Source organism: Solanum dulcamara, chromosome 7 (genome assembly GCF_947179165.1).
Source record: "Solanum dulcamara chromosome 7, daSolDulc1.2, whole genome shotgun sequence".
NCBI classification, from domain to species: domain Eukaryota; kingdom Viridiplantae; phylum Streptophyta; class Magnoliopsida; order Solanales; family Solanaceae; genus Solanum; species Solanum dulcamara.
Genome location: NC_077243.1, coordinates 77,122,348 through 77,194,436, shown reverse-complemented (window position 1 = coordinate 77,194,436; position 72,089 = coordinate 77,122,348). Strand labels below are relative to the sequence as shown.

Here is a 72,089-nt window from a genome sequence, read left to right as displayed (position 1 = left end):
GAGAAATATATCAGACTTTTTCCCCTAATTAATATATTATTCATCTCATTGAATCAATAATAATTGTAATAACCCATTGTAGAATTCAAGCTCCACTAAATCGTTTGATTAGTACGTATGATGGAATAGACAGCATCAATATCCCACGGGTTAAAATATCTCACGAAATTAATTTTCTCATCTTTTATATGGAGATTATCAATTTCATCATTTTAGTATAAAATACTGAATAAAATAACTGCAAGACTAGTTGAGGATGGAATAAACAGGATCAATATCCCATGGGTTAAAATAGCTCACAAGATTAACTATCTCATCTTTTATATCAGATAATTAATTTTACTATTTTAATATAAAATATTAAATAAAATAACCACGAGATTAGTTGATATTCATAACTAAACAAAGAATGAAATAATTTCATATTTTTTCAGGTAATACGGTGTATTAAATTTCTAACATACGCGTAATTCATGAAGATCACAAGAGTCTTATTCTATATTTTTATAAAAAACTTTTTCCACAACGTAAAACTCATGATTTTATGATCACATGATAACAACTTAATCAATTACGTTAAAAAAGATAATGAGAAAGGAAACATACTTGTCCATATCGATTTCCACGAAGAAGATAAAGGACAAAAAAAGAAAACCAAATCATCACTAATACTCCCATTTTCATCCATGGAATATTTTTTATTCCATTTTCTTCTTTTTCCAATAAAGGCCCTTCAATTTCCTCAAAATTCCCTTTTCTCCTCATAACTTCTTCAGATTCAATTTTCCAATAATAAATTCCTGATTTAAATGTCTTGAAAGTGCACCAAGCAAGAAATATTGCAAATAGAATAGTGATGAGCCATTCTGGGAAAACAAGATTGCAAATTACTCCAATACTAACTCCCAATAGAATACATGGTTGTGAGAGCAAAGCTATATCAAAATCAACCAAAATTTTCCCACCATGTTTGGGACTTGGTAAGAATATGCTGCAAACAACATTGGCTATCGAGCCTCCGGTTACCTGTCGAGACATAATATATATGATTAAATAAATTAAAAATATAACATATCTTTAAGACTTTAACAACTTCAAATTTTACTTGAGATAATAATACACTTTAACATGATATTGTAGAACAGGTTATAAATGAGCTAGTTCAAATTTCATTACTACAAATAAGTAGAGAAGAAAGAACATTTTGACGTGTTTGACTTTTGAAAAGGAATCAGGGCCACAAGTGAATGTATTGAGATATAGTATAATTAAGTAAATAAAATTGTGCTCTTTTAAACAAATCAAACTTTTAAATAAGATAATCATACACTTCAAAATATTACCATAAAAGCAGAGAAACTTGAGGCTGGTTTGAGGTCAACACCAGCAACAATGATTAAAATTGGTACATATAATCCACCACCTCCAATTCCACCAGCACTAGAAATGGAAGCTGCAATAAAACAAAAAATTCCAGCCAACACAGTAGGGGCTCCAATTTTCAGATTATTATTATTGGAATCTCCAAATTTTGGTTGTTGTTGTTGTTTAATTCTCCATTCATAGATTGAATTCAAGAATTGACCAAAATTGAGTTTTTTTGAGGTGGGGTTTGTTTGTTTTGCTAAGGAAAATCCACAAGTGGTTAGAATGATAAGGAAGAACAAACATTGTAGGTAGGTTTTGTGAATATTCATTTTCTTGAAACTATAGAATACAATGTGATTTTGGAGAGGACATATATACACTAGATGACATGTGGAGGGAGAGGAAGAGAAAAATATGTTTTAAAATATGGAACTTTTCTTTCAATACTTGATGTTGATATGTTGTATTTGAGTTGAGCATCTATAGAAAACAACCTCTCTACCTTTACAAGATAGAGATAAAATCTATGTATACATCAGTTTTTCTAGATTCATTTATGAGATTAAACTGATGTTGTTGTTATTATTATATTGTTGTAAATATGGGACTTCCTAAGCACTAGTGACAAAAGGGTTTAACAATATTTAAATTTTATAGTTAAACAACAAAATTTCTTTAGTAATTCTATTTATCCATGGATTATCAACAAAAATATTTTTTTAAAATATGGGACTTTTCTTTCTATACTTGATGAGTTGATGTTAATATGTTGTACTTGCGTCGAGAATTTATCAGAAACAATCTCTCTATTTTTTCAAGGTAAAGGTAAACTATGTTGCGTAAACACCATCCTCCATGGACCTTATTTGTGGGATTAGGTATACTGATATGTTGTTTTTGTAAACATGAGACTTGAACTACTTAAAAAAGGGACTAACCACAGATAAATATTATAGTTAAACAACCAAATTTGTTGCTGATTAATTTTATTTAGCGATTGAATATCAAGAATCTATTTTAGCTACTAATAATTTAACGATAGATTAATGACCTATTGTTTAACCTATATATCTTGATCCATCCCATCTAATGACCTGCTCATTTACGGACTTAATTTATTTTAATTAGTTCAAATTCAATTCGACCCGCTCACCCCTGCTTTCAACCAAGGTACATGTCAACATCCAAGCATGTTTGCTTTTTAACAATATTCAGATAGATATATCTTTCAACCATTGTCAGCTTCAATGTAATGCTTCCCTCCGTTTCATATTAGATGGACATTTTATTAAAAATATTTGTCTCATATTACTTGATTACTTTTTAAATTAAAATAGAATTAATTATTTTTTTCCTACTTTACCCCTACAATCAATATGGTCTTTTGAATGTAAACAATGTCCAATACTAGCTATTTCTATACTCTATGCGTATTGCATTAATATAAACAAAGAGCAAAATGGTAAAGTCTATTAATATATTACTGATTTCTTAATCACCATGTAAAATTGGAAGTGTTCATTTAATATGGGACGGGTAATAGTGAAGAAGGTGTCAAATGGGCAAATTAATGCTAATACTTTATGTAACATTATCTTGATGCCGACAGCAAGTCTTTAAAAAATGCAAATATAAAAGCTTAATAATTGAGAAGAACTTGGTAAGACATTGAACCAATCATAAATATTTTCTTGAATTAATTGTTTAGTAAAGTCATGATATATATATATTCGTACAAACCAAGGGACAATTTGGTTTGTGGGGAAAGGGTATAGAAAAATAACATATAGTATAAAATACCTTGTGGCTTTGTTTAAGATATTTAATTGGATAACTATATTTATATAGGGGAATTTTGTTAATTGTTATATAACGAAATAGAATTTTTACTAAAATTACTTGAGTTTTGTCCAAACTCTTAACTAAAATTTTAACTCCGTCTAAGTAAAAACTTGCACTTTTCAAAATTCCTACCTCATCCATAGTGAATCCAATTATTTTTGTTTTCTTCTCTTTGTTATTTTTCGTGAATACTTGTCATGTTATTAATTTACAACAAATATATATAAATTTGGTATAAATATTTGATCTAAAATAAGTTGTTACCTTTGCTCCCCGGCCCAAAAAAATAAAGAGAGGATCATATGTTATACACGTAAATGACATGTTGATCAAATTATATTACTGAGATAAAAATTAAATTTATGAAATAATCAAAAATAAAATAAACAATCCAGTTAGTTAGAGTGTCATTTTCTAACCGCCCCACACGCTCACACAAAAAAACTAATATATAGCTAAAACATAAAACTCGTTAAAAAATAATAATTCTAATATATTTTTACCATTATCTCTTTTTATTATATATGAAGATACTACTAGGTCACATGAGTCCAATAATTGGTATATTTCCAAATCTCCATAGTGGGGAGGATGAAAAGGAAGAAAATGAGATAAAGGCTTTAAAAGGATTGGTCTTTGTCACTTCATTCTTGGTGCGCATTTACCTGCATGATTGAGCACACTTAGTTATACTACATCCCTCGATTTTTATTCAGTCATATTTCATTTTTCGAAAGTCAATCTATATAAATTTTTAATTAATATTTTAAAATAATTTTTTCATCGTATTAATATGAAAAAGATAACAACTTACAGTATTTTTATATAAACATCTAAATTTTAATTTTAAATATTGAGTTATTTTAGTTTAATTTAGCTCCAATAATTAATCAAATTAACTCTTGTGAAGCGAATTATAACAAGTAAAAAGAAACAAAGAGCGTATATAGTATGGGTAAAAATTATTTATTTAAAAGAAATAATTTATAATCACACAAATATTTATGATTGTACAATAACAACATATCCAATGAAATACCACAAAGTAGGATCTACGGAAGATAGAATGTACGTAGACGTTATCACTACCTCATGAAGATAGAGAGGTTGTTTCCAAAAAAAAGTTGGCTCAAATGCATCAATCCCAAATTAAAAAAAAAAAAGAAACGATGGAAAAAACAAATAATTAGACCACAAATTTCAAAAATATTCTTTTCTTTTTTATTAAACCTCATTGCCTAATAAAACCGTCACATAAATTGAGCCTTAAAATTTGAATTGATGTATTGGATTTTTTTGCTGTGATTCCTATTTAATATTTAAATATTATTTGACATTCTCAAGCAACAAAGTGGCTGTAGTTTAGTGGTGAGAATTTCACGTTGTGATGTGGAGACCCGGTCTCGAATCCCAGCAGCCATAGTAATATTAACTTATATTCAAATACAAGAGATCTTATTTTTAATTAGGGTTATTCATAATTTTGGTTAAAATCGAAACCAAATCGAAAATTTAATAAAATCGAATAAAAAAACCGACGTTTAGTTTGGTTTTAAATTTGAAAATTTGATAATATTTGGTATATAGCTTTACATAAATAATTAAAGATATTTATACCTTTTAATTATTAATTTTCATAATTTAATTAAAGATAAAATTGATTATATTATGGATTCTCTAGTTAGTTTAGTTTAAATATGTAATTTTTTCATTTTAATGGACAAAGTTGTTTATATTTTGGAACCTCTGTTTGACTTGTTCTTTTAAATCTAAACTGCGTTGCAAACTTGGTCCACTTGATTTGTCATCAGCATGTCTTTCCCTCAATATGCAGCAAAGTTCGCCCTTGTAGGCCATGAGGAAAAAACAGCTTCATAAGAAATTTGAAGAATGTGGAGAGAGAATATTTGAATTGTCTCGGCTAGTCATAAATTGAAAAACCGAACCAAACCGACAATAACCAAACCGATGGTTATTATTTTACTTGATTTGGTTATGATTTTAGACATTTAAAAACTGATTAAATTGGCTTGATTATAATTTTAATCAATAACCGACCCAAACCGAACCATAAACACCCCTACTTTTAATAGAAACATCAAACCTTTGTTTTACATCAAGTATTTTTAGTTATTGAAAATCAAGCTTGATATTTTTCTTTTAGATAATCATAAAGATTCATCTGTCTTTGGGTAACAATAAAGCCATGAGAGGCTTCTAAGTCTATTTTAACCTTATTTCATGAGTTTGGCTTCAAACTACTTGTAACACCCCCCCCCCCCCAAAATTTTCTCAAAGATTCGGACCTTTCTTGTATTAGTATAGGGTCGAACTCTATTATTGTGGAGTATACGCATGAGTTATGATGAGTCCGTGAGAAATTGAAAAGTGCTGGAGGTAATGTGGGGTCACAAAGGACCCCTAGGACCAAGCTAAGTCCAAAAGATTCATCGTGGCTTAAGTTTTAGGATGAGTTCGTATAAGGAGTCAACTTCTAACGACCCTATCTTTTGAAAGATGATGATCTGGGTGGCCCACGACCTATCAAATTAAAGGTCGTCGAGTCTTCTTTCCAACGCCACTAAAAATGTAATTTTTGGAGTTCGGAGTCAAACAATATGACGATCCTAAGACGAACTAGCACGGCAGGAATTTCAGGCCTGGGTTACAACTGCTGGAAATCTGGGCTTGGCGCCGCAGTGGCGCGACGCGCCACTATTGCGCCAGGAACAAGCCTCAGTAGTTTGGCCCCTGGCGCGGCGCGCCACTACGAGGTGTGCAGGGTTTTCAAGCCTATTTTTCCCAGAACCCAGAAGACTTGGGCTTGGCGCTGTAAGGGCGCGACGCGCCACTATCGCGCCAGGAACAAGCCTCAGTAGTTTAGTCCCTGGCGCGGCGCGTCACTATCAGATGTGCAAGATTTTAAGCCTATTCGACTTGGCACCGCAGTGGCGCGACGCGCCACTATCGCGCCAAGAGCATTATTAGCCTATTTTTCAGAATTTGGAGAAAGGGCAATTTGGGAATTGTCCCAAATTATATATGTATCAAGCCTTGAACGTTTTGGATCATTTTTCAGCCTCTCCCTCTCTCTAAAAAGCCCTAGAAGCCCCTGTCTTTTTCTTCAAATCCTTCTTCAACAAGATTTGTCTCCAAGAGCTTCAAGACTTCAAGTTGCCATTGAAGACCCAACAACAAGGTTTCTTCAAGAATCTATTCTAAGGTATGTAAGGCTACTCAAAGCATGGGTTGAGTCCACCCATGTTCCCTACTCTTTCTTTGAGGTTGGATGTCTATAAGAATGGAGTTTCTTGATAGGTTTATGTTTGAATGAGTCTTGCCTCCGATTACTTTGATTCTTATTGTGTTGATGTTGTTGAGCTAAGAAATTTCTAAAACCTTCATGTTAGCATGAGTTAATGCAAATGGGTTGTTAATATACTTTGTTGATTTCCTTAATCATGTGATTATGTTGAATATGTCAATTTGCTTAAATGTGTTACTCCTCTTGAATTGTTGGTTTAAAATTCTTAGAGTTGTGATGAGTCCTAAGGAGGTGACAAATGAGGAGAGGAATGGTTTGTTATGTTTGTGGGATGTTATAAATGCATATCTAATTTAGGCTTGATTGAGTTGATTAGAGGATAGAATTGACGAGTGGACAAGGTCCTAAATAAGACTTGCCATTATGACTCGATTGAGTTGAATTGAGGATAAAGTTGATGAGTCGGCAAGGTTCAAAATGAAACTAGCCGTGAGGTCTTGTTTGAGAAGATTGGATGGAGTCTTATGAGCATGGAGTCATGGAAGGAGTATCGAGCACCGAAGCGGGTAAGAGTATAGTCCATACTCGAACCCCAGAAACTACACCGCCAGCGTAGGTAGGGATGGAACCGTTAAAGTCGGATGCTTCCCGTGGGATCGAACCGTTAAAGTCAGATGTTTCCCATTTTATTGTCCTGAAATGATAGGACTTGACTAATCGATGGAAGCCATGATTAGGGAGGCGTTCATGACCTGGCAAGGTATGGACGGATGTGGCAATAACGTTTTATTGTTGTACTATCACTGGCTCATAAGTGATGGTTGTCGGATAAGAGAAACTCTCATTTAGGTCTTGATAGTACTCCGAGTCAGTTGAGTTGAGTGGCATGTGATTTTGTCCCGTCTAAACCATTTCTTGTTAGACTTAGGATGCTTAAGTGAGTTGTTACTTATTTATGAGTTGAGATTTCCGAGTTGGTTGATCCTTTTCTGATGTTGATTTATTTAGCCATTTTACATACTCATACATTCCACGTATTGACGCCATTTGACTGCATCATTTTATGATGCAGAGACAGGTACCAGAGATCATCAACCGGCGCACCATTGAAGATCTACACACATCCAGCTACTTGGTGAGCCCTCCTAGTTTACGGAGGATGACAGACTTTCTTTACCATTTTGTTTGCTTTCTTTATCTTGCTCGTTGGTAGCCATGGGCTTGTCATTGGCACCTCCTAGATGTTTATAGAGGTTTTATAGACCAGAGTGCGGGGAGGTTGGACTTTTATATCGAATAGCTGTTATTATACTTGTTTTGAATGAGTTGATAGTGTTTGGCCTTCGGCCCTTATAATATGAATAGTGTGCTTATGATTGAGTCCTCCACTGAGTGAATGCGATTGAATAAAAGTGTGACTGGACCAGGTGGTTCGCTTGAAGGCCAGAAATGGCTTTCGAGTGCCGGTCGCGCCTAGGGTACCCTCCCGGGGGTGACAAATATGGTATCAGAGCCCAGAGTTCAAGAGTCCTAGGGAGTCTATGAAGCAGTATCTAGTAGAGTCTTGCTTATGGGTGTGTTGTGCACCACACTTATAATTAGGAGGCTATGAGACATTAGAAATTGTTTCACTTCTTTCATACTCTGAGTTCGTGCGATAGAGTTAAACTCTATGAAACCCCCTTTCTAATTCGTGCATTTATACGTTTGCAGACAATGCCTCCCAAATGTACTGCTAGCCAAAGGAACACTGATAATGCGGAGATGCCCCAGTTAGAGGTACGCCCATCGAGGGTTAGAGGCCGACCCGCAAGATATGCGGAGGCACCTCAAGTGCCTGCTACTCCGCCTGCACCCACTTCAGAGGCAGAATTTCGAGGGGCGATTTCTATGCTCACTCAGTTAGTGGCTGCCCAAAATAGTAACCAGAGCTCGCAACTCTTAGCTCTAATTCCTAAGAGCCATCGGCTTCCACCAAAATTAGAGATTTTCTGCGAATGAATCCGCCGGCATTCACGGGGTCTAAGGTTGATGAAGATCCCCAAAATTTTATTAATGAGATGTGGAAGATCCTGAAAACTATGCATGCTATGGAGATCGAGGGGGTTAAATTGGTGTCTTACCATTTCAAGGATATGGCAAACATCTGGTATAACCAATGGGAACAAGGTAGGGGTGAGAATGCTGAACCTGCTGTGTGGAATGAATTTGAGGAAGCCTTTCTCGACCACTTCTTTCCCCGAGAATTGAGGGAAGAAAAAGTGGAGGAGTTTGTGAATCTAAAATAGGAAGGCATGACTGTTAATGAGTATAGCCTGAAGTTCATCCAACTGTCCAGGTATGCTCCAGAAATAATCCTAGATATGAGGTCGAAGATGAGAAAGTTCGTCTTCGAATTGGGGAGACATGTGAAGAGGGAGTGCAAAGCAGCATTGTTAATCTCCGACATGGATACTTCAAGATTGATGGTGTATGCTCAGCAGGTGGAGGATGAAAAGAGGAAAGACAGGGAGGAGCATCTAAGCAAGAAGGCAAAATCAGCGGGACATGAGAATGAGCAGAGGCAGAACAAGAGCAACAGGTCCTTTTTCCAGAAGAGGCCTTCCGGCTATGCCTCATCGACCGCAAGTGCACCTATGCCGCAGCCCAGGTATGATCGACAGAGACAGAGTCAGGCAGAACAAGAGCAACAGGTCCTTTTTCCAGAAGAGGCCTTCCAGCTATGCCTCATCGACCGCAAGTGCACCTATGCCGCAGCCCAGGTATGATCGACAGAGACAGAGTCATCAGAATGTCAGACCCCAGGGTTCTTAATCCCAAGATAGCGAGGGTCAATGTTCGAGAGGGAAGCCACCATGCGGCAAGTACGGTAGGCTCCACTTGGGAGAGTGCAGAGCGGGAAGGGCTGGTTGTTATAAATGCGGCCAAATAGACCATTTTCAGAGGGAGTGTCCAATAGGGGGAAACAGAACTCAGTATCCTTCCACCACACCATCGGCTAGAGGTAATTAGAGGGGCACTACTTCAGGTACGATTGGAGGTACGAACCGTCTATATGCTATGGGTAGTCGCCAAGATCAAGAGAACTCTTCAAACATCGTGACGAGTATGATTCGAGTCTCTTCTCTTGACTGCTATGTTTTGATGGATTCGGGTGCCACCCTATCTTTTGTGACTCCTTACGTGGCTAGTAAATTCAATAAAATTCCCAAATGTCTTCGTAAGCCTTTTTGCGTAGCTATTCCTATCGGTAATTCTGTTGTAGCTGAGAAAGTCTTTAGAGATTGCACTGTGTCAATTCATCATAAGGATACCTTTGCTGACTTGGTTGAGTTGGACATGGTTTATTTCGATGTGATCCTCGGCATGGACTGGCTTTATGTCTGTTATGCCTCTATCAATTGTAGAACTCAGATTGTCAAGTTCAAATTCCCAAATGAGGCTGTCATAGAGTGGAAGGATAGTCCTGTCGTGCCTAAGGGTAAGTTTATTTCCTACCTTAGGGCCAGAAAGCTAATCTCAAAAGGGTGTATTTATCACCTTGTCTGAGTGAAAGATGACAGTATTGAGTCTCCATCCCTTGAATCGGTTCTGATTGTCAATGAGTTTCCTGATGTCTTTCTTGAAGATCTGCCTGGAGTCCCTATTGATAGAGAGATCGACTTTGGGATTGATGTTATTCTTGATACCCAGCTTATCTCAATTCTTCCATATAGAATGGCTCCAGCTGAGTTGAAAGAGTTGAAAGAACAATTGAAGGATTTATTAGATAAAGGATTCATTAGGCCGAGTGTATCACCATGGGGCGCTCCGATCCTATTTGTGCGAAAGAAAAATGGGTCCTTTAGAATCTGTATTGACTACAAGCAGCTGAACAAGGTCACCATAAAGAACAAATACCCTCTCCCAGAATAGACGACTTATTTGATCAGCTTCAGGGTGCCACTTGCTTCTCAAAGATAGACCTAAGATCGGGCTACCATCAGTTGAAGGTGAGGGAGTGTGATATCCCAAAGACAGCTTTTCGGACCCGCTATGGCCACTTTGAATTCTTGGTGATGTCCTTCGGGTTGACTAATGCCCCCGCAACTTTTATGGATCTCATGAACCGAGTATTTAAACCATATCTTGATATGTTTGTGATTGTATTCATAGATGATATTTTGGTCTACTCCAAGAATGAAGAGGAGCACGCCCATCATCTTAGAGTCGTCTTACAAACCTTGAAAGACCAAGTATTGTATGCAAAGTTCTCAAAATGTGAATTGTGGCTTGCATTAGTGACTTTTCTAAGCCACATTGTATCTGGAGATGGTATTCAGGTTGATGCTCAGAAGCTTGAGACAGTGAAAAATTAGTCCAGACCCACGTCCCCAACAGAGATAAGAAGCTTCTTGAGTTTGGCCGGCTATTATCGAAGGTTTGTAGAAGGATTCTCATCCATATCATCATCATTGACCAAGCTGACCCAAAAGAAGGCTAAGTTCTAATGGTTCGATGCTTGTGAGGAGAGCTTCCAGAAATTGAAGACCAAGTTAACCACCGCTTCTATCCTGACTTTGCCTTATAGAACAAAGGGATTTGTGATATATTGCGATGCATCTAGAGTTGGTTTGGGCTGTGTGTTGATGCAGAAGGGGAAGGTGATAGCCTATGCTTCAAGACAGCTTAAGGTTTATGAGAGGAACTGCCCAACTCATGACCTTGAACTGGCAGCTGTGGTGTTAGCACTTAAAATTTGGCACCACTACTTGTATGGAGTGCATATTGATGTGTTCACTAATCACAAGAGCTTACAATACTTCTTCGGCCAGAAGGAACTCAACCTGAGACAAAGGAGATGGCTCAAACTACTCAAAGACTATGATATGAGCATCTTCTACCATCCAGGTAAAGCTAATGTTATTGTTGATTCTCTTAGCAGGTTGTCTATGGGTAGCACTGCCCATATGAAGGAGGGGAGGAAAGAATTGGCTAGAGAGGTGCACAGATTAGCCCGATTGGGAGTTCATCTTGAAGAGAACAATCAAGGCGGAGTTAATGTTCAAGATAGGTCTGTGTCCTCACTCGTGGCAGAGGTAAAGAAGAAACAAGATCAGGATCCCATCCTTCTCCAACTGAAGGAAGTTGTTCACAAACAAGAGGTGATGGTTTTAACCAAAGGGAGAGATGGTGTGTTAAGGTACCAAAATAGGTTGTGTGTACCTGACGTCGATGATGTTTGAGAGAGAATTATGGCCGAAGCGCATAGTTCCATATACTCTATTCATTCGGGCTCTACAAAAATGTATCATGACTTGAGGGAAATCTATTGGTGGAGTTGGATGAAGAGAGATATTGCGGAATTCATTTCCAAGTGCCCGAATTGCCAACAGGTGAAAGTTGAGCATCAAAGACCATGTGGCTTGGCTCAAAATATAGACATTCCGGAATGGAAGTGGGAGATGATCAACATGGACTTTATTATAGGTTTACCGAGGTCCCGAAAGCAACATGATTCGATTTGGGTGATTGTGGATAGAATGACAAAATCAACCCACTTCTTGGCAGTTAAGACTACTGACACCGTAAAGGATTATGCAAAATTATACATTCAGAAGATTGTCAGATTGCATGGGGTTCCCTTGTCTATCATCTCAGACAGACGAGCTCAATTCACTTCCCAATTTTGGAAATCCTTTCAGAAGGGACTGGGTTCCAAGGTGAACTTGAGTACGGCCTTTCATCCCCAGACAGATGGCCAAGCAGAGCGCACCATCCATATGTTGGAGAATATGTTGAGGGCATGCGTGCTTGACTTCAAAGGAAATTAGGATGATCACTTACCTCTCATAGAGTTTGCATATAATAATAGCTATCATGCAAACATTCAAATGGCTTCTTATGAAGCATTATATGGGAGGAGGTGTATGTAAATCGCCAATTGGGTGGTTTAAAGTTGGTGAAGTTGAGTTGATCAGGCCTGATTTTGTTCACCAAGCCATGAAGAAGGTGAGAGTTATTCAAGATAGGCTAAAGACAACTCAAAGCTGCCAAAAATCTTACACCAATGTGAGGAGAAGAGACTTAGAGTTTGAGGTAGGTGATTGGGTATACTTGAAAGTGTCACCCATGAAGGGCGTCATGAGGTTTGGAAGAAAGGAGAAGCTTAGTCCTTGATATATTGGTCATTACCAGATTACGAGGTGGATTGAGAGTGTCACCTATGAGTTGGAGTTACCCTCGGAGCTAGTATCTATTCATCCAGTATTTCATAATTCAATGTTGAAGAAGTGCTTAGGCGATCCCTCATTAGTAGTCCTCATTGATAGTATTAGAGTTAAGGATAGCTTATCCTATGAAGAGGTTCCGGTCCAAATTCTTGATCGCCAAATTCGCAAGTTGAGGAATAAAGAGATCGCCTCAGTCAAAGTCCTGTGGAGAAATCAGTTTGTTGAGGAAGCCACATGGGAAGTGGAGGAAGATATGAAGTCTAAGTATCCCCATCTATTCGTGCCTACCGATGAGAATATTGAAGGTAATGCCTACTTTCTTGACTTGAATTTGTTTGTGCATTTTGAGTTTGGATAGTAATTTAATCGAAAATTTGATAGGTTGATTATCTAAATTCTGATTGTGATTTTTACCTAGATTACATTCTTGGTTTACTCTTCATTCGAGGACGAATGATCCCAAGGGGGAGATATTGTAACACCCCCCTAGATTTTTCCCTAAGATTTGTACCTTTCTTGTATTGGTATAGGGTCGAACTCTATTATTGTGGAGTATACGCATGAGTTACAATGAGTTCCTGAGAAATTGAAAAGTGCTAGAGGTAATGTGGGGTCACAAAGGACCCCTAGGACCAAGCTAAGTCCAAAAGATTCATCGTGGCTAAGTTTTAGGATGAGTTCGTATAAGGGGTCGACTTCTAACGACCCTATCTTTTTAAAGATAATGATATGGGTGGCCCATAACTATCAAATTAAAGTTCCTCGAGTCTTTTTTCCAACGCCACCAAGAATGTAATTTTTAGAGTTCGCAGTCACAAGATATGACGATCCTAAGACGAACTAGCACGATAGGAATTTCAGGCCTAGGTTGCAACTACTGGAAATCTGGGCTTGGCGCCGCAGTGGCGCGACGCGCCACTATCGCGCCAGGAACAAGCCTCAGTAGTTTGACCCCTAGCGCAGCGCGCCACTATGAGGTGTGCAGGGTTTTCAAGCCTATTTTTCCCAGAACCCAGAAGACTTGGGCTTGGCGTTGTAAGGGCGCGACGCGCCACTATCGCGCCAAGAACAAACCTCAATAGTTTAGTCACTAGCGCGGTGCGCCACTATCAGATGTGCAGGTTTTTAAGCCTATTCGACTTTGCGCCACAGTAGCACGATGCGCCAAGAGCATTTTTAGCCTATTTTTCAGAATTTAGAGAAAGGGTAATTTGGGAATTATCCCAAATTATATATGTATCAAGCCTTGAATGTTTTGGATCATTCTTCAACCTCTCCCTCTCTCTAAAAATCCCTAGAAGCCCCTCTCTTCTTCTTCAAATCCTTCTTCAATAAGATTTGCCTCCAAGAGCTTCAAGACTTCAAGTTGCCATTGAAGACCCAACAACAAGGTTTCTTCAAGAATTTATTCTAAGGTATGTAAGGCTACTCAAAGCATGGGTTGAGTCCACCCATGTTCCCTACTCTTTCTTTGAGGTTAGATGTCCATAAGAATGGAGTTTCTTGATAGGTTTATGTTTGAATGAGTCTTGCCTCCGATTACTTTGATTCTTATTCTGTTGATGTTGTTGAGCTAAGAAATTTCTAAAACCTTCATGTTAGCATGAGTTGATGGAGATGGGTTGTTAATATGCTTTGTTGATTTCCTTAATCATGTGATTATGTTGAATATGTCAATTTCCTTAAATGTGTTATTCCTCTTGAATTGTTGGTTTAAAATTCTTAGAGTTGTGATGAGTCCTAAGGAGGTGACAAATGAGGAGAGGAATGGTTTTGTTTTGTTTGTGGGATGTAATAAATGCATATCTAATTTAGGCTTGTCATTATGACTCTATTGAGTTGAATTAACGATAGAGTTGATGAGTCGGCAAGGTTCTAAATGAAATTGCCGTGAGGGCTTGTTTGAGATGATTGGATGGATTCTTATGAGCATGGAGTCATGGGAGGAGTATCGAGCACCGAAGCGGGTGAGAGTATAGTCCATACTCAAACCCCAAAAACTACGCCGCCAGCGTAGGTAGGGATGGAACCGTTAAAGTCGGATGCTTCCCGTGAGATCGAACCATTAAAGTCAGATGTTTCCCATTTTATTGTCCTAAAATGATAGGACTTGACTAATCGATGGAAGCCATGATTAGGGAGGCGTTCATGCCCTGGCAAGGTATGGACGGACGTGGCAACAACGTCTGATTATTGTACTATCACTGGCTCATAAGTGATGGTTGTCGGATAAGAGAAACTCTCATTTAGGTCTTGATAGTACTCCGAGTTAGTTGAGTTGAGTGGCATGTGATTTGGTCCAGTCTAAACCATTTATTATTAGACTTAGGACTCTTGAGTGAGTTGTTACTTATTTATGAGTTGAGATTTCCGAGTTGGTTGATCCTTTTCTGATGTTGATTCATTTAGCCATTTTACATACTCGTACATTACACGTACTGACGCCATTTGGCCTGCATCGTTTCATGATGCAGAGACAGGTACCAGAGATCATCAACCGGTGCACCGTTGAAGATCTACACACATCCAGCTACTTGGTGAGCCCTCTTAGTTTTCGGAGGATGCCAGACTTTCTTTACCGTTTTGTTTGCTTTTTTTATCTTACTTGTTGGTAGCCATGGACTTGTCATTGGCACCTTCTAGATGTTTATAGAGGCTTCATAGACCAGAGTGTGGGGAGGTTGGACTGTTATATCGAATAGTTGTTATTATACTTGTTTTGAATGAGTTGATAGTGTTTGGCCTTCGGCCCTTATAATATGAATAGTGTGCTTATGATTGAGTCCTCCACTGAGTGAATGCGATTGAATGAAAGTGTGACTGGACCAGGTGGTTCGCTTGAAGGCCAGAAATGGCTTTCGAGTGTCGGTCGCTCCTAGGGTACCCTCCCGGAGCGTGACATTACTTCCAAGTCTCTTGTTTAATGATATTTCTTGAATACAATTTTTTAAAAAGTCTTATCTACATCCAAATTCTTTCAAACCACTTTTGAATTTTCACTAGATTGTTCCATAGCTGAAATATAAAGTATAACGTATGAACAGATGTAACAAAAAATAGCTAAAAAAAGACAATCAAGGTAATTAAAAAGATCAAAAATGAAGAAAAAATCTTCATATTTAGAATATAGAAGGAAAAACTAATTTAGTTGTAGTATGATATGGTATTTCTTCTTTTTACTACTTTTTGGTTCACATTTATTGGGAGATTAAAATACAACAATAATAATAATAATATGTCTAGTGTAGTTTTAAAAGTGGGTTTGATCATACCAAAGCGAGTTTAAGAGTTTGAAGATCAAAGAGTCTCAATAAAATTAGTGACATAAAATAAAATTCTAATAAAAGGCCTCAAGTATAAACATAGTTCAAAAATAATATATAATATATATATGGTGTAATCTCACGGAGGGTTTGATCATTCAAAATCTCAATAAAATTAGTGGCCTAAAAAATAATTTTAATAAAATACCTCAATTATGTACATAATTCAATAACGATAATATATCTAGTGCAATCTGACAAGTGAATTTGATGATCAAAGAGTCCCAATAAAATTAATGGTGTAAGACCAAATTATAATAAGAAACCTCAAATATGTATACGTAGTTATTGTTTTTATTCACAGCTAGTATTTTTTTCATTCAGAAACCTTGATAAACATCAATACACCAAAAATATTATTGCAACAAGAGTTCTTGACTAACATCAATACACCCCATAAAAATTGTTAATATTAAAAAAATACTTGTAAAGATTATTAAAACTTACCAGTTGAAAAGGAAGAAATTGGTGTTTGATTGAGAAAAGAGAGGAAGAAAGTTTGTAGCGGTGAGCAAAGTCATGCAACGACGGAGAGAGGCAAGGTGTTGCATTATTTTTTATAGCATTTTAATAAGTCTGATTAGTTCAGATCTTTTCAGATCCATTAAGAAGCTTTTTAAAATAAGAAACAAATGGACTTAATAAGTTGAATCTGAATGGTTCAAATTCAGGAAAATTATGCAGTATGACAAACCTTACTACTATATTACGCGTTTAGGGTATAGTTTAAAATAATTACGGCTCGCAGCAAATATAGCTATCTATTTACACGGTATGACAAATCTCGCTTGTCAGATATATAAATATATATGTATATCAATTACCATTATATAATTTTTCTGACAAATATACCTATCAATTCGACATATATACATATACAATTTACTCTCGATCTCGCTCGCTTCTCTCCTTCCTCTCTCGATCTCATTCGCCTCTCTCCTCCTCTCTCTTAATCGCGCTTGCTAGATATACAAATACATATATATACTAGTTACATATATATAATTTTTTTACAAATATACATATATAATTCGACAAATATACATATACAATTCGCCTCTTGCTCGCCTCTCTCCTCCCTCTCTCGATCTCGCTCGCCTCTCTCCTCTTCTCTCTCAATCTCGCTTGTTAGATATACAAATATATATGTATATCAGTGTTTGTATATTTTGGTATACAAATAATTCGTGAGTATATCATTTGTATAATTCGCTATAGCTTTGTATAATTTACTACAACTTTTGTATAATGAAAAATTTATGTTTGCCATTATAAGTAATTAGGGAAACTATACCCATATGGAGTAATTATGCTTAAAAGGTTTGTCATATCTGAAAATTCTCCTTTAGATTCAGACCTAAAGACCAAACGCACTTAATGAGCTAAATCTGAAGGTGAAACCCATCGATGGCCCCCTAAAGTTGGCATCAACTTTCACTTAGACACCTCAACTAGGCTTTATTCATTTTAGACACCTCAAGTAAGGCTCCGATGTGTCATTTTGATACTTTTTTGACAATTACCAAAATATATTAAGTGTTTGTCATGCACTCGCCTAATGTGTCAAAAGAAGCGAATTAAATAAAGACACGTATCATATATATACATTAAAAATAAATATCAAATAATGACTTTTGAATAGAAAAAAATGACCAATAATTTGATGACACGTGGCTTTTTTAATCCAAATAATAATTTTTTTAAAAAATAAAAATTAACAACTATTAACCCCCACCCCCACACCCTATCAGTGGTCTTCCAACAATACCCACCCCTCCGTCGTCTTCTCCAACCCCTCCCCCACCCCACTGGATCTTCTTCTCCTCCAACACTCACCCAACGCTATCCATATCATCTAAAAGGGAAAAAATAGAGCTATAATGACAAACAAAAATATAAATCAAATTGGGTTAAAAAATCCGACGAACCTCTATTTTTTTCGAAAAGACTAATACAAATCTAAAATTACTCACTATGAAATTAATAAACCATAAAAGCTATGGAACTTCATTGAATGTTTGCTTGTCAGGTCCGATTGCTCTTTCCCAGTGCATCCTACGAACAACACTCATTACCTCCTCGACTTTAATACTCCTACAATACCCAAAATCGCGACGCCTCCCTGTATGTTTCAAATCTCCCAACACAAAGTCTCTGTCCTCTTCATCATTCAAGAGTTTATGGAAGTATGTCTGTCATCTCTATTTAATGAGGGTCCTCACCAATACTTTTCCATGCTCGTCCTTAATTCACTTCACTTGATCCGCATCGCGTACCCTTCTCTCCCATGCCCTGACTAGCCTCAACAATTTTCTATCTCCACCTTTCTCTTCTAGTTCAGCATAAAGGCGTTCAAAAGCTTCCATTTTTGCCGTCGAAACCAGCAACTTTGCCTCCTTCCTCGCTATCTTATAAAGTTCCTTATTCGTCCACTTCTCCACCTTATCCGTGTTTTCTATCAACTTCGCATACGTCATCTTCTTTGCTTCCACCTTCCTTTGCACTTCTTCATTCCACCACCAGTCCCCTTGATGCCGACTATGACTACTTGTCGAGACTCCCAACACTTCCCTTGGTACAATCCTAATATAACTAGTCATCCTATCCCACATACTGGTCGCATCCCCACTACTATCCCAGGCCCCCATGACCTTCAATTTCTCTCCCATTTCTAGGGCATTAGCCGTGGTCAAACTCCTCCATTTGATCCTAGGTCGATCTTCCCCGACCCTCTTCTTCCTCATCATCTTAATCCCTAAATCCATCACCAAGAGCTTATGTCGGGTTGTAAGGTTGTCTATCGGAATGATCTTACAGTCTTTGCACAGACCTTTATCATCCTTCCTAAGGAGTAAAAAGTCTATCTGAGTCTTAGCCACCGAACTACGGAAGGTTACCAAGTGGTCTTCCTTCTTTGGGAAACTCGAATTGGCTATCACCAACCCAAAAGCTCTTGCGAATTCTGAAAGTGAAACTCCTCATCCATTTCTATCCCCGTAGCCAAAGCCTCCATGCACATCATCATACCCTCCCGAAATAGACCCGATGTGCCCATTGAAATCCCCTCCCATGAAAAGCTTCTCAGTAGGCAGTATACCTCCCACTAATTCGTCCAAATCCTCCCAAAAGCGCCTCTTATCCTCCTCGCTTAAGCCCGTTTGTGGCGCATAAGCACTAATAATGTTCAACGTGCTCCCTTCAATGACCACCTTAATCGACATCATCCTATCATTGACTCTCCTAACCTCCACCACCTGATCCCTTAAATCACTGTCTACTAAAATACCTACCCCATTCCTATATTTCGATCTACCAGAGAACCAAAGCTTATACCCGTCTACCTCTTTAGCTTTAGAACCTACCTATTTGGTCTCTTCTTTAGAATCTTAACTAGCTCTATAGATTTTCCCGTTAACATCCCAATGTTTCAAGAACCTACTCTCAGTCTAGACGCTCCTTTAACCCACTTACCCCTCCTTACCCTCGTCCCCGACCCCGATCCTGAACGAGAACATGACCCTAGTCTACCATCACTATCCAAAGCAACGAAAATACGTATGAACTAATAAATTATTCAAAAATCTAAAGTTAGCAAAATGCAACGATAAGTGTGTGAACAAAAATATATGGAAATCAGAGGTACCAACTTCAGTTGAAATGAACCTGGTTCACGCCGGAAAACACTGTTCATGCCGAAAATACTGTTCACACCAAAAAAAGAAAAACCACAGGATGACGCCGAAAATCAATAGATCTAGGCCAAATCTGAACAAATCTGGAGGTATTCGTCGGTAAACAAGCAAAAGGGAAGAAAAAAGAAGTAAGAAGAAGAAGACAAGAAAGAGAATCACAGCTCAAGGCTTCAGATAGCAGTAGGGGTAAGAGCCGATCTTGTTTCTGAATAGCTTCTGAACTTTTGCTTCCCGGAGAAACTCCAACAGTTGCCGGCGATTTGGTTCCAAATATGGTATACCAAAACGAAAACGAAAAATAAAATGGCAGGTCAATATTACTCACAGAATCACATTCACTAATCCAAATGAGTAATAATGTTAAATCCCAAATGCAATGCTTTGCTGCATTAATTCGATGTTCTTCTTCTTATCCAACAGAAACCAAATATGAAGAGTAGAATCGAAACAACAATTGGAACAACTATAGCAACAATTACACCAGATGCTATTCCCCCTTTTCCTGCATCAGTTAGACTAAATTGTGTTCAAACATTAAACATAAATCGGTAAATATGTTCTAACTTTAAAACTTTTCATTTCACCCTTTAATGAGATAATTTATCATCAAAGAAAGAGCAAATTGAGTTCCCACTCAATATATAGAAAACTTTTATGATGAAATTACCTCTATCATTGCTTGAAGAAGAAAGTGTAGCTGGTGGTGGCGCGGATGCAGTAAGGTTGAAAAACGGGTACAACTCATACCTAATGTTACAACTCGATAGCAAAACTCTAGCACCTCTGGTCCTATCACTCGGTAAATTCCCGATAGCTGTTCTCCGGCAATTTTCACAAGAAGAATTAGACATATCAGGTATGCATTGTGCAAATGTATAAAAATTCCCGTCAAGTCATCACCAACTAACCGTACTCAATTCTTACCTTTTTGTTTACTCTTTCGAGCTTATTTGTTAGCCTATATATAAAAATTTTACACCGTCAAGTCATCACCAACTAACTGTACTCAATAAGTCTAATAGATTCATTAGCCCGTACATAAATTTTTTACACCATCAGATCATCGACCATACTCAGTGAGTCTAATAGATGGCCCACTGAGTGGTGGGACAAGATTTTAATTAAACATGAAATGCATGCGTAGCACATATAAATTTTAAAATGATAACGAATATAGGAAATTATTTAACCTCTTAGCTAGCCCTGATTATTCAATCACCTTATTCAACCATATAACATATAAAACGAAATATAGATCATTTACACCATCAGGTTACATAAGTTGACTCGTAACAACATGTGTTCTTTTAAACTACATTAATTTTATGTATCCATCTATCTTGGCACCATTTCTGTAATGGTTACTTCATTCATGGACAATGGCATTGATTTGCTTGTAGATTGATCTGACTCAAGCCCTTTATTTGGTAGCATCTCTGATCGACTACGAAAAAAGAATGCAGGTTGTTGAGGCGCTCGAGTGGTGATAGAGTAACTATTAAGCATGAGCAACACAGATTCCATTGTAGGTCTTTCACTGACATCTTCTTGAACACATAACAATCCTATATGTATACATTGTATCACTTCATTTCTTGAGTATGATTCTGCAAATGTTGGATCCATTAGGTTCAATGGCGTTCCGTCTCTCCAATTCTTCCAAACCTACATGATTTATCCATCAAATGATTCAAAATTTATACAAATTTAAGTGTCTACTTATGCACATTTAAAGTTGGAGGTCATAGATGTCAGCTGATACTAAGTTAAATAGAACGTTTATGTATAATGTGTTTATTTATCTACTTGACTCTATCATGGCAAATGTCAGAGTCAAGTTGGATAGTCATTAGAGGAAGGGGTATACAGGATGAAACATTGAGCTCTAACGGAAGACAAACCTAAGGATGAACGAACTTATGAATGTAAACTTACATAGCTAAGAAGATCTTCAGCACCATCTGACTGGTAAAATGAGCTATTCTTTTTTCCACTTATGATCTCTAAAACCAGAACGCCGAAGCTAAAAACATCTGATTTAACAGAGTATTGTCCGTGCATAGCATACTCCGGTGACATGTAACCACTTTACAACAACAAACAAGCTCGTCGGTTAGCTAGAAAAAAGCCTAGAAGGGAAAAAAAGTCTTTCAAACTTACTATGTCCCAACAATCCTGTTTGTTATTTCTTCACTTTGATCAATTCCAAATATTCTTGCCATTCCAAAATCTGATATTTTCGGGTTCATTTCTGCATCTAACAGTATGTTGCTTGCTTTGAGATCTCGATGTATAATTCTTAAACGAGAATCCTCATGTAGGTAAAGTAGTCCACGGGCAATCCCTCCTATAATCTTGTAACGTCTCGACCAATCTAGTAACTGCTGCTTTTCAGGATCTAAACAAAGTTTATCACAAACAGAGTTTTTCTTAAATATCTTAAGAAATGACTCTATAAGGACCAGACCACACCACATTTGGTCTATGTACGTGTCTTACATTGTATTTCTCCAAGAGGTTGTTTCTACAAAAACGATTATAGTAACAAGAAAAATATATAAAATGAATATTATTAGATAGAAACCAACCAAATAAGAAATAATCGAGGCTTTTGTTGGGGACGAATTCATAGACGAGTATCTTTTCATCTCCTTCTAAGCAACATCCCAGTAATCTCACTAAATTTCTATGTTGAAGCTTCACGATCAATACAATCTCATTCTTAAATTCTTCTATGCCTTGTCCCGAGCTTCTTGATAGCCTCTTCACAGCTATCTCTTGTCCATCAGGAAGTATACCCTGAGATTATAATAGGATATCAACGTGAAGTTAACAATATAAGGGAAGATGGACTGAACATAAGGGTGTGTTTGAGTCATAAAGATTTATAATAACGTGTAAAGTAAGACGCGTAAGATGAGAGGGAAGTCATTTCCCCCCTTTTGATCTCGTAACCAAACACTAGAAAATGACTTTCTTGTAGAAAATATTTTGTTGTGAAACAATTTCAGACATATCAAATACACCCCTCGTGTCCTAAAAACCGATTTCACCTTATAGACAACACCAAATCCGCCTTCACCAATTTTGTTGTCAGTTGAGAAGTTAGTCGTGGCAGCTCGAATAGTGTTCAATTGATATTGCAAAGATTCAGCAGTTAAAATTTCATCTCCATCTATATATACAAAGCAAAAAAATGTCTAGTTAAAAAGTACTCTATATTTTTTAAAATTCCATGCAAGGCAAAATCAGACAAAGAAATTGAAACAGAAGGAGTATAATTAACTAAAAAAACTGTTCACTTTACCTGTGATCTCTTCTACAACATTGAATTCTCGCGATGTTCTACTACTCATCCAACAGAAACCGAATATGAAGAGTAGAATCGAGATAACAATTGGAACAACTATGGCAACGATTACACCAGATGCAATTCCCTCTTTGCCTGCATCAGTTAGACAAAATTTTGATCGAACATTTAAACTTAAATCGAGAAATCTGTTCGTTTATATTGAATAAAGTGGAAAGAAATATAAGGTCTCACACACAACCAAACAAACAAAGAACTAAAATTTATGGTTGTTATAAAAAAGAATGACACATTTTTATAATTTGTCACAGAGCAAATTGAGTTCCCACTCAATATATAGAAAACTTGTATGATGAAATTACCTCTATCATTGCTTGTAGGTGATGAAGAAGGAGGTGGTGGCGCGGATGCAGTAACGTTGTAAAAAGGGTACAACTCAAACCTAACATTACAACTCGATAGCAAAACTCTACCACCTCTCTTCCCATCACTCGGTAAACTCCCGATAGCATTTCTCAGGCAATTATCACAAGAAGAACTTGACACATCAGGTATGCATTGTGCAAATGTATAAATTCTTTCGAGTGACGTAAAATTTTCTTCTTTCGAACCATATATTTTCCCTGAACGATTATTTCCATTTGCAGCCACACTTGCTACTAATTCATTCATCACATTTCCAAGGACTGAGACGAACCTTTGTGGTTCACTTACATTTTGTGTATTCAAAAAAGGTAATCTCATCGCGTTACCCAAAGGTTGATCTGAGTAACGTATAAGACATTTGTCAACCCAAAGGACAGACACTTTTGCATTCTGACAATAACTATCCGATGTTACATCATTAGTTGCTGTTGACACACAATTTTGACAAACGTCAGGGGAAACGTCTCCCCTGCATAAAAACATACCATAAGCTATATCAGACCCCGTGTTACCAGATGTGGTGTTGTAAAATCCGTTAGGCCTCGAAGAATTCGAGGACAGGGATGATAAAAGGGCTTTGAGATTGAAGCTATAAGTGCTGTTGGGAGTATAAGTACTTGTGTTAAAGCAGGCCAATGCAGGAGCAGAATTATCTTGGCAATTAATAACTTGGAAAAAGAAAATTAGTATACAACATAACAAAATATTTAAGTAGTTCAACATAATGTAATGTTAAAATCTTTTTTTTTTGGTTATTTAACAGAGTGATATGTGAAGATATAGTATTGACAAAGTTGAAAGAGTACTAAGAAGAATTGATTATGCTTTATGAGGCTGCTGATGTTTTGTTGTGAAGTAATGGCTTACAGCTTGTTTGGTCATACTTTGAAAATTCAGTAAGTAATACGTAAACAGACATTCAATTTTGGTTTCAACTAGCAAGTAATCTCTCCAATTTTGAGAGAACATATTTAAACAATTTAACTTGGTCTAAATTTACAATTAAATACTCAAATTTATCCCTACTGTGTTTTCTGGATACCCAATACTGACGTGACACATAAATTTTAAAGGTGTATAAATAATTATTTTATAAGTCAGAGTGTTCAACTAAGACAATGAAGATGAGTTGATGTGTCCAATGACGGACCTAGAAATTTTACCAAATGGGTTCAACATATGAAGGAGATTAAAAAAAACAATAAACTCAATTTCATTAATCAAAAATTAATTGATATATAAATATTATTTAATTAATTTTTTATTTATTAAATTAAAAATTGAAATATATGATTTAATCAAAATAATGAGGCCAATCACAAGAAAAAGGGTTGGAAAAGAGTAAAATAATATACTCTGTTATTGTCTGATTTCTAACTCAGGACCCTCTTATAAAAATGAATCCACTTTACCAATCAAGCGAGGTCAATATTTTATCTATACAGAAGACAAACCACATATACGTATATATATAGTATAATTTTTTACTAAATGGGTTCATATGAACCCACTTGACACCATATAGATCTGCCCGTGGATGTGCCTAGATGTGCATACTCAAAATTTGAGTGTTTAATTATCAGTTAAGATCAAATTAAAATATAGTATTGTACCTTCAAAAAGGTTTTTTTTTTGTTATAAATGGTTTTTTAAATAAAATACTTTCAGGCTAATCAATTTAAAAAACATTATATAATATTAGAACAATAATTTGTCTTTTTGGCCATCATTCGTACTCTCATAGTCAAGTTTCAAACAGTTTAAAGAAGAAAAATTCCACATTTACATTTATTGAGCGGTCTTTTCTACTGTTTTTGTTTGTCTCATTTAAAATTGATTGGAATTCTTCAATCTGATCTAGTAATTAAGAAAGGTTTCCAAAATATTTTGAGTGACAAGTTAAATTTTTTCGGCTTTTGAAAAATAACTTATACTTCATACAAACGCATTTATTTTTTCGCAAAAGCTTATCATCTTTCTAGAATAAGTATTTTTTACTTTGCAAAAATTTGGACAAATTCGGTCACATAAATTTGAACTTTGTGGCCGGGTTTTGCATTTTGTGATCTTGAGTGCCAGTAACTCGATTATGCATTTAATATTTTATATATTTAGTAAATTTCTTAATATGAAATTAATTTGGATGGAAATTACAATTTTAATATTGAATCTACATCCATGCGTACGTATGGATGATGACGAGTGAAATTAATTGGAACTTCCTTTGTTCTTTTCTACAAAGTCAAATTTTAGCATCACTACGGCCCACATCTTCAATAATTAATAGGAAAAATTACGTAATATGGCAAATTTTTCTACTATATTATGCGGTATGGATATAATTTAAAATAATTATGATTCGCAGCAAATATATTTATTCAATATGATAAATCTCGCTGCCAGATATACAATATATATGTATATTAGTTACTATTATATAATTTTTCTTAAAAATATACATATACAATTAGAAAGATATACATATACAATTCACCTTTCTCCTCCATCTCTCAATCTCACTCGCCTCTCTCCTCCCTCTCTCGATATCGCTCGCCTCTCTCCTCCTCTTTCTCAATCTCGCTTGCTAGATATACAAATACATATATATACCAATTACATATATATAATTTTTTGACAAATGTACATATACAATTAGACAAATATACATATAAAATTTGTCTCTCGCTCGCCTCTCCCCTCCATCTCTCGATCTTGCTTGCCTCTATCCTCATCTTTCTCAATCTCGCTTGTCAGATATTCAAATACATATGTATATTAGTGTTTGTATATTTTGATATACAAATAATTCGTGGGGATAGCGATTGTATAATTCGCTACAACTTTTGTATGATTCGCTACATCATTTGTATAATGGCAAAATTTATGTTTGTCATTATAAGTAATTAGGAAAACTATACCCATATAAAATAATTATGGGGGAAATCACCTAAATGTACAATATTCAAAAAATATTTACCACATAAAACAACATAATTATTTTAACCATATATAGCAAATTATTTGAATTAAATTAAGTACGGACTTTACTCTTCTAAAACTCTCACCTCCTATTTTCTCTTCCCCTGTTTCTCTCCAAATTTTCTACACCAATCTTCTCACCCATAATTTTCTCCAAAATTAGGACAATACTTACGTCCATAGCTTCTCAACCACAACTTTCTACAACATTAATACTCCAATTTTGGAATTAAGTGATGTGTATTCGGTGGTTATTACAGAAGAATAACAAAATTTAGGTGAATGCAATTTTGAATCAGTTGAAGAATATTGTGATTTCTGAATAGAGATCTGTGATTACTTAAAGGTTTGAATGGTTGAATGTTTAATTGTTTGAAGGTTTGAATTAGATTGCATGCCTAATTCATTAGCGATACACGATTTGAATTCAATTGTGATTCAATATGAAAGTTTATTTTTGTTTCTACGCTTATCACAATTACTTGTTTACTTGTCTAATGTGTGTGTAATACAGTTTTTGTTCAAGTTTAATTCATTTTTTGTGGCTTATAGATCACTAAAGGTTAGTTTTATTAGATACAAATTTCATTCATATCTAATTCTCTTCTAATTCAAGTTTAATATGTATGTAATACATTTGTTGATCAAGTTTAATTCATTTTGTGGTCTACAGATCACTGAAGGTTGGTTTTGTTAGCTACATGTTTCATTCGTGTCTAATACTCTTCTAATTCAAGTTTAATGTGTGTGTAATACCTTTGTTGTTCAAGTTTAATTCATTTTTGTGGCCTATAGAGAAGGCTAATTTCATTAGCTACAAGTTTCATTTGTCTCTAATTTTCTTCTAATTCAAGTTTAATGTGTATGTAATTCCTTTGTTGTTCAACTTTAATTCATTTTTGTGGCCTACAGATCACTGAAGGCTGGTTTCATTAGATACATATTTCATTCGTGTCTGATTCTATTCTAATTCAAGTTTAATGTGTGTATAATACCTTTGTTGTTCAAGTTTAATTCATTTATGTAGCCTACAGATCACTGAAGGTTGATTTCATTAGTACTAGTTTTATTCGTATCTAATTCTCTTCTAATTCAAGTTTAATGTACGTCTAATACATTTATTGTTCAAGTTTAATTATTTTTATGGCCTACAGATCACTGAAAGCTAGTTTTATTAGCTACATATTTTATTCGTGTCTAATTCTCTTCTAATTCAACAAAAAAATATGCAGGAAAAAAATATGGCTAATCTGGCTGTGCTACTTTACTTCAATGGCCGATGAGATTCTAGCAACAAGTATATTAATTACTTGGAAGATGGTGTATTGATAAATATCGATTCAACATTTGCTAGCCTCATTTCTGTGATTGCTGCTCAATTGTCAATAGACATATCAACAAGTAAAGTTGAAATCAGATATAAGATTGATGAAAAGTCTCCTCCAATTCAAATTCATAACGATATTGGAGTAAAGGTGTATATTGAAACCAAAAAGGAACATAGAGATATGTCAAAATACCCTTTATGTGTCACAACAACTGAATCGGTCAAATTGGAGAGTGATTCCACCTTAATTCCACTATTATGTTCAGACACTTCAGAAGACATGAGGATTACACACAATTCATACTTTTCTAATGTATTTAGTGGTATCGGTGATGCGCTAGAGTTAATTGGCTTTGGATCATGTGAGGAAATTGATGAGCAAGAAGAAATACAACCAGGCATCATTATTAACCCCAATCAATCTTTTTTTGAGAAAGATCAAGTTTACAAAAATAAATATGACCTTACCAGTGCACTAAAAAGGCATTCCATTCTTAAACACTTCGAATTTAAGACATTGAGATCAAGCTTAACATGGGGTAAGACTCAAATTCAAGTTAGTTTATACTATTGATTGTCTATTAATAAAAAAATTTCAACAACTATTCAATACAATGCCTCGTAGAAAACTGTAGTTGGAATTTACGCACTTCAAGCGTGAATAAATCTCAAATGTTCGCTATTAGATATTTTGAAAGAGAACACACGTGTTTGTTGCTACATAATTCATTATTGGAAAGACAAGCAACAAAGACAGTTGTGAGAAGTATTATTTTTGCCAAATGTATTGATCCAGATGCCAACTACACACCAAGAGATATACAAAATGACATGTTACAGGAATATGGTGTGCGGCTCACATATATGCAAGCTTGGAGAGCTAAAGAAAAAGCTCTTGAATTAGTCCGAGGTGATCCAGCTCAATCATATGCAAAGTTGTCAAGTTACTTTCACATACTAGAGGCAACTTATCTTGGTTCTTATATAAGATTGCACAAATCAGAGGATGACCATTTTCTATATGCATTTATAGCTCTGTTTACATCGATAAAAGTGTAACACCTCTCAAAACTTTTCCCCTAAGATTCGGGCCTTCTTTGTACACGTGTGGGGGCCGTCGTATTTAGTTCGAAGTATGTGCTTGAGTTAAGAAGAGTCCTTGAGAAACTAAGGAGCGTTGGGGGTGATGTGGGGTCATAGAGGACCCCTAGGACCGAGCTAAGTCCAAAAGATCTGTCGTGGCTAAGTTTAGGATGAGTTCATATAAGGGTCGACTTTTAACGACCCTATCTTTTGAAAGACGTCAATATGGGTGGCCCACGACCTATCAAATTAAAGATCGTCGAGTCTTCTTTCCAACGCCACCAAGAACGTAAATTTTGGAGTTTGGAGTCAAAAGATATGACGATCCTAAGATGAACTAGCACGACAGGAATTTCATTTTTAGCCTGGGTTGCAACTGCTGGGGAAATGACCTTGGCGTTGTAAGGGCGCTATGCGCCACTATCACGCCAGAAACATGCTTCAGTAGTTTGGTCCTTGGCGCGACGCCCCACTAAAGGTTGTGTAGGGTTTTTCAGGCTAAATTCCCAGAATTCATAACAATGTCCTTGGCGCTGTAAGGGTGCAACGCGCCACTATAGCGCCAGAAACATGCCTTAGTAGTTTGGTTCCTGGCGCGATGCGCCACTAAAAGTTGTGCAGGTTTTAGGCGTAATTGGCCTTGGCGCTGTAAGGGCGCGACGTGCCACTATCGCTCCAAGGGCGTTTTGGCCTAATTTTTGAATTTTGGAGGAAGGGCAATTTGGGAATTGTCCCAAATTATATATACACAAGCCTTAGACATTTGGGATCATTTTCTTCAGCCCTCACTCTCTCTCTAAAAAGCCCTAGCTCCTCTCTCTTCTCTTCTTCTCCATTTCCAACAAAAAGGAGTCCAAGAACTTCAAGATTTGAGTCCTCCATTGAAGACCCAACCACAAGGTTTTCTTCAAGTCTTCACTAAGGTATGTAAGGCTACCCAAAACATGGGTTGAGTCCACCCATGTGCCCTATTCTTGCTTTGAGGTTAGATATTCATAAAAAATAGAGTTTCTTGGTATGGTTTATGTTTATATGAACTTTGTCTCTTATCTACTTGATGCTATATGTGTTGATGTTGTTGAGATAAGAAGTCCCTAAAATCCTTCATGTTAGTATGAGTTGATGGAGATGACTTGTTGTTATGTCTTGTTGATCTCCTTAGCCATGTGATTATGTTGTTTAAGTCAACTTTCTTAAATGCGCGATTCTACTTGAATGGTTGAGTTGAAGTCATAGAGTTGTGCTAAATCTTGAGGAGATGTCATAAATGTTTATATAGAGGAGGATTGATTGAGTTGATATGAGGATGGAATTGATGAGTGGACAAGGTCCTAAATGAGACTTGTCATCATGACTTAATTGAATTGAAATGAGAACCGAGTTGAGGAGGTGGTAATGTACTACATGAAACTAGCCGTGAGGGCTCGTTTGAGATGATTAGAGGAGTCTTATGAGCATAGAGTCATGGGAGGAGTATCGAGCACCGAAGGGGATAAGAATACTAGAGATTATCAACCGGCGCTCCGTTGAAGATCCACATACACTTCCAACCAGTTGGTGAGTCCTCCTAGTTCCCGGAGGATATTGATCCCTCTTGTACAGTTTTGTTGTCCTTTCTTTTATTTAGAATGTTTGTATCCATAGACTTGTCATTGGCACCTTTTAGACTTGAATAGAGGCTTCATAGACTGGAGTGTGGGGAGGTCGAACTGTTATCTTGAGGAGTCTTATTTTATTGTCTTGTTGGGTTGTAAATGTTTGGCCTTCGGCCCTTATTTATGAAAAGTATTTCATTAATTGAGCCCCCGCTAAGAGAATGTGATTGAATTAATGAGTGAATGGACCAGGTGGTTCGCTCGGAGGTCAGAAATGGCTTTCGGGTGCCGGTTACGTCTAGGGTACCCTCCCGGGGCATGACAAACATGGTATCAGAGCCAGAGTTCAAGTGTCCTAGGGAGTCTATGAAGCCGTGTCTAGTAGAGTCTTGCTTATGGGTGTGTTGTGCACCACACTTATAAGCAGGAGGCTATAGGACATTAGGAATTGTTTCACTTCTTTCATACTCTGAATTCGTGCGATGGAGTTAAACTCCAGGAAACTTCCTTTCTAATTCGTGCGTTTATACGTTACAGATAATGCCTCCTAAACGTACCGCTAGCCAGAGGAATGTTGATAATGCGGAGATGCCACGGTCAGAGGCACGCCCAGCAAGGGCTAGAGGTCGACCCGCGAGATATGCGAAGGCACCTCCAGTGCCATCTACCCCACTTGTGCCCATATCAGAGGCTGAATTTCGAGGGGCAATTGCAATGCTCACGCAACTAATGGCTGCCCGAAATGGTAATCAGAGTTCACCTACTCTCAGCTCTAGTTCTCAGGAGCCATCTGCTGCCATTAGAATTAGAGACTTTCTGAGGATGAATCCACCGGCATTCACGGGTTCTAAGGTCGATGAAGATCCCCAAAACTTTATCGATGAGATGTGGAAGATTCTGAAATTTGGTATAATCAATGGGAACAGAGTAGGGGTGAAGATGCTGAACCTGCTAGGTGGGATGAATTTGAGGGAGCTTTTCTTGACCACTTCTTTCCCCGAGAATTGAGGGAAGCGAAGGTGGAGGAATTTGTTAATCTGAAACAGGTAGGTATGTCGGTTAAGGAGTATGGCCTAAAGTTCATCCAGCTGTCCAGGTATGCTCCGGAAATGATTCCTGATGTGAGGTCAAAGATGAGGAAGTTCGTCTCCGGATTAGGGAGGCATATGAAGAAGGAGTGCAAGGTAGCATTGTTAATCTCGGATATGGATCTTTCCATATTAATGGTGTATGCTCAACAGGTAGAGGAGGAGAAAAAAAAGACAGAGAAGAACACCTGAGCAAAAAGGCGAGATCAGCTGGGCAGGAGAATGAGCAGAGGCAAAGCAAGGGCAACATGTCCTTTTTCCAGAAGAGGCCTTCCAACTATGCGTCATCTACCGCCAGTGCACCGATGCCGCAGAACAGGTATGATCGGCAGGGACAAGGTCGCCAGAATTTCAGACCCCAAGCCTCTCAATCCCAGGCCAGTGTAAGTCAATGTGCGAGGGGGAAGCCATCATGCAGTAAGTGTGGTAGGCATCATGTGGGAGAATGTAGAGCGGGAAGGGTTGGTTGTTATAAATGCGGCCAAATGGGCCATTTTCAGAGGAAGTGTCCAATAGGGGGAAATAGAGTCCAGCATTCTACCACCGCACCGCCGGCTAGAGGTAATCAGAGGGGCACTACTTCAGGCACCAGCGGAGGTACCAACCGTTTATATGCTATGGGTAGTCGCCAAGATCAGGAGAACTCTCCAAACGTCGTGACGGGTATGATTCGAGTCTCTTATTTTGATTATTATGTATTGATGGATCCGGGTGCCACCCTATCTTTTGTGACTCCTTATGTGGCTAGTAAATTCAATAAAATTCCTGAACGTCTTCTTGAGCCTTTTAGTGTGGCCACTCCTATTGGTGATTCTGTCCTAGCTGAGAGAGTCTATAGAGATTGCACTGTGTCAATTCATCACAGGGATACCTTGGCTAACTTGGTTGAGTTAGACATGGTTGATTTCGACGTGATCCTTGGCATGGACTGGCTTTATGTCTGTTATGCCTCTATTGATTGTAGGACTCAGATTGTCACATTCAAATTCCCAAACGAAGTTGTTATAGAGTGGAGGGGCAGTCCTGTTGTGCCTAAGGGTAAGTTTATTTCTTACCTTAGGGCCAGGAAGCTAATCTCAAAAGGGTGCATTTATCACCTTATCCAAGTGAAAGATGACAACATTGAGTCTCCATCCCTCGAGTCGGTTCCGATTGTCAATGAGTTTCCGAATGTCTTTCCTGAAGATCTGCCTGGAGTCCCTCCTAATAGGGAGATCGACTTCGGGATTGATGTTCTTCCTGATACCCAACCTATCTCAATTCCTCCATATATAATGGCTCCGGCTGAGTTGAAGGAGCAGCTGAAAGACTTGTTAGATAAGGGATTCATTAGGCCGAGTGTCTCATCATGGGGTGCTCCGGTCCTATTTGTGTGGAAGAAGGATGGGTCCCTTAGAATGTGTATCGACTACAGACAGCTGAATAAGGTCACCGTAAAGAACAAGTACCCTCTCCCCAGAATAGATGACTTATTCGATCAACTTCAGGGTGCCACTTGTTTCTCAAAGATAGACCTGAGATCTGGCTACCATCAGTTGAAGGTGAGGGAGTATGATATTCCTAAGACTACTTTCCGGACTCGTTATGGCCACTTTGAATTTTTGGTCATGTCATTTGGGTTGACTAATGCCCCCGCCTCTTTTATGGATCTCATGAACCGAGTATTCAAACTGTATCTTGATATGTTTGTGATTGTATTCATAGATGATATTCTGGTTTACTCCAAGAATGAGAAGGAGCATGCCCATCACCTTAGAGTCGTCTTGCAAACTTTGAGGGACCAGATATTGTATGCAAAGTTCTCTAAATGTGATTTTTGGCTTACATCAGTGGCCTTCTTAGGCCACATTGTATCTGGAGATGGTATTCAGGTTGATGCTCAGAAGATGGAGGTAGTAAAGAATTGGCCCAGACCCACATCCCCGACAGAGATAAGGAGCTTCTTGGGTTTGGATGGCTATTATCGAAGGTTTGTAGAGGGATTCTCATCCATATCATCACCATTGACTAAGCTGACCCAAAAGAAGGCTAAGTTCCAATGGTTCGATGCTTGTGAGGAGAGTTTCTAGAAATTAAAGACCAAGCTAACCACTGCTCTTGTTCTAACTTTGCCCTATGGAACAGAGGGCTTTGTGGTCTATTGTGATGCATCTAGAATTGGTTTGGGTTGTGTGTTGATGAAAAGAGGGAAGGTGATAGCCTATGCTTCAAGACAACTTAAGCTTCATGAGAGGAATTACCCAACTCATGACCTTGAGCTGGCAGCTGTGGTGTTTGCACTTAAAATCTGGCGCCACTACCTGTATGGAGTGCATATCCATGTATTCACCGATCACAAGAGCTTGCAATACGTCTTTAGCCAGAGGGAACTCAACCTAAGGCAAAGGAGATGACTTGAGCTACTCAAGGACTACGACATGAGCATCCTCTACCATCCAAGTAAAGCTAATGTTGTTGCTGATGCCCTTAGCAAGTTGTCTATGGGTAGCACTGCCCACGTAGAGAAAGGAAAGAGAGAATTGGCGAAGGAGGTACACAGATTGGCCCGATTAGGAGTTCATCTGGAAGAGAACAATGAAGGCGGAGTTACAATTCAGGACGGGTCTACATCCTCACTTGTGGCAGAGGTGAAGAAGAAGCAAGACCAAGATCCCGTCCTTCTCCAATTGAAGGGAGTCGTTCACAAACAAGAGGTAATGGTCTTTACCCAAGGGGGAGATGGTGTATTGCGGTACCAAAATAGATTGTGTGTGCCGGATGTCGATGATGTTCGAGAGAGGATTATGCCCGAAACGCATAGTTCTAGATACTCTATTCATCTGGGCTCTACAAAAATGTATCATGACTTGAGGGAGATCTATTGGAGGAGTGGGATGAAGTGAGATATTGCAGAATTCGTTTCCAAATACCCGAATTGTCAACAAGTGAAGGTTGAGCATCAAAGGCCATGTGGTTTAGCCCAAAACATAGAAATTCCAGAATGGAAGTGGGAGATGATCAACATGGACTTTATTACAGGCTTGCCGAAGTCCCGAAAGCAACATGATTCCATTTGGGTGATTGTGGATAGAATGACGAAATCAGCTCACTTCTTAGCGGTTAAGACTACTGATACCGTAGAAGATTACGCAAAGTTGTATATACAAGAGGTCGTCAGATTGCATGGGGTCCCTTTGTCTATCATCTCAGACAGAGGAGCTCAATTCACTTTCCAATTTTGGAAATCCTTCGAGAAGGGATTAGGTTCGAGGGTGAACTTGAGTACAGCCTTCCATCCCCAGACAGATGGCCAAGCAGAGTGCACCATTCAGACATTGGAAGATATGTTGAGGGCGTGTGTGCTTGACTTCAAGGGAAATTGGGATGATCACTTGCCTCTCATAGAGTTTGCATATAACAATAGCTATCATGCAAGCATTCAAATGGCTCCTTATGAAGCCTTGTATGGGAGGAGGTGTAGATCGCCCATTGGGTGGTTTGAAGTTGGTGAAGCCGAGTTGATTGGGCCCGATTTTTTTCATCAAGCCATGGAAAAGGGACGAGTTATCCGAGAGAGGCTAAAGACAGCCCAAACGCCAAAAATCTTACACCGATGTGAAGAGGAGGGACTTAGAGTTTGAGGTGGATGGTTGGGTATATTTGAAAGTGTCACCCATGAAGGGTGTCATGAGGTTTGGAAAGAAGGGGAAACTTAGTCCTCGATATATTGGTCCGTACCAAATTTTGAGGCGGATTGGGAGTGTTGCTTATGAGTTGGACTTACCCTAAGAGCTAGCTTCTATTCATCCGGTGTTCCACATTTCAATGTTGAAAAAGTGCTTGGGCGATCCCTCGTTGGTAGTCCCCATTGACAGTGTTGGAATTAAGGATAGCTTGTCTTATGAAGAGGTCCCAGTCCAAATTCTTGATCGCCAAATTCGCAAATTGAGGAACAAAGAAGTCGCCTTAGTCAAAGTCCTGTGAAGGAATCAATTTGTTGAGGAAGCCACATGGGAAGCGGAAGAAGCCATGAAATCTAAATATCCACATTTATTCGTTCCTACCGAGGAGAATATTGAAGGTAATGACCATTTCCTTGACTCGAATTCATTTGTGCCTTTTTGAGTTTTGATTGATATTTGATTGAGAATTTGATTGATTGAATGACTGAGTTTTGACTGTGATTTGCACCCTGAGTCCATTCTTGGTTGCTCGTGATTCGAGGACGAATGATCCCAAGGGGGAGATAATGTAACACCCCTCAAAAAAATTTCCTTAAGATTCGGGCCTTCTTTGTACACGTGTGGGGCCCGTCGTATTTAGTTTGAAGTATGTGCTCGAGTTAAGAAGAGTCCTTGAGAAACTAAGGAGCGTTGGGGGTGATGTGGGGTCATAGAGGACCTCTAGGACCGAGCTAAGTCCAAAAGATCCATCGTGGCTAAGTTTAGGATGAGTTCATATAAGGGTCGACTTTTAACGACCCTATCTTTTGAAGGACGTCAATTTGGGTGGCAAAAACTCCCAACAATCACTAATATAATAAGCTTGAGCAAATAAATTTAGATTATAATAAAAGTATCAAATACACAAATGTTTTCTTCAACATCTAGCACACAAGTTCAAAACAACAACAAACTAAGAAAATACACATAAACAGATTGAAAATGTTATCAGTTAAATAATGTGTTGGTAGAATGACATACCAGTTATAAACTCTCCAGTAGAACCGTATTTTTGCACAATCAATTTTGACTTTTTGGATTCTTCTCTTGAGCAACTGTAGGTCTCACTTTCTTTGATTGAAATTGAGGAGGTAAGTCCTCAAAATCATCATCACTGTCAAATAATTTCTTAGATGCGGATGCTGCATCAACTCGTTTTCTTTTCGATTTAGATTTAGAACTCAATTCACTGGTTTTTTTCTTACTTCTACCGCCCTTTTTCTTCACATGAGCTTGGAAATTTTGATTAACCTCACCACCAGCTTCTTTTGGAGATTGATTTGCAGAAATTCTCAAACTAAAAGTAGGACCGACATTTACTTCACCACTGTCGGTTGAATCAACAATTCGAATTCGCGGACTTCTTATAGGAGATTTCCGACCTTTCATTACAATTGTGCACCTAAAACCTATGAGTTTCGTCTGAAATAAACAAAAAAATGAAGGAATAAGGAAAGAATTAAGAAGAGATGAAGGAATAAGAGAGAGAGAGACGCAGAAACTGAAAAAAACCCTTAGAGAAAGAGAGAGATAATGCTCTTTCCTTTTCCTCAAATAAAAAGTGTATATAATGTCTTATTTAATTAAAGTATTGTTACTGATTGTTAAAAATGATAATAAAATATAAGTATATTTAAAAATGGTAAATATTTTTTAAAACACATTTAATTAACCTAATTAGTATTCACACCTTGACTTTTACCATATACTCCTCCCTCTGTTCAACAATACTTGTCCATTATTGACTTTGCATAATTTTTAAGAAATTATAAATAGAAGAATAATTTTATCATATCACCTTTTGAATATAATAAATACAATTTCATAAAAAATATAATAAGGAAATGAGTATTGATTAATAATAAGGATAAATTAAGAACTAAGTTAAAATTATCTCTTAATTTCATAAATTGGATAAGTATTATTGGACATCTATTTTTAATATAGTGGACAAGTAAAGATAAACGGAAGGAGTAGTAGAAAAAAGAAATGAAAGAAAACTACAAAGAAAAAAAAGAATGAAAGAATTTTTTGAAAAATTACCTTTTTTTTTATTTTATCATTTTGGTAAACGAAATATAATGAGGATCCGACTAATCTAGTTTCATGACGTGTGGGATTCTAGAAGGAGGAAAATGGTATGTATTATAACATATCTTAATTATCGGTTATTTCATGATAATTTAAATAGAAAAAAGAACAACTGCTAGTTGAGCAGTGTGTTAATATATAAATGGTGATAATTCAGGTATGAATAAAGAACAACTTATAGTTAAAGTGTGAAATTCACGAAAAAATAATAATTCAGATACGTTTTTTTACTATTAACTCTAATTTTTTTTTACTTAAATATTTTGAGTGATAAAGTTATTTTCTTTGGTTTTTGAAAAATAACTTTTACTGCATACAAAAGCATTTATTTTTTCGCAAAAATTGATCATCTTTTAAGAACGGAAAAAGGTCATATTTATCCTTGTACTTATAGAAAAGGGTCATATTTACCTTTTATCATATATTTTTAATATATTTACTTTTTTCATCCAATTTTAAACACATATTTGTCCTTAAATAGTTAAATATCATGTCACCATTTTTATTATCCTACATGGTGCCTACATGACTCATACATAAATATATTTTTATTATCCTACGTGGCGCCTGCATGACTCCTACAAAAATATATTCTATTTGATCCACTTAATAAAACCCGACCCATCCAATGTGAAGACCCATCAATCCAAATACCCATCCTCTACACCATCGGCCAGTGACTGACCAGAGTCCTAAATTCGTCGTTCTCCACGAGATGCTCAATCTGATCCACTGAATCAAAGGAACCGTGGAACAAGAATTGCAGATTTGGAATTCCAACTTGGGCAAGCACAGGATGAGCTTTTTTTAAAAAATAAATAAAAAATAAAGGTTTTTTAAATCATTGTTTGAAGAGCTGAATTTGAAGGCTCTATTGGGTATTGGGGTTGGAATTGATGAGTCTTCACATTGGGTGGGTCGGGTAATACTAAATGGGTCAGATAAAATATATTTATGTAGGAGCCACGTAGGGTAGTATAAATATATTTATGTAGGCACCATGTAGGCGTTAAGTAGTATAATAAAAATGGTGACATGATATTTAATTGTTTAAGGACAAATATGTGTCACAAGTTAAGTTGGATAGTACGAAAAAATATATCAAAAAAATATGATAAAGGATAAATATGACCATTTTCTATAAGTACAAGCACAAATATCATACTTTTTCATTTTTAAAATAAACATTTTGGACTTTGCAAAAATATGGACAAATACGGTCACATAGATTTTAACTTTGTGGCAGGGTTTTGCATTTTGTGATCTCGAGTGCTAGTAACAGGATTATGTATTTAATTTTTTATATAATTAGTGAACTTCTTAATACGGAATTAATTTAGATGGAAATTACAATTTTAATATTGAATCTATATCTTAAAGATTACATCCATGCGTACGCATTGATGATGACTAGACACTAGAGTGAAATTAATTGGAGCTTTCCTTTGTTCTTTTCTACACCTTAGTCAACTTTTAGCATTAAATTCCTACGCAAAGGCCCACATCTTCAGTATATAATTAATATTCATACCTTGATTTTTACCGTATAGTAAAAAAAGAAATAAAAGAAAATTTCAAAAAAAAAAGAAATTTTAAAAAAAATACCTTTTTTTTTGTTTAATCATTTTGGTATACGAAATATAAGATGATCAGACTAATCTAGTTTCATGACGTGTGGGGTTCTAGAAGGAGGAAAATGATATGTACTATAACACATTTTAACTATCGGTTATTTAATGATAATTTAAATAGGAAAAAAAATAATTACTAGTTGAGGAGTGCGTTAATATATAGATAGTGATAGTTCAAATATAAATAAAGAACAACTGATATTTAAAGTGTAAAATTTATGAAAAAATAATAATTCAAATATATTTTTAACTATTAACTCTATTTTTTTTTGTTTTACTTAAATCTTCTTTATTCCAAGCCCTCCAAAACGTGGTCTTTTGGTAGGTTGGAAATATTAATGAAACTTTTAATTGTACACGTCTGAACCAAATTTCAAGTCACTAATCAAATTAGCCCATTCAATTGCCAAGTTAATTAAGGACATCAAATTTAATTCCACAAGGCGTGTTTCCTCTTTGAAATATCATTATAGAATTTTCCACAAGTCACTAATCAAATTAGTCCATTCAAATTTTCTTTCCTTTCTATTTTAAATATCATCATCGTCATCATTATTATTATTATTATTATTATTATTATTATTATTATTATTATTATTATTATTATTATTATTATTATTATTATTATTATTATTATTATTATTATTATTATTATTATATAAGTTCTAAAATAGGCATCTTTAGTGAAATAGGTACATGAAATAATGTGAAAATTTCATTCATGGTACCTCTTTTGAACTCAAGGACGTTATTCTAGAGTTTCAACTTCTATAGGTTAAATCTTAATGAACGTGTACTGCAATTCAAACAAGCCTTGTTATAAATTAGTTCAAGCTCTAGGAACAAATCCTGCTATAAATTAGTTCAAACTCTAGGACAATTAATCCTCACAACTCTCAAAAACGTCACTTGAAGACTATCATTACTCATTCATTATTTTACCTCGACGATACTCACGAAAATAACATACAAAAAATACCCAATTCAAACGCTCTCTGACACCTTCATTTTTATTAATTTTTTAGTCATATTTTACCGTTATTGTAAGACCTTCGGTCCTCAACCACTATAATTCCACCTTGACTATCCCAATATAATTGTAAATGATTTATTAGAAGCTAAATATTGTGTACCTAGGTTTTTTTTTCTTAAAGCATTAGGAGGTCTATATGTTTTACATGCACATGTGCTTTATTAGAATTTTAATGAAAACAACTTAAATATTCTTTATTTTTATGTCATTTCGTGTTATATTTTAGAAAGACATTTCACGCACGTAGTGTCAACTTTTGTCCTCGATTTCAACCTCATTGTCATCTTAGCCTATCATTTCATCTCTACTCAACATTTGTCTGTTCATATTACTTCTAAGTTGTCCTTTATCATTTTGATATTTTTGGTCCTTTAAAATATTAGAATTAGAAGCTGATCCCAAGGGATTTCTGATGTAGATTATAGTTATTTGGACTTGATTCTCTAATCAGAAAAAAATGTCCTGGAGTTTGGTCCATGATCATTTGTGCTAATGGCTCATTGTTTGTACTGAAGCTCAGTAAGCACTTGAGCGTAACTTTGTTGTTTGACCTATGCTCAAGCTTGACCTTTCTTTCGATGAAATCAGTCCCGACTGAGCTTGAGCTAAAAGTAGTTGGTCTAAACCTAGATTTTTCTTTCATTGTTTGATGCCACATCAACTAACTATAATTTTATATTTATTTTTTAAAATAAGTTGATAACAGATCAATTATATAAGCTTATCCTGAATGCCTTTTCATTTACTTGAAGTTTTATGAGCTATATCTTTTTGTAATCTTCTCAGCTTATTAATCTTTTGTTTTACCTTTATCTGCAGACCCTGAAGGCGAGAATAGAAAACCATGTAGAAATAGGTGCAAATACGTGTATCGATAGGATCAGTGACGTATGTTGAATGAAAGTAAAACATCTTTTTGGATTTGATCAGCGATTTTATTTTAACTTTCTAGTTCAGTAAACTTTTTGCTTTCAGGAATATACATTATTCCTCTTCTTTTTTTTTTGATTAATCTAAACATCTGTCCTTTTGTTTTCTTAGCATAAGTGACTATGTAACTTTAGGAGGAAGAGTTGGGATCCGTGATCATGTAAACATTGCCTCGAAGGTATAATTTCCTATTTAACTGATGATCTGTTCCTTGACTAGCACCATTTTGTTGTCATTCTATGTGAAGTGATTACTCCTTAACATACATGTAATTATGTTTAATAGATTTCTCGCATTGTTGGATATTATATTGCGTCGGACAAAATTGAAATGCAAGAACACTTTACTTCCTTGCAAATAAGAGATCATATGTTACCACTTACCACTCTATGCATTACAAGTTCTATTTGGCAATGCTCTAGCTTGACATTATCATGTTAATTCATTGGCTAGTACTGATCTGTATGTACAAAGTAAAGAAGCCAAAAATGTCACGAATGAGATAATTGTCACAATTAAACGAAAGTTGCATTTTTGTGTACCTGTTCTCTTACCTCAATTTCGTCCTCCTTTTCCTTATGTGTCTTGAGCTAACTGATATCTGAGGATAAAAGATAAGAAATTGGAGTAAACCACATGTGTAACATTCTATGGTCATACAACTTGTTTTTGTTTGTTTGATGCTGCTGCTTATTGTACTCTAACCTTCTTCTAGCATAAATCAGAATCAGAATGTTATTTTGTTTTTTCCGAAAAAGAACCAAAATGTTATTGTACATTCTATGATGATTATGGAATTCCTGTCGCATGTTGTCTGTTCATGAAGTCAGTAGATCTCTATGTTTCTACTGCCAATGCCATAATTCTTACTACCACTTACGTGCCTCTCACTCGGGATAAAGGATACTTTTCAATAGGTTTGAGATATATAGGAATTTTGAGGAAAAAAGCTCCTTATAGCTTTTGAAATACCAATATTAAAAAATAATTAGTATGTAAGGGAAAGGTTCTGTCAAATATAGCAGATACCATTTTGTGAGAAAACAAAAAGTAGACAACAAGGCAATCTTTTTGTACCGATGGTGGAATTCTATTCTATTAAAAGTTATTGTAAAGCTTTTCTAAGACATTGCTGGATGCTGTGAGCCATAAAGTATTTCAACTTTTTCTGTGGATATTAAACATGTATCCATCTATCTTGGCTCCATTTCTGTAATGGTTACTTCATTCGTGGACAATGGCATTGATTTGCTTGTAGATTGATCTGACTCCAGCCCTTTATTTGGTAGCATCTGTGATCGACTACCAAAAAAGAATGCAGGTTGTTGAGGCGCTTGAGTGGTGATAGAGTAACTATTAAGCATGAGCAACACAGATGCCATTGTAGGTCTTTCATTGACATCTTCTTGAACACATAACAATCCTATATGTATACATTGTATCACTTCATTTCTCGAGTATGATTCTGCAAATGCTGGATCCATTATGTTCAATGGCGTTCCGTCTCTCCAATTCTTCCAAACCTACATGATTTATCCATCAAATGATTCAAACTTTATACAAGTTTAAGTGTCTACTTGTACACATCCAAAGTTGGAGGTCATAGACGTCAACTGATACTAAGTTAAATGGTACGTTTATGTATTATGTCTTTATTTATCTACTTGGCTCTATCATGGCAAATGTCAGAGTCAAGTTGGATAATCATTAGAGGAAGGGGTATACAGGATGAAACGTTGAGCTCTAACGGAAGACAAACCTAAGGATGAACGAACTTATGAATGTAAACTTACATGGCTAAGAAGATCTTCAGCACCATCTGATTGGTAAAACGCGCTATTCTTTATTCCACTTATGATCTCCAACACCAGAACGCCAAAGCTGAAAACATCTGATTTAACAGAGTATTGTCCGTGCATAGCATACTCCGGTGACATGTAACCACTTTACAACAACAAACAAGCACGACGGTTAGCTAGAAAAAAGCCTAGAAGGGAAAAAAAGTCTTTCAAACTTACTATGTCCCAACAATCCTGTTTGTTATTTCTTCACTTTGATCAATTCCAAATATTCTTGCCATTCCAAAATCTGATATTTTCGGGTTCATTTCTGCATCTAACAGTATGTTGCTTGCTTTGAGATCGCGATGTATAATTCTTAAACGAGAATCCTCATGTAGGTAAAGTAGTCCACGGGCAATCCCTCCTATAATCTTGTAACGTCTCGACCAATCTAGTAGCTGCTGCTTTTCAGGATCTAAACAAAGTTTATCACAAACAGAGTTTTTCTTGAATATCTTTAGAAATCACTCTATAAGGACCAGACCACACCACATTTGATCTATGTACGTGTCTTACATTGTATTTCTGCAAGAGGTTGTTTCTACACAAACGATTATAGTAACAAGAAAAATATATAAAATGAATGTTATTAGATAGAAACCAACCAAATAAGAAATAATCGAGGCTTTTGTTGGGGACAAATTCATAGACGAGTATCTTTTCATCTCCTTCCAAGCAACATCCCAGTAATCTCACTAAATTTCTATGTTGAAGCTTCGCGATCAATACAATCTCATTCTTAAATTCTTCTATGCCTTGTCCCGAGCTTCTTGATAGCCTCTTCACAGCTATCTCTTGTCCATCAGGAAGTATACCCTGAGATTATAATAGGATATCAACGTGAAGTTAACAATATAAGGGAAGATGGATTGAACATAAGGGGTGTGTTTGAGTCATAAAGATTTATAATAACGTCTAAAGTAAGACGCGTAAGATGAGAGGGAAGTCATTTCCCCCCTTTTGATCTGGTAACCAAACACTAGAAAATGACTTTCTTGTAGAAAATATTTTGTTGTGAAACAATTTCAGACATATCAAATACACCCCTTGTGTCCTAAAAACCGACTTCACCTTATAGACAACACCAAATCCGCCTTCACCAATTTTGTTGTCAGTTGAGAAGTTAGTCGTGGCAGCTCGAATAGTGTTCAATTGATATTGCAAAGATTCAGCAGTTGAAATTTCATCTCCATCTATATATACAAAGCAAAAAAATGTCTAGTTAAAAAGTACTCTTCATACTTTTTAAAATTCCATGTCAAGGCAAAATCAGACAAAGAAATTGAAACAGAAGGAGTATAATTAACTAAAAAACTGTTCACTTTACCTGTGATCTCTTCTACAACATTGAATTCTCGCGATGTTCTACTTCTCATCCAACAGAAACCGAATATGAAGAGTAGAATCGAGATAACAATTGGAACAACTATGGCAACGATTACACCAGATGCAATTCCCCCTTTTCCTGCATCAGTTAGACAAAATTTTGATCAAACATTTAAACTTAAATCGAGAAATCTGTTCGTTTATATTGAATAAAGTGGAAAGAAATATAAGGTCTCACACACAAAACCAAACAAACAAAGAACTAAAATTTGTGGTTGTTATAAAAAAGAATGACACATTTCTATATTTAATGAGATAGTTTATCGTCACAAAAAGAGCAAATTGAGTTCCCACTCAATATATAGAAAACTTGTATGATGAAATTACCTCTATCATTGCTTGTAGGTGATGAAGAAGGAGGTGGTGGCGCGGATGCAGTAACGTTGTAAAAAGGGTACAACTCAAACCTAACATTACAACTCGATAGCAAAACTCTACCACCTCTCTTCCCATCACTCGGTAAACTCCCGATAGCATTTCTCAGGCAATTATCACAAGAAGAACTTGACACATCAGGTATGCATTGTGCAAATGTATAAATTCTTTCGAGTGACGTAAAATTTGCTTCTTTCGAACCATATATTTTCCCTGAACGATTATTTCCATTTGGGGGAGTTTGACCACGGCTAGTGCTCTAGAGATGGGAGAGAAATTGAAGGACATGAGGGCCTGGAATAGTAGTGGGGATGCGAACAGTATGTGGGATAGGACGACTAGTTGTATTAGGGTTGTAGCAAGGGAAGTGTTGGGAGTCTCGACAGGCAGTCGTAGTCGACATCAAGGGGACTGGTGGTGGAATGTAGAAGTGCAAGGGAAGGTGGAAGCAAAGAAAATGGCATACGCGAAGTTGATAGAAAGCACGGATGAGGTGGAGGAGTGGACGAATAAGGAACTTTATAAGATGGCGAAGAAGGAGGCGAAGTCGGCTGTTTCGACGGCAAAAACGATAGCTTTTGAACGCCTCTATGCTGAACTAGAAGAAAAAGGTGGGGATAGGAAATTGTTCAAGCTAGCCAGGGCGCGGGCGAGAAGGGAACGCGATGTGGACCAAGTGAAGTGTATTAAGGACGAGCATGGAAAAGTATTGGTAGAAGAGACTCTCATTAAACAGAGGTGGCAGTCATACTTCCATAAACTCTTGAATGACGTAGGGGACAGAGACTTTGTGTTGGGAGATTTGGAACATACAGAGAGGCGTCGCAATTTTGGATATTGCAGGAGTATTAAGGTCGAAGAGGTTAAGGGTGTTGTTCGTAGGATGCGCTGGGGAAGAGCAACCGGACCTGACGAGATTCCTGGGGAATTTTGGAAGAGTGCCAGCTTGGTAGGTTTGGAGTGGCTGACTAGGTTATTTAATGTCATCTTTAAAACGGCAACGATGCCCGAAGAATGGAGGTCGAGTGTAATGATCCCTCTATACAAAAACAAAGGGGATATCCAGAGTTGCAACAACTATAGAGGTATCAAGTTACTAAGCCACACTATGAAAGTGTGGGAAAGAGTGGTGGAGATGAGGGTGAGGAGAGGCGTGTCTATTTCAGAGAACCAGTTCGGATTTATGCCGGGACGCTCAACTACAGAAGCCATCCATCTTATGAGGAGACTGGTGGAGCAATATAGGGAGAGGAAGAGGGACTTGCATATGGTATTCATCGACTTAGAAAAGGCCTACGATAAAGTTCCAAGAGAGATACTATGGAAATGTTTGGAGGCTAAAGATGTACCTGTGGCATACATTAGGGTGATCAAGGACATGTATGAGGGAGCCAAAACCAGGGTAAGGACAGTAGGAGGGGACTCAGAGCATTTCCCAGTTGGGATGGGGTTGCATCAAGGATCAGCTCTAAGTCCATTTTTATTTGCCTTGGTAATGGATGCATTGACGCGACAAATTCAAGGTGAGGTGCCATGGTGTATGCTTTTCGCGGATGACATAGTCCTGATTGATGAGACTCGTAGTGGAGTTAATGCTAAGATGGAGGATTGGAGACATACCTTGGAGTCTAAAGGGTTTAAGCTGAGTATGACCAAGACAGAGTACTTAGATTGCAAGTTTAGTGAGACACCTCAGGAGGTTGGCGTGGAAGTTAAGCTTGGTGCCCAAGCTATTCAAAAGAGAAGTAGTTTCAAGTATCTTGGGTCTATCATGCAAGGCAGCGGGGAAATTGACGATGATGTCACACATCGTATTGGGGCAGCGTGGATGAAATGGAGGCTCGCTTCCGGAGTGCTATGCGATAAGAAGGTGCCACCACAACTTAAGGGCAAATTCTACAAAGTGGTGGTTAGACCGGCTATGTTGTATGGGGCAGAGTGTTGGCCAGTTAAGATCTCTCACATTCAAAAGATGAAAGTTGCCGAGATGAGAATGTTGAGATGGATGTGTGGTCACACCAAGAGCGACAGGATTAGAAATGAGGCTATTCGGGACAAGGTAGGAGTGGCCTCGGTGGAAGACAAGATGCGGGAAATGCGACTGAGATGGTTTGGGCATGTGAAGAGGAGAGACACAGATGACCCAGTGAGAAGGTGTGAGAGGTTGGCCATGGATGGCTACAGAAGAGGTAGGGGTAGGCCGAAGAAGTATTGGGGAGAGGTGATTAGACAGGACATGGCTCAGTTACAGCTTACCGAGGACATGACCTTAGATAGGAGGCTGTGGAGGACCCACATTAGGGTAGAAGGCTAGTACATAGTCTCGTTATTCTTCCCTATTCATAGGCGCACTAGCACATTACAATTCCTTGTACTCTCATTTCTGCTATTTCTGTTACTATTTATTGCTTTCAGTACTTTTGATTACTCTATTTTATCTGTGATGCCTTCGTGATTTATTTTTCTATAGCGCTTTGAATTTTTTTAACTTTATCTGACCCCCTTTTCCGCTTTTTTTTTTGAGCCGAGGGTCTCTCGGAAACAGCCGTCCTACCTTGGTAGGAGTAAGGTCTGCGTACAATCTACCCTCCCCAGACCCCACGTTGTGGGATTTCACTGGGTTGTTGTTGTTGTTGTTGTTGTTGTTGATTATTTCCATTTGCAGCCACACTTGCTACTAATTCATTCATCACATTTCCAAGGACTGATAAGAACCTTTGTGGTTCACTTACATTTTGTGTATTCCAAAAAACTAATCTCATCGCGTTACCCAAAGGTTGATCTGAGTAACGTATCAGGCAATCGTCAACCCAAAGGACAGCCACTTTTCCATTCCGACAATAACTTTCCGATGTTACATCTTGTACATCTTTTGTAGTTGTTGACACACAACTTTGACAAACGTCAGGGGAAACGTCTCCCCTGCATAAAAACATGCCATAAGCTATATCGGACCCCGTGTTACCAGATGTGGTGTTGTAAAATCCGTTAGGCCTCGAAGAATTCGAGGACAGGGATGATAAAAGGGCTTTGAGATTGAAGCTATAAGTGCTGTTGGCAGTATAAGTACTTGTGTTTGGGCAGAAAACTTGGCAATTAATAACTTGGAAAAAGAAAATTAGTATACAACATAACAAAATTTTGTAGTAGTTCAGCATCATGTTATGTTAAAATCTTCTTCTTCTTTTTTTTGGTTATTTAACAGAGTGATATGTGAAGATATAGTATTGACAAAGTTGAAAGAGTACTAAGAAGACTTGCTTATGCTTTATGTGGCTGCTGATGTTTTGTTGTGAAGTAATGGCTGTAGTTTGGTCAAAAGACATTCAATTTTGGCTTCAACTGTCAAATAATAATCACTCATTGAGAGTAGGCACTTTAACTTGATCTAAAATGACAATTAAATACTTCAACTTATCCCTACTATATTTCGTGGAAATCCGATATTGACTTAACACATAAATTTTAGAGTTGTATAAATGATTATTTTGTAAGTCGAAATGTTCAACTGATAGAGTGGAGACCAGTTGGTGTGTCTAGATGTGCATACTCAAAATTTGAGTGTTTAGTTATCAGTTGAAATCAAGTTAAAATATAGTATTATACCTTTAAAAAAGTTTTTTTTATTTTGTTACAAATGATTTATTTTTTCAAAAATACTTTTAGAAAGTAGCAATTTATATCAGACTAATCAATTTTAAAAGCATATTTATTATATTAGAGCAATAATTTATCTTTTTTGCCATCATTCCTACTCTCATAGTCAAGTTTCAAACAGTTCAAAGAAAAAAAAATCCACATTTACATTTATTGAGCGGTCTTTTCTACTTTTTTTTGTTTGTCTCATTTAAAATTGATTGGAATTCTTCAGTCTGATCTAGTAATTAAGAAAGGTTTCCAAAATATTTTGAGTGATAAGTTATTTTTTTCCGGCTTTTAAAAAATAACTTATACTTCTTTCAAAAGCATTTATTTTTTAGCAAAAGCTTATCATTTTTCTAGAATAAGCATTTTTGACTTTGCAAAAATTTGGACAAATCTGTCATATAAATTTGAACTTTGTGGCCGGGTTTTGCATTTTGTGATCTCGAGTGCTAGTAACTCGATTATGTATTTAATTTTTTATATATTTATTAAATTTCTTAATACGAAATTAATTTAGATGGAAATTACAATTTTAATATTGAATCTATATCTTAAAGACTACATCCATGCGTACGTATTGATGATGACGAGTGAAATTAATTGGAACTTCCTTTGTTCTTTTCTACAACTTAGTCAAATTTTAGCATTAAATTCCTACGGCCCACATCTTCAATAATTAATAGGAAAAATTACGCGGTATGATAAATTTTTCTACTATATTATGCGGTATGAATATAGTTTAAAATAATTACGACTCGCAGAAAAAATATTTACTCAGTATGGTAAATTTTGTTGCCAGATATACAAAATAGATGTATATCATATATCATTATATAATTTTTCTTATAAATATATATATATACAATTGGACAGATATACATATACAATTCGTCTCTCTCCTCTCTCCTCTCTCCTCTCTCCTCCCTCTCTCGATCTCGCTTGCCTCTCTCCTCCTCTCTCTCAATCTCGCTTGCTAGATATACAAATACATATGTATATCCGTTACATATGTACAATTTTTTGACAAATATACATATACAATTCGATAGATATACATATAAAATTCGCATCTCGCTCGCCTCTCTCCTCCATCTCTCAATCTTGCTTGACAGATATACAAATACATATGCATACCAGTGTTTATATATTTCGGTATACAAATAATTTGTGGGTGTAGCGATTGTATAATTCGCTACAGCTTTTGTATGATTCGCTACATCATTTGTATAATGACAAAATTTATGTTTGTCATTATAAGTAATTAGAAAAACTATACCATATAGAATAATTATACTTAAAGGGTTTGCCATATGTGAAAATTCCCCAAATTAATATTCACACATTTTAGCATTAAATTCCCACGGCCCACATCTTCAATAATTAATATTCACACCTTGACTTTTACCATATAATCCTCCCTCCGTCCAACAATATTTATCCACTATTAATTTTACATAATTTTTAAGAAATTATAAATAGAAGGATAATTTTATCATATCACCTTTTAAATATAATAAATACAATTTCTTGAAAAATATAATAAGAAAATGACTACTAATTACTAATAAGGGTAAATTAAGAACTAAGTTAAAATCATTTCTTAATTTCATAAATTGGATAAGTATTGTTAGACATCTATTTTTAGTATAGTGAACAAGTATAGATGGACGGAAGGAATGGTAGAAAAAAAGAAATGAAAGAAAATTTAAAAGAAAAAAAAGAATGAAAGAATTTTTTGAAAAATTACCTTTTTTTGTTTAAGCATTTTGGTATGCGAAATATAATGACGATCCGACTAATCTAGTTTCATGACGTGTGGGGTTCTAGAAGGAGGAAAATGGTATGTATTATAACATATCTTAACTATGGATTATTTCATGATAATTTAAATAGGAAAAGGAACAACTGCTAGTTGAGGAGTGTGGTAATATATAGATGGTGATAGTTCATGTATGAATTAAAGAACAACTGATAGTTAGAATGTGAAATTTACGAAAAAATAATAATTCAGATATGTTTTTTACTATTAACTCTAATTTTTTTTATACTTAAATCTTCTTTTTTCTAAACCCTCCAAAATGTGGTCTTTTGGTAGGTTGGAAATATTAATGAAACTTTTAATTGTACACGTCTGAATCAATTCCAAATTTCAAGTCACTCTTTTAATTGTACCCGTCTGAATCAATTCCAAATTTCAAGTTACTAATCAAATTAGTCCATTCAATTGCCAAGTTAATTAAGGACATCAAATTTAATTCCACAAGGCGTATTTCCTCTTTGATAAAAATATTTGCTTTCTTTCCTTTCTATCTTATGAATTCAATATAGAATTTGTTTCCATTGGTCAAGATCTTCAAATATCATTATCATTATCATTATTAAAATAGGCATCTTTAGTGAAATAGGTAAAATTTCATTCATGATACCTTTTTTGAACCTAAGGATTGTTCTAGAGTTTCAACTTCTACGGGTTAAATCCTCATGTACTGCAATTCAAACAAGCCTTGTTATAAATTAGTTCAAACTCTAGGAACAAGCCTTGTTATAAATTAGTTCAAACTCTAGGATAATTTATTCTCTCAACTCTCAAAAAGTCATTTGAAGACTATCATTACTCCATCATTATTTCATCTCGGCGATACTCACTAAAAGAACATACAAAAGTCACCCAATACAAATGCTCTCTAACAATTTTTTTAATCATAGTTTACCTTTATCGTAAGACCATCGGTCCTCAACCACATATACGTATCATTGTAAATGATTTATTAGAAGCTAACTATTGTATACCTAGGTTTTTTTTCTTAAAGCATTAGGAGGTTTATATGGACCTCTTCAATTGGCATTAATGATTTGAGAAGGGATGAGGAGTTGTATCGGTGGAATTAATTCTAGCGGAAGTGAATAATTAACTTGATGGTACAATTGATTATTGTTTGAGTTCTATTTGGGATGATTTTAGATTTGAGCTTGGTTAATATGTACTTAGAGATAGAGACTTCACTATTAGAGGTCCGAGTGTTGAAGAATATGATGTTGGCTCATCAAATCAATGATCTCCTTTCTCAAAATTCAGTAGCAAACTTAAAGCATTTCTCATAATTCAAGAGTACATTTAATATTTTTTTCTTGCAAATTTTTTTACGTGTTGTAAGGTTATTGTCATTAGTAAATACTTAATAGGATATATTTGGATCAGTCTTTTAACAACAGAGGTATGTTTGACTTAATCTATTAATAAAGGACAAATTTAGATCATTTCGCAAAATTTAGGGGCGAATTTGAAACTTTTTCCAAACCACTTTAAAAGTGATTGTGTCTGTTTAATAATTTTTAGAAAATTATAAATTATTCTAGGAAAAAACTGGCTAACTTAATAAACATTTCTACCATAAATACTAATTCATTATATAGTTTGAAATAATTATAAATTGTCTCACTAAGTAATAGTTTCATATCAGATATTCCACTTCTTCAAATTTTAAGTCAGATACATGTATCAAAGATGCTAGATACATGTATTTTTCATATCAAATACATAGGGAGAGAGGCGAGATAGAAGAGAGGCGAGTGAGAAAATCAGTATATCTCATATATATGTGAATCACACTAGATAAATGTATTTTTGATATCGGATACTTTCTGAAATACAGATACATCGAGAGAGAGGCGTGTAAGAGAGGAAAAGAGGCGAGACAAGACAGGCGAACGAGAGTTAACATATCTCAAATGAATGTGAATCACGCTTTATACAACATCAACAACAATAACATACCCAATAAAATCCCACAAGTGGAGCCTGAGAAGAGTAGAATGTACACATAACTTACCACTATCCATATAGGTAGAGAGGTTGTTACCCTCGGCTCAGATGCAGCAATTCTAGATACAAAGAAGAAAATATTGCAATAATCAAACACACAATACACAACATACTAGGATAGAGGATTGAAAACGATAATGATGAATGTAAAAAATAAGAACTACAGTAATATAACTAGTACAATAAAAAACATCAACCACCCTACATTACCTATTAACCTTCTACCATAATATGTGTCCTCTACACCATTCTATCAAAGGTCATGTCCTCGGTAATCTGAAGGTGAGTCATATCTTGTCTTATCACCTCTCCTCAATACTTTTTCGATCGATCTCTATCTCTCTTCATACCCTCTATTACCAACCTCTCGCACCTCCACACTGGTGCATCCACATATCTCCTCTTCACATGATCAACGGATGCATATACATTAAGCAAATTACACCTAAGTTAATCCATATGTATCGAATATAAGCAAGATACATATATCTAAGTCCGCCATATACATGTATCTGACAAAATAAATATAGTATAGATAATTTCAAAAACTAAAGTGAAGACACGTAATTAGACCCTAAACTAATAAGATTTGTATCATTTACTCATTATTCCACAAGTTTTTTGTAATAATAATCCAAGCCCAAAACCATTTACATTCAATTTGAATAGTTATTACTAGATAGAGGTGTGCAAAAACAGAATCGATCGATAAATCAAACCGAAAAAAATGCTACTGATTTATTGTTATTGGATTAACGATTATTTAATGGTTTTATAAAAAATAATTATTGAGTTATCGGTTCAATATTGATTTTTTAATATTGGGTTATTGGATAAACCGATAACCCATTAAAACTATAATAATTTACTATTTTAATATTTACTCATATACAAATATCAAATAAAAAATATAAATATAAATATATAATCACTATTCATACTTCACACTATTTCACAATTTACATTGTATTTACTCCTTATTCTTTGTCGCTTTAGGTTCACAAAGTCAAAAATTTAAAACCTAAAGAACTAAGAACGACGGCTACGGTTTGCAAATTGCAACGACGATAGCAAGGGTTAAGCGATGACTAGGGTTGTGAATTGTGAGTTTGATTTCTCTCTTTTTTACTTCTCTTCTTCTCCTTTTTCAAATTTCTCCTCTTCTCCGTACCCACTTTCTCCAAAAATTTGACTTCGCTGGTAAATTTGACTTTGCTGGTAAATAATTATGAGTTTATTTTATCCTAATTGGGGTTAAATCTGATGAGCATTTGAATATTTTCCTTAAGAAACTCCTTTTCCTTTTTTAGTAGTGTTCAAAATTTTCGAAAATTGTTGGAGAAGTTGTATAGTTGTTTTGAAAACATTTTCTTATTAATTAAACCGAAAACCCAACCGTTAAAGATAAAAAACCAATAAACCGAAATCAATAACAAATATCTTATTGATTTGATTATCTGTTTAGCATATTTAAAAATCGTAAATCGATAAATCGAACTAATAATACTTAAAATCGAACCAAACCAAATGGATTAATACACACTCCTAAAGGCCATTTGAATTAGCTTATAAGTTAATTAATAATAAATCAATCCAAACAGACTACTGATTATTACAATTATTTCATAATTCATCATATTATATAGTATAACTTTCCGAACGCCTATAAACAAGTGTTATTGCAAAATTGTGACTTGCTTCGATTAATACAAACTTGTTTGCCGGCGGATTAAGAGTAAACCCATCATTAGCTCTTTACTTATGGCTTTTCGCCTAAAAAGATTAGCTTCTATTCGAACACTTTCCTCTATATCAAGAATGGTTGAAAATTTGTTAGCCCCAAGACTCGAATCAGCAACTACTTCTTCCAATTGTTTATCTAGAGACCAAAGAGCTTCAAATCACAGTTCTACTCAGCCGGGTAAGTCTATTGGTTATATCTTGTTTTACTCGAGCATTTTTTGCGCAGCTCAGGTGTTTGTGAAAATGCCACAAATACTGTTTTGCTTGTTTTTAGTGTAGCTATTGCCAGTTTTAATTTTTCTTATTGGTTGAATATTTAAGCAGTTCAGGTGTTTGTGAAAATGCCACTAAGACTGTGGTCTGTGTTACTTGTTGTTTTCCCTCATTTTACCTTGTTTGGTGATCTTTAATTGTCCAACATGTTTGTAAAATCATGGAAAGGGAAGGGAAAAGATTTTGGTCAATTATGGGAGAAAGTCATCTTTCTTTGTAAAAATCTAAGCTTTTAATTTGTGGTCTCCATCCCATTTTATTAGACGCACTTTTAATTATCGCATGGTGTTTATGAAAGAAAAAAAGCTAATTTTTTTGAAACTTGTTTCTAAAACAAGTCATATACATTGGCGGGTCAGAATTTTCAATAAGGGTTCAAAATCGAAAGAAGTAAATACTGGAGTTGAAGGGGTTCAACATCTACATATAAACATAAAAAGTAATTTTTAACCATGTATAAATAGTATAATTTTCCATTGGAGGGGTTCAGATGAACCCCTAATCATAAGCTGGCTCCGCCTCTGGTCATATATTGTGGCTATAAATATATCTCATTATGGGTAAAATAGGAATTTAAAAGCTAAAATGTGTATTAAATATAGAAAGGTATACAATTTTCTAGGACAAACTAAAAAGGAAGTTTATCCTTTAACCAATACTTAGACATTGTTGTTAGGCTTTTTCCTACCGAGAAATATCATCAGAGCACTTTCTTATAACAAAAAAGAAAAGTTTTTTTTTCAAAAGAAATTGTTTTCCATTGAGAAGATATTCTCCATATCAAAGAAATCCCTTAGTGTTGGTTGTGGAAAAAATTTAGTGTATAAATAGTATGTTGATACGACTTTTGTTTTGTTTCCTTTGCGGCTTGAAAAGATATGTTGTGTTCTGAGTTTTCTTTGATGCTTTATCACTTAAGGTTATTTTACTTTCAAGATGACCATGACTATCCATTAGGTACCAAAGTTCATTTCGAATGTGCTTTGAATTCAAGACTTGAGAATGGTGGTGTGGATGACCAACAAGATTACCAGAGATGGAGCAATGGGGGTGGAACTTTTCACAAGTCGGCTCGCATTGATCCCTCGGCCTTTGTAGAAGTTGGCGCTGTGGTACATTCAGAATGTGCAGTGGGTGCAGATTGTCACATTGGCTCCGGAGCAGTCATTGGACCTACTGTCACAATAGGCCAATCAACGAAAATAGGGTACAACATCTTGTCTATCTTGAAGACTTTGTTATTTGACTTCATTTCGATGGGATATCTCTAGTAGGTAGCAAGAAGGCTTAGGTCTAAATATTGAATTGAAATAAGTCATGTCTTGCTCAGCCTAATAAATAGAGCTGAGGTATAGTTAAAGACATTTGTTATTTGGTTTCAGTTGGCAAAATAATATCATCCTTCCTAGAAAATCTCATTAGGCTTTTTTTTCATGATAATATTCAATGCTATCAATTACCTGAGCTTAAACCTTTCTTTTCAATTAGTTAGGATGTTTGAGTTTAGTGCTGGATTCTCCTAGAGAAAGAAACTCAACTGTTTAGAATTGAAAAAAGATGGGTGGAATTCAGTAGAGGGGAGACAAAAGTAAGATAAAAAAAAAGTTATTGAAATGCAAGATGATCCATTTACTTTCTCGGCTCTTGGCAGTCTCACGTGGACATGTTTTTATAGCTTGATTTCTATTTTGCACCATTTCTTACAAATGACTTTTGGTCTATGAATTATCCACAAGTTATCTTCAGTTACAATGTTGCGTTGGCTAATTGCATGATTGGTGACTTTTGCGTTATCAACAGCGGGGTCTGCATCGGTCAAGATGGTAAGGCTGAATCTTACGTGAAATTTTCTTTTTCAGTTTGTCAAAAAGAAACCAAGACTATTCCCTTTCCTGGTACATGTCGGGTTACTGTCACTGACCTACTTTTTATTTTACATATTACTGCTAGTGTCAGAATTTAAATAAAAAGCTCTTTTCTTGTAGCAGGTTTTGGATTCTTTATAGATGAGCAAGGAAATATGGTGAAAAAGCCTCAAGTTAGTCAAATACTATTTTTCTAAGAGATATAACTGCTACTTGTGATCATTATACTCATATGTTTTACATGCACATGTGCTTTATTAGAATTTTAATGAAAACAACTTAAATATTCTTTATTTTTATGTTATTTGGTGTTATATTTTAGAAAGATATTTCACACACGTAGTGTCAACTTTGTACTTGATTTTCAACCTTATTGTTATCTTAGCCTGTCATTTCATCTCTACTCAACATTTGTCTGTTCATATTACTTCTAAGTTGTCCTTCCTCATTTTCGTATTTTTGGTCCTTTAAAATATTAGAATTAGAAGCTGATCCCAAGGGATTTCTGATGTAGATTATAGTTATTTGGACTTGATTCTCTAATCAGAAAAAAATGTCCTGGAGTTTGGTCCATGATCATTTGTGCTAATGGCTCATTGTTTGTGCTGAAGCTCAGTAAGCACTTGAGCGTAACTTTGTTGTTTGAATTATGCTCAAGCTTGACCTTTCGATGAAATCAGGCCCGACTGAGCTTGAGCTAAAAGTAGTTGGTCTAAACCTAGATTTGATTTCATTGTTTGATGCCGGATAAACTACCTATAATTTTTTTTTAAAATAAGTTGATAACAGATCAATTATGTAAGCTTATCCTGAATGCCTTTTCATTTACTTGAAGTTTTATGAGCTACATCTTTTTGTAATTTTCCAAGCTTATTAATCTTTTGTTTTACCATTATCTGCAGACCCTGAAGGCGAGAATAGAAAACCATGTAGAAATAGGTGCGAATACATGTATCGATAGGGGCAGGTGAGTTTGATGCTGTTTTTGAATTCTTTGTTGCGGTTTAATTCGTTTCCAAATAAATCCCCTGTCTGAATGTTTCTGAGCTTAAACATAAATGCCACATCATTCGGGGCCATGCAGTTGGAGGGATACAGTAGTTGGAGAACACACAAAGATAGATAATTTAGTTCAGGTACTTTCCTACTTCTGAAGTTACGAAAAAATTCTTGGTTTAGAGACGGTTCTTATGATCTGCAATACAGATAGGTCACAATGTAGTGATTGGGAGAAGCTGCCTCATTTGTGGACAAGTCGGGGTTGCAGGATCAGTGACGTATGTTATCTTTTTTAACCCTGCTTTGATAAAGAATGGAAGTAAAACTTCTTTTTGAATTTGATCAGCAATTTTATTTTAACTTTCTAGTTCAGTAAACTTTTAGCTTTCAGGAATATACATTTGTCCTCTTTTTTTTTGGATTAATCTAAACATCTATCCTTTTGTTTTCTTAGCATAGGTGACTATGTAACTTTAGGAGGAAGAGTTGGGATCCGTGATCATGTAAACATTGCCTCGAAGGTATAATTTCCTATTTAACTGATGATCTATTCCTTGACTAGCACCATTTAGGTGGCATTGTATGTGAAATGATTACTCCATAACATACATGTAATTATGTTTGATAGATTTCTCGCATTGTTGGATATTATATTGCGTCGGACAAAATTGAAATGCAAGAACACTTTACTTCCAAGCAAAGAAGAGATCATATGTTACCACTTACCACTCTATGCATTACAAGTTCTATTTGGCAATGCTCTAGCTTGACATTATCATGTTAATTCATTGCCTAGTACTGATCTGTATGTACAAAGTAAAGAAGCCAAAAATGTCACGAATGAGTTAATTGTCACAACTAAACGAAAGTTGCATTTTTGTGTACCTGTTCTCTTACCTCAAGTTCGTCCTCCTTTTCCCTATGTGTCTTGAGCTAACTGATATCAGAGGATAAAAGATAAGAAATTGGAGTAAACCACATGTGTAACATTCTATGGTCATACAACTTGTTTTTGTTTGTTTGATGCTGCTGCTTATTGTACTCTAACCTTCTTCTAGCATAAATCAGAATCAGAATGTTATTTTGCTTTTTCCGAAAAAGAACCAAAATGTTATTGTACATTCTATGATGATTATGGAATTCCTGTCGCATGTTGTCTGTTCATGAAGTCAGTAGATCTCTATGTTTCTACTGCCAATGCCATAATTCTTACTACCACTTAACCGTTTGTCTGTCCCAGTTTACGTGCCTCTCACTCAGTATAAAGGATACTTTTCAATAGGTTTGAGATATAGGAATTTTGAGGAAAAAACTCCATATAGCTTTTGAGATACCAACATTAAAAAATAATTAGTATGTAAGGGAAAGGTTTTGTCAAAGATAGCAGATACCATTTTGTGAGAAAACAAAAAGTAAAACAAGGCAATCTTTTTGTAGCGATGGTGGAATTCTATTCTATTAAAAGGATATTACTTTATTTTATTGTAAAGCTTTTCTAAGACATTGCGGGATGCTGTGAGTGATAAAGGATTTCAACTTGTTAGTTTATCATGAATTTGGATACTAAATTTCTCACTGCATACTACCTACTTTTTCTGTTGATTATGAACATTCTATGCTGCTTTTCGGAAGATATTAAGTATAGTATGTATACATAATTAATGATGAAACTAAATAATAGCATTTTGATGCTACAGGTTAGGTTAGCAGCTAATAGCTGCGTGACCAAGGATATTACTGAGCCTGGAGATTATGGTGGCTTTCCTGCTGTAAGGACTCTACCGTTGTTCATGGTGTCATCTAGTCTCTTCCGAAAAAATTCTGAACTTGTTTCTTATGATTCTTTGACAATTCCTGTGGCTAACTGCAGATTCCTATACGTGATTGGCGAAGACAAATTGCTAAACATCGTCAAACGTTGAGGTAAGAATTCTGCTTGAATTTCAACCCTATACAGTAACCCGTGATTTGAACATTTATTCGATATGCATGTCATTTGATGTGCACCCTCCCACCCGATGGGACCATCTGAGGAACTATTGATTATTTTGATCATATTTAATGCGGAGCATACGTTATCTTGGACATAGATCTCCTTTGAAAGAAAAAAACATATGTTTTATAAACATTTATTATGCATCTATCGACAGGTAATTTCATATCTTTAAATTAGTCTTAATGCTGCACACCCAATGTTAATTAACTGGGCTATTTAGGATTTGTCAATAGCTTCTGGCATATTCTCAATGTCAGTTAACTATTGTTTAGTACCTCGCTGAGATTATCAAAGAGAAGAACTAGAAAATCGATACATACACTTTGAGCTTCTGTTTAAGGCCTTGTTGCTTGTAAAAGCATAATATCTTTTAGTGTTCCTTGGCTGTTGTCTACTCTGCTATTTATCATCTGTTTGTTAAAGAAGCATATATATATATATATATATATATATATATCAGTTGGTTCGACAGAGTTTTTTAGTTCAGAATTAATGCACTCTAATTTTGTAGTCGAATACAAGCCTAAAAATGAAAAATCAATAAGAATAGGACAACGAGGGTCTATTGGAAACAATCTCTCTACCTTCGAAGGGTCTATTGGAATCAGTAAGGTCTGCGTAGACATTATCCTAATTAGATCCCATTTGTGGGATTACACTGGGTATGTTATTGTTGTAATAAGAATAGGAAAACAAATGGAAAATATCATAAATAAATGTTCCCCTTCTCAAATCATCAATAGAAATAAAAAGAACATCTCTTATCCCTATAAACAGGCAACAGCATGCCATCTTGTCCTAGTCCGGCGGGACAATTAGCATGTAGCCTATGATGTTTACTGTTCCACGACGAAATCTTAAATCTTATAGTCGCTGCTAATTCAAGACGAAAAATCACTGGCCCCCTCGATCGATCATGCAGTATTTGCTTCCATTGTGACTCTGTCAATGTCAATGATGAACCACTAAGCGTACTAGCAAACAGGGTGCTATTCTTAGGCTGTTGATAGAATGGTGTCGACACTTGGTACCCTCCAACGCTCTTTTCTCGATAATACACTGTCACTTGATTTGCATCATAGTAAATTCCAATACCTTGATTTGAATTCCTTGCTGTAACTTTGAAGTTTATTTGTGCATTTTCAGGTCCACCATCACCACCTCCGTGGCCTAAAGCAGGAACAGAGAAGTCGTTGAGGAAAATATGTGGACGATGAGGACGAAGACTTAGCCATAAAATGAATGTGATGAGTCCAACAATGGCAAGAAGGCCTAAGAATATAGAACATATGAGCTTTGATACTCTTGTGGTTAAACTATCTTTAACCCTGTGGGCATAGTAGCTAGCACTATGGTGTCGCCTTACAGGGTGATCTTGATCGCGGCGATTAACTGGTAATTCTGGCTTAGAATGCTGCATTCTTTTTAGTTTTTTTCAAGTGAATATGGAATCGAGGTTGATCATGAGTAGTTTTAGAGTAGAATGATTATATATGCAAATCTTTGGAATGTCATAGTATTGTTGAGAACTTTTTAGGAGAGAAAAGAATAAAGAAGAACTGGTTATGTGATCTTGGTATATAATTAATATACTTTTTTGCGAAGTAGTGTTATTGGATTCTTGATGTTGGGGACAAGTATACTTTGTTCTGTACACAAGTTTATTCCTTCTCATATAGAATGAACTTGTCAAATATGACAAGATGGGTTGCTAAGGTGGTAAACACTTTTCACCCTAAACTCTAAAGTTGTATGTTTTAGTCATTGAATGAGAGCTCCTATGGAGGGGTTGATAAAAAAAACTTGTTGAATATATATTGTCTTTTTCTCTTTTTGTGTGATATAATTTGTCTTTTTCTCTTTTGTGGGAGTTTTTGACTGAATAGGATTACCACCACCAACCCCCTAAACAATTAACCATTTTGCAAGTTTCATACCTAAACATTCTCTCTTTTTTTGCTCCCCCTTTCTCCCTTTTCATTTATTTTTATATTATTAAAAAATTTCACTAACATAACACATCTCTCTCCTAAATTTTAATTCCTCAAAATTCCCATACCTTTCATTTTCACAACCCCAAAGATTTATGGGTATAACAACATATTTAGTGTAATTTTATAAGTGAGATTTGAAAAGAGTAGAGTATACATAGATCATACTCCTACTTTATAAAAATAGAGATTATTTTTTATAAGACCTTCGGCTCAAGTAAAATATCTCAAATATTTAATGTGTAAGTTTATGTTGAGATTAGTTATGTTGAGATTAATTATCTTTGTATTATTTTTTATTGACTATTTCATTTGTTGTATTAAAAATAATATGCATTGCATAATTTCTAAGAAGTTATTTATTTATAAAAATATCCTCCACCTTATTTGGTAGAAAAAAAAGGTTCGAGGGACTTCAGGGGTATTTTTGTCATTTAAAGAAAATTTGTGGGTCAGAATATCCTTGTTAATCATCGAAATTCACTCGGCATAAGTTTAGAGAACTTTTGTCTCGTCTGGCATAAGTTTCATAGGAATTAAATTATTTTACACAAATTGTGTGATACTTAATTCGTTTGATATAAGTTAGAGAACTTTTCCTTGCTCGACAAAAGTTCTATATGAATGAAGATCTGTATTTTACGAAATAATTGTGGGTTCTGAAACTGATGTTTTGCCTTAATCAATATAAGTTTTGTAGAAACTAAGTTATGTCTTTTACGACACAATTTTTGGGTTCTGAACTGAATTTTGCCTTTATCCTCATGAATTTTATAGGAATTAAGCGACATAAAAGGCATAACTTATATTATATTATGATACGAAAATATAAACTTATGCTGAAAGAAAATATTTTGTTATTTCAGTGTTAGAGATATTTCCGTTCACTTAATTTTTTACTGTGTCGAAGGACAAAATTGAAAGATTATCAAATTTCTGGGCAAAAATTGAAAACATCCTAAAAGAAGGCATTTGTGTGATATATATATATATATATATATATATTATTTTTCCTATTTTATATTTAATGAGTTGGACTTGAAGCTTGGGCACGGGCTAGATCGGACATTATTTTATTTTTCATATTTATTTTTATGACAAATTTGAATCTATAAATTTTGAATTTAAGTTTAAAATGTAACTTGATCTCATTTCATATTTATGTCTTCCAATTTTGGATGTGCACAAGTAGACACTTAAACTTGTATAAAATTAAACAAGTAGACACATGTATCCTATGTTGCACAATACATGTAAGATGCCACGTATGATACAAAATTGTCATGTAGGACGAATGTGTCTATTTGTTCAAGTTTTGGATAGTTAAAGTGCTTACTTGTGCACTAGTAAAGTTATAGATTATAGTTACTAACCGAAATCAAATTAAATGCCATATTTATGTATTATGTCATTCAAATAATATATACCTTTTCGTAATGGTCTTATTTTTTTATAAACTATGTTATTACCCATGAGGTGACTATTTCATTCTACAACAACATTTTGACCGGTGAAGTCAAAAATTTTAGTAAGGAAGTACAAAGTCTGAAAAAATAGTCACATGAAATATTCGAAAGGGTTCAACATCTATTATATATATATATAAAAAATTATTTTAATCATATATAAATAATATAAATTTTCGCCGAAGACAATTTAAATGAATCCTGACCGTAAGATGACTCCGCCCCTACTTATTTGTATCCTTTATAAAATATACTAAGACAATATTTCTTTTAAGGACAATGAATTTATTCACGCCTCGAAAATTTATTTTTAATCATATTAAAACATGGAAGAAGTTCCAAAACCAGAGCCATCAATCCCATAACACTCAAAAGTACAAAATACAACCATCTCCATCTATGACTTGCTTCTATCTTCTCAATTCCTTGAAATATATTTACAATTGTTAGGATTAACAATACATAACCTAAAATATTATGGTATATCACCCAATATTTCCTGTATACATTTTCTTCATCTGGCTGCAAATATACCGCCAAAACCTAAAAATGAATATTCATCACACAAATGTTATGGCATATTTAAAATTATAATAAGTTTTAAAAACACTACTTAAAATATAAAAATCAGCGAGCGGTAGACAAATTTTATAGCTAATTAAACAACAACAAATGTCACTAATTCTATTTAGCGACTCATGAGCAACAAATTATCAAAAAAATATGTTGCCAACGAACTATTTTGCGACATATTAGCAACGAAATCGTAGCGAAGTCCAATTTTTTTAAAATGAAGTCTTACAACTGCACAAATGTTATGGTATATTTAAGATTATAAATTTTAGAAATCTTTCTTTATTTCTTAAACTTGCTATCGAGTCAAATTAAACTACATATGCGTGTATAGATTCTTGAAACTAATTTTAAGTTGAATATATCTATACAAATATATTTAATAGAAGTAGAGGTTGTGCAACATAGATAAACAATATAAGAAATGTGTGCATCTACATATACCATATCTTAAACTCAAAGTATATACACATGTATATTTGTAACAAAAAACACAAGTTGTATATACCTAAATATTAAATGGTACATGATCAACTAGCTTGCTATAACTTTACATTCTGAATCCGTTTCTCTAAAAATTAAAGTAAATCAAATCAATGAGTATTTGTGTCTTACTTGGATAGTAGTGAAAGTGAAGATTATGGTCCCAATAATTCCATGAGTACTTATCATGGTGTGTTGATCTTTGGGTGAATTTCTGATCATTGACATGCCAAGAACCCATCCAATTGTGCCCAAAATGAACCCTGCTACTTTTGATTGTACATGAAGAGAGTACCAATCCTCACATTTTAATGGAAGTCTTTTGTAATATCTTGCAATTATTACACCTATAGGCAAGAGGATTCCCCATCCAAAAATGTTTACAACCCCATGTGCCTACCATAAGATATAAGAAATGAGATTATTAATTGTGATATAGGATGTGTTTGGTACGACGGAAAATATTTTTCAGAAAAATAAGTAATATTCTACTTAATTTCTTGTGTTTGATGTATATATAAGTAGAAAATTAATTATTCCAAAGACATTTGTATATATCTAAGGATTGTTTTAGACCACAAGTTTCAAAAATCTTTTTTATAAACACCGTGTCAAGTCAGACGGTACCACACAAAATGAAACAGAGGAGGAAGTATTAACTTAAGATCGTTATAAAAATTAATAAACTTCAAATCCTGAATTCTGCTCTAATAGTACCTATGGGGGTGGTGGGGTATGGTTAAGAGACAATCAATGTGTACACTACTTACATAAAATCATGCAATTGGTATAGTGGTAATACCATAAAGATTGAATCTCGACCCTCCAGATTCAAATCTTGAATCCGCTTCTGTAGAAAGAGAAAAATAAAAAGATACGAAAAACGAGGTTCTTACAATTCTAAGTCCAGGATGATGACGTTCATGTACTGCAGGTCTAAAATTCCATGACTTGAAATCTGTAGTTACTTGTGTATTATTTGATCTATCAAGAGATTTGTGATGATGCATCTGGTGGCCACCATGGGATTGAAGCTTTTCATGAACAAAAATAACCCTTCTTTTTATCAAATTGGTACATAAAGAAGAATTAGAGTGGACATTTGTTAACTCTAACAAAAAAATCATAGTACCAAGAATTATGAAACTCATGCTAATAATTATAATAATATTGTGCATATGGAATTGTATGTACAATAAAGTAAAGTCCAGGACATGAAAACAATTAACTTGTATTTATAACTTCCACAAATCTAACTTTTAGTATCTTCTTTTTAATTACTGTCCATTTTTACTTTTTACTTTTTGACATATCAAGAAAGACAATTATTTTTTTTCAAATATTTTATTTTTAGTATTAAATACTATTCTCCAAATCATTTTTCAAGATCTGATATTAAACATCAATTAACAGAGATAATAAGGTAAAACACCTATATCAATAATTATTTTCTTAATGGATGTATCAAGTTAAATAGTGACAAGTAAAAATGAACGAAGAAAATATCTTTTTATGATTATACACGTTAAAATTGTGAAATTTGATACTCCCTTCCATCTCAATTTATGTGCTATTGCTTGAATATGTATCGATTTATTATTTTTTTTTTTTGAATTTGAGGCTTAAAATAAGTTATAAACATCTATGTAACTATATATTATATCACTTCTAAAAAAAATTGGATTTAGCTACGGACAAATTTTGTAGCTAAACAACAATATCCGTTGCTAATCCTACTAAGTGGCGAGTTAGCGATAGATTTTTGTTAGCTATGAGCAAAATAGTGACAGACCAAAGATGAAGTTTGTAGCTAAATGCAGTGTTTTTTAGTAGTGTAAGATGAAGAGTAAATTAATAAGTTAAAATTTTATTTTTTTAAATAAATATGTTTTTTTTTATATTTATAAACTTTTTTAAAAAAAGTGTGTCACCTAATGCGATACTTTTTTTTATATTCTTTGCTTATGACACTAGACTTAAATCTGTCAAAAAAACTTTAAACCTGATTTTATTCTAAACTTCAGCATCTTTCTGTCATTTTCTACCCCACTTTTCAGGATCTATGGACTAAAGTCATCATTTAAGTCAGATATAATATATAAAAAGACATTTAAATTTAATTTTAGCTAATAATTAGATACTTTAATTTTAAAAGTGTATATTTAGATATTTTAATTTGATCTCAATCAACAATTAAGTAATGCAACTCGTCTTCATTGTGTCTGGTAGATACTCAACACTAACATGAAATATAAATTTTTTGGAGGTGTTTAAATGATCATTCTATAAGTTAGAGTATTCTACTGACACGTTGGAAATGAGTTGATGTATCTTTATCTGTATAATCAAAATTAAAATATTTATTTATCAGTTAAGATATATATATATATATATATATATATATATATATATATATTATGCCCTTTTAACTTAATAGTATCACAATCTATTATAACAAATTTAAGGCCAATTGTTATTTGTGGCATTATGCCAACCATTCTAGGTTGCAACATAACTTTGACGTTTTTTTTAGTAAGAAATGCTTGTAAAGTCATGGGAAAACGTGTAAAATTAAAGTTGTTTGGACATTATGTATGTTAAATGAAATTTATACATTGGTTGTAAATGGATTGTTCAAATATTCTCAAAAGATGCAAGGTTAAGCTATATTTCCATTAATAGCTAGTTAGCTTCAAATGGATTCTTTTCTCCCTAATAATGACTTGTTTCTGCATCTAACATTATTTTTTAAAAAAATTTACTCTTAATGTTAATGACATGCTCTTATAACCATAAAAATGTCATGCAATGGCCACATCTTTCAGAAAGCAAGTTCTAACTTCTAGGGATACTTTTGGTATTTAAATGTCACAAAAGTCATTCTTTTTTTAAATCTTTAATTCTGTGTCTAGTCAAACACTGATAACTCGTGTAAAATAAAATGGAATAATTAGTTGATATATAGGGCAAACTAGAGATATAGTGCTTAATTAGAACAAATGATGTTGTGTTGAAGCACCTAATAATTTAGGTTAATTATTTGAATTTATGTGTAAATTGTGAATAAAGAACCAATCCACTAGCAAAACAAAAGTCAAATCTCTTCCAAGTTAAATTCAACTTAATTTCTCTATATATACACTCTTTACTTTCTTCCTTCCAAATTATCCATCCTTTCATTTCTCTCATTTCATAATTTTCTCATCCTTCCACAAATAGCCATAAAATAATGAAACTCTTTTTAATTTTAGCCATAATAATGGCATTAGCCATAACTCTTACAACATCATTTTCATTCAATGAACCTCATTACAATAATCCAACATTATCCCTTCAAAGAATTGACCATTTTCAACCACAAATACCATCTTATGATGATCACAAGTTAAAAATCAAAGAAATGTTTACACAAATGACATGCAATAAGAACCCTATGATATGTTGGGCCAAGGATAGCCCAGGCCCATTTTGTTGCAAGAAAAAGTGTGTAAATGTGTTGATGAACAAACAAAATTGTGGATTTTGTGGGAATAAATGCAAGTATAATGAAACTTGTTGTAAAGGGCAATGTGTCAATACCTTGTTTAATAAGAGGCATTGTGGGGGTTGCAACAACAAGTGTCAAAAAGCAAGTTCTTGTGCCTATGGAATGTGTAGCTACGCTAATTAATATCATCGAGGGTTACGATAGGATGCACAAAATTCAGTCTTGAGTATAGATTTTTTTTTCCATGTAGTGATTCTCCTTTAACAGGTGTTACACGACACATATCTAGATTAGTTGAAGGCCAAACAAGTACTGAACCTCGGATGAAAAATTAAGAAAATTATAAAATACGTTATTCATTAGTATTTCATTCGAAAGATTAATTATTTAGTTGATTGTGTAACAAGTAATTAAAATTAGTCGTTTGTTGATTTGCTCATTCTAAAAATAAATAAATTGATCTTTATAGTCTCTGTAGTACTGGTTTAAAAATATTTTAGATATTTCTCCATTATAGTGTAATTAAGTTTTTTATTTTTTTTATTTGGGAATTTACTTCATATGATCTTCCCACGTACAACAAAAAAAAGTCTCATATTCATTTAGATTAATGTTTTGTATATTGAATATTTTATAAAGAGAACATTTTCAATAAAAAAAAGACTTTTAGCATATCAAACAGATTGGTGAAGCCATTGTAGGCGAAGGCTGATCTGATGCACACTCTCCGTCGAAAAATTATTTGGTGTATAGAGATTAAATGCTAGTTATTTTAAATGTATATTTAATTTTTGCACATTCTGAACATAGCAGAGAAGAAAATTTGCACATTCTTGATTAAATTTCTGGCTCTGCCACGGATCAAACACACCTCAAATCACATAAAGAAAAATAAGGGTATGCCAAATATGATCAATTTAAGTATGTATTCTAGAGTTTTTGACCGGTAAATTTAAAGTTTATATAAAAATAATTAAATGATAGTAAAGGATAAATATAGTCGTTGTCACTTGAAATTGAGTTCTGGTATTTCAAGTCAGCTTATCAATCCTTCAAAAGGAAATGACTCTTTATTTTTACAACAACAACAACAACAACATACCCAGTGAAATCTTACACGTAGGGTATGGGGAGGGTAGAGTGTACGCAGACCTTACCACTACCTCATGGATAGGGATGTATATGGCAAACCGATAAACCGCACCAAACCGGAAAAAAAACCCGACTAGTGGTTTGGTTTGACTTGGTTTGGTGTTTGAAAAAAAAACCCGACCATTATAGGGTTGGTGTCACGACCCGGGAGGGTACCCTAGACATGACCGGCACTCGAAAGCCATTTCTGACCTTCAAGCGAACCACCTAACTCAATCATTCCGTCATTCAGTCATATATTCTCAAAGGAAGGCTCAATTATAACATGCTACTTACAATATGGGGGCCGAAGGCCAAACATGTTCATCTCAACAAAATAAGTATAATAGAACTCCTCAAAGTAACAGTTCAACCTCCCCCTACACTCTAGTCTATGAAGCCTCTATCAAAGTCTAAGAGGTGCCAATGACAAGTCCATGGCTACCAACAGTCAAAGTAAAGGAATTGACAATAAAACTGTACAAGAAAGCTCAACATCCTCCGGAAACTAGGAGGACTCACCAACTAACTGGGAGGGTATGTGGATCTTCAACGGAGCGCCGGTTGATGATCTCTAGTACCTGTCTCTGCATCATGAAACGATGCAGGCTAAATGGCGTCGGTACATGGAATGTACGAGCATGTAAAATGGCTGAATGAAACAAACATCAAGAAGACATCAATATCAACTCAGGACCTCAACTCATATGTATATATATACAAGATAACTCACTCAAATGTCCTAAGTCTAACAAGAATAGTTTAGACGGGACTAACTCATAAATCACTCAACTCGACTGACTCAAAGTACTATCAAGACCTAAATGGGAGTTTCTCTTATCCGACAACCATCACCTATGAGCCAGTGATAGTACAACAATCAGACGTTGTTGCCATGTCCGTCCATACCTTGCCAGGACATGAACGCCTCCCTAATCATGGATACCATCGATTAGTCAAGTCCTATCATGTAAGGACAAATAAATGGGAAACATTCGACTTTAATTGTTCGATCTCATGTGAAGCATCCGACTTTAACGGTTTCATCTCTACCTACGTTAGCGACATAGTTTCTGGGGTTCGAGTATGGACTATACTTTTACCTGCTTCGGTGCTCGATACTCCTCCCATGACTCTATGCTCATAAGACTCCCTCCAATCATCTCAAACAAGCCCTCGCAGCTAGTTTCATATGGAACATTGCCCACTCATCAACTTTATCCTCATTCTCAACTCAATTAAGTCATAATGGCAAGTTCCATTTAGGACCTCGTCCACTCGTCAATTCTATCCTCCAATTAACTCAATCAAGCCTCGTTTAGGTAAGCATTTTTGATATCTCCTCAAGACTCATCACCACTCTATGACTTTAGCTCAACAATTCAAGTAGAATAACACATTCAAGGAAATTGACTTAAGCAACACAATCACATGGCTAAAGAGATCAACAAAACATAATAACAAGTCATCTCCATCAACTCATATTAACATGAAGGTTTTAGGAACTTTTTAGCTCAACACATCAACACATATAGCATCAAATAAATAGGGGGAAAAACTTATTCAAACATAAACCATACCAAGAAACTCTATTTTCATGGACATCTAACCTCAAAGTAAGAGTAAGGCATATGGGTGGACTCAACCCATGTTTTGGATAGCCTTACATACCTTAGAATAGATGCTTGAAGGAACCTTGTTGTTGGGTCTTTAATGGAGGACTCAAATCTTGAAGCTCTTGGAACTCTTCTTGTTGGAAAAGGAAGAAAAGAAGAAGAGAAAGAGAGAGGAACTCCTAGGGCTTTTCTAGAGAGAGAGTGGGGGCTGAAAATATGATCTCAAAATAGTCTAGGGTGATACATATATAATTTGGGTAAGTTCCCAAATTGCCCCTTCTTAAAAGTTCTGAAAAATAGGCAAAAATGCACCTGGCGCGATAGTGGCGCGTCGCGCCATTGCAGCGCTAGGCTAATTACGCCTAAAACCTACACATCTCGTAGTGGCGCGTCGCACCAAGGACCAAACTACTGAGGCACATCCTTGGCGCGATAGTGGCGCGTCGCGCCCTTACAGCGCCAAGGCTAATATTTTCTGAGTTTTGGAAATTAGCTTGAAAAGCCCTGCACACACTATAGTGGCGCGCCGCGCCTGCATGTTTCTGGCGCGATAGTGGCGCGTAGCGCCACTGCGGCGCCAAGCCCAGTTTTCCAGCAATTGCAACCCAGGCCTGAAAATCTTTGCTGTGCTAGTTCATCTTAGGATCGCCATATCTTTCGACTCCAAACTCCAAAAATTACATTCTTGGTGGCGTTGGAAAAAAGACTCGACGAACTTTAATTTGATGGGTCGTGGTCCACCCAGATTGTCGGCTTTCAAAAGATAGGATTGTTAGAAGTCAACCCCTCATGTGAACTCCTCCTCAAACTTAGCCACGGCGAATCTTTTGAATTTGATTTGATCTTAGGGGTCCTTCATGACCCCACATCACCTCTAACGCTGCTAAACTTCTCAACGATTCGTCTTACTCACGCGAATGCTCTACAATACTCGAGTTCGACCCTACCCGAACACAAGAAGGATCCGAATCTTAGGGAAAATATTTGAGGGGTGTTACAGTTGGGTTGGTTTTAACTAAAAAAAGTCAAATCGAACCGAAACCAACCCGATTATAGATATACTACTTTTAAATTATGTTATACATAAAAATATTTATTAAAATATAATTTATAAATTTTTTTTAAAATTTTTTCATAATTTTTGTTTTCTTTCTTACATTTAGATTTGGACTTGAGAAGCCCATCTAAATAATATACAAAAAAGCTCATCTTATAAAGTTATATTATAAAGTTAAAACTCCAAACAGTATTCTGCATCCATCTTATATGTTGATATTTTGTAGTAGAACTCTTTTTAATAAGCATTTCTCTGTGCTTTTTATTAGATACTATAAAAAACCCGAGAAACCCGAAAAAATCCGAAAAATCCGAGAAAAATTGATATCGAAAAACTCGACTTTTATTGGTTTGGTTTGGTTTATAGATTTAATAACCTGACACAAATAGTGTGTTTGGTTTGTAAAAAATCCAAACCAATCCGATCCATGTACACCCCTACTAATGGAGATAGAGAGATTGTTTCCGAAAGACCCTCGACTCAAAAGTATCAATCCAAAAAAAGAAGTGATGAAATTATTGCTAGGACTTCTCGCTCTGATATCAAATTAAAATGATTTAGATATAAGGTAATTGACTTAGATACAAAGGTGATTTGGAGAAAGCTTTTCTAGAATGAAGTGATGAAAATAGAGTTTTGATTCAATAAGTTGTAAATCCTACTTAGTACTCCCTCTCTCATTTTGTCTCATCATGTTTGTGTAGTGGTTTACACCCTGTTTTCCCCGTTTTTTTTTTTCTATCTTACCCTGTTCATTTCTTCTTCTTAATTTATGTTCTTAACAACTTTATCTTTAACCACACCCCAGACATACATTGGGCAACAAATTAGTCCTTTGAGCGGACTTTCAAGGCCACTAATCCTAGGAATTTACAGGTTAATCCATAGTCGTTGTTAAGGAATTATAAGGCTAACCATATACTAAGGGTAAATAAATAAAACTATACAGCAATTGTAGCAGCTCATGCACCTATTGATTTTGCACCTTCTAACATTTTGAGGAATAAATCAAAGTAAAGAATATTTTTTGGGGGAATAGGGTATATGTTGTATAAGATTTACATGATTTAACGGAGAGAGGTTTTCCTTTCGGGAACTCCGAAAGACTTCAAATAGAAAACTTCACACACACACAAGCACACTTATTATTATTTCAAACTTTAGTACAAGCCAGAGAAATGTGGTAAATAGGTAGGATTGTTGTACATGAAGAGAAAGGAAATATGTTGGAAGATTTTTCTTAAGGCTTTTTCTATTCCTGAAACTCTCTCCGAAAACTCTTACTTCTAACTTACACAACTATCTCTTCTATAGATTTAGAGATAGCAAATGAAAGGTTCTAAAATATGCTACGTGGCCTTCGTATTGATGGCCGACAAAGTGATAAGATTCTTTTAATAATGCTCGTGGATGCTTATTGGGTCCCATCGTCACATGCATTAT

General features: G+C 35.3%; 6 protein-coding genes and 1 pseudogene across 7 annotated transcripts in view; 1 reads left to right on the top strand and 6 right to left on the bottom strand.

Annotated features, from left to right (window-relative positions):
- LOC129896829 (sulfite exporter TauE/SafE family protein 2-like) overlaps positions 1 to 1,778 on the bottom strand; it is a 5,453-nt gene extending 3,675 nt beyond the window's left edge. Inside the window, exons 1-2 of one of the 2 annotated variants that reach the window (XM_055972809.1) lie at positions 1,344 to 1,778; positions 607 to 1,026 (exon numbers count right to left, since the gene is read on the bottom strand). In XM_055972809.1, the coding sequence (XP_055828784.1) occupies positions 607 to 1,026; positions 1,344 to 1,697 (774 nt within the window). In that variant the 5' untranslated portion in view covers positions 1,698 to 1,778. The remainder of the gene's footprint in view (positions 1 to 606; positions 1,027 to 1,343) is intronic. The other variant, XM_055972808.1, reaches the window with a different exon arrangement.
- A 19,001-nt stretch (positions 1,779 to 20,779) lies between these two features.
- On the bottom strand, positions 20,780 to 24,383 carry LOC129894071 (cysteine-rich receptor-like protein kinase 10). Its single transcript, XM_055969580.1, has 7 exons — positions 23,375 to 24,383; positions 23,010 to 23,147; positions 22,756 to 22,877; positions 22,291 to 22,501; positions 21,863 to 22,100; positions 21,638 to 21,788; positions 20,780 to 21,367 (listed from the first exon to the last, which is right to left on the bottom strand). The coding sequence occupies exons 1-7, from the start codon at positions 24,159 to 24,161 to the stop codon at positions 21,038 to 21,040; spliced, it is 1,977 nt and encodes a 658-aa protein (XP_055825555.1). The 5' UTR covers positions 24,162 to 24,383; the 3' UTR covers positions 20,780 to 21,037.
- A 17,004-nt stretch (positions 24,384 to 41,387) lies between these two features.
- On the bottom strand, positions 41,388 to 44,751 carry LOC129894900 (cysteine-rich receptor-like protein kinase 10; the record flags this gene model as incomplete). Its single annotated transcript, XM_055970501.1, has 7 exons — positions 41,388 to 42,419; positions 42,690 to 42,840; positions 42,915 to 43,152; positions 43,343 to 43,553; positions 43,809 to 43,930; positions 44,065 to 44,202; positions 44,451 to 44,751. Coding segments are annotated over 7 exons (1,491 nt in total), but the record flags the coding sequence as incomplete, so codon positions are not given.
- Positions 44,752 to 47,080: 2,329 nt separating this feature from the next.
- On the bottom strand, positions 47,081 to 47,839 carry LOC129894074 (putative cysteine-rich receptor-like protein kinase 9). Its single transcript, XM_055969583.1, has one exon. It carries the CDS (start codon positions 47,657 to 47,659, stop codon positions 47,081 to 47,083), a length of 579 nt encoding a protein of 192 aa, XP_055825558.1. The 5' UTR covers positions 47,660 to 47,839.
- A 5,763-nt stretch (positions 47,840 to 53,602) lies between these two features.
- On the top strand, positions 53,603 to 60,117 carry LOC129894072 (probable UDP-3-O-acylglucosamine N-acyltransferase 2, mitochondrial). The gene is made up of 11 exons (XM_055969581.1): positions 53,603 to 53,887; positions 54,940 to 55,189; positions 55,729 to 55,805; positions 55,971 to 56,020; positions 56,750 to 56,814; positions 56,932 to 56,983; positions 57,054 to 57,124; positions 57,301 to 57,367; positions 58,544 to 58,615; positions 58,717 to 58,769; positions 59,989 to 60,117. The coding sequence occupies exons 1-11, from the start codon at positions 53,728 to 53,730 to the stop codon at positions 60,014 to 60,016; spliced, it is 945 nt and encodes a 314-aa protein (XP_055825556.1). The 5' UTR covers positions 53,603 to 53,727; the 3' UTR covers positions 60,017 to 60,117.
- LOC129894073 (NDR1/HIN1-like protein 26) lies at positions 59,294 to 60,604 on the bottom strand. The gene has a single exon (XM_055969582.1). The coding sequence runs from the start codon at positions 60,260 to 60,262 to the stop codon at positions 59,579 to 59,581; it is 684 nt and encodes a 227-aa protein (XP_055825557.1). The 5' UTR covers positions 60,263 to 60,604; the 3' UTR covers positions 59,294 to 59,578.
- Positions 60,605 to 62,525: 1,921 nt separating this feature from the next.
- On the bottom strand, positions 62,526 to 64,571 carry LOC129896208 (cytochrome b561 and DOMON domain-containing protein At5g35735-like; annotated as a pseudogene).
- Between the last annotated feature and the right edge of the window lie 7,518 nt (positions 64,572 to 72,089).

Excerpts from the sequence above, each read along its gene's own strand:
- LOC129894071 (XM_055969580.1), bottom strand. The coding sequence starts at position 24,161 with ATGTTGAACTACTTAAATATTTTGTTATGTTGTATACTAATTTTCTTT. Across the intron at positions 23,148-23,374 it reads ACCTACAAGCAATGATAGAG|GCAAAGAGGGAATTGCATCT; the intron begins GTAATTTCATCA and ends TAACTGATGCAG. Across the intron at positions 22,878-23,009 it reads TGTTGTAGAAGAGATCACAG|ATGGAGATGAAATTTTAACT; the intron begins GTAAAGTGAACA and ends TTGTATATATAG.
- LOC129894073 (XM_055969582.1), bottom strand. The coding sequence starts at position 60,262 with ATGCAGCATTCTAAGCCAGAATTACCAGTTAATCGCCGCGATCAAGAT.
- LOC129894072 (XM_055969581.1), top strand. The coding sequence starts at position 53,728 with ATGGCTTTTCGCCTAAAAAGATTAGCTTCTATTCGAACACTTTCCTCT. Across the intron at positions 55,806-55,970 it reads GGTCTGCATCGGTCAAGATG|GTTTTGGATTCTTTATAGAT; the intron begins GTAAGGCTGAAT and ends TTCTTGTAGCAG. Across the intron at positions 56,984-57,053 it reads AGATAGATAATTTAGTTCAG|ATAGGTCACAATGTAGTGAT; the intron begins GTACTTTCCTAC and ends TCTGCAATACAG.
- LOC129894074 (XM_055969583.1), bottom strand. The coding sequence starts at position 47,659 with ATGATGCTGAACTACTACAAAATTTTGTTATGTTGTATACTAATTTTC.